At 42.2% G+C, this 72,089-nt stretch overlaps 1 protein-coding gene and 1 non-coding gene across 2 annotated transcripts; both read left to right on the top strand.

The window, feature by feature from the left end:
* Window positions 1-20,616: 20,616 nt before the first annotated feature.
* Utp14a (UTP14A small subunit processome component) lies at window positions 20,617-43,526 on the top strand. The gene is made up of 15 exons (XM_055612189.1): window positions 20,617-20,699; window positions 21,968-22,043; window positions 22,868-22,938; window positions 23,743-23,807; window positions 26,912-27,054; window positions 27,280-27,438; window positions 34,325-34,444; window positions 34,523-34,617; window positions 35,172-35,295; window positions 35,389-35,466; window positions 36,226-36,613; window positions 38,716-39,113; window positions 39,873-40,066; window positions 40,183-40,282; window positions 43,125-43,526. Exons 1-15 carry the CDS (start codon window positions 20,674-20,676, stop codon window positions 43,392-43,394), a joined length of 2,307 nt encoding a protein of 768 aa, XP_055468164.1. The 5' UTR covers window positions 20,617-20,673; the 3' UTR covers window positions 43,395-43,526.
* Window positions 43,527-61,946: 18,420 nt separating this feature from the next.
* LOC129680555 (U6 spliceosomal RNA) lies at window positions 61,947-62,050 on the top strand. Its single transcript, XR_008720704.1, has one exon. It is a non-coding gene; the product is annotated as a U6 spliceosomal RNA (small nuclear RNA).
* The last annotated feature ends 10,039 nt before the right edge of the window (window positions 62,051-72,089 follow it).

Genomic DNA, 72,089 nt, shown 5'->3' on the forward strand with positions numbered 1-72,089 from the left:
AAATCAATATATTAGTCAAATAAAATGTTAAATCTAAAAAGTTCCTGACACAAAACATCTAAGAAATCTGGGACAATATGAAAAGACCAAACCTAAGAATAATCAGAATAAAAGAAGACTCTAAGCTCCAAGGTCCAGAAAATATTTTCAACAAAATTATAAAAGTAAACTCCCCCAACCTAAAGAAAGAGAGGCCTGTAAACATACAAGAAGCTTACAGATTATGAAATAGATTGTACCAGAAAAGAAAATCCTCCCATCACATAATAATCAAAACACTAAATGTACAGAACAAAGAAAGAATATTAAAAGCTTCGAGGGAAAAAATCCAAGTCACATATAAAGACATATCAGAATTATACCTGACTTCTCACCAGAAACTCCTAAAGCAAGAAGGGCTTGGGCAGATATCTTACAGATACTAAGATACCACAGATGTCAACCCCGACTACTATACCATGCAAAACTTTTAATTACCATAGATAGACAAAACAAGATATTACAAGAGAAAAATAAACAAACAATACCTATCCATAAACTCAGCCTTACAAAAGCTACTAGAGGGAAAACTCCAACCCCAAGAGGCTAATAACTCCCAAGGACACAGAGGAAATAACCACACAACAGCAAAACCAAAAGAGGAAAGGCACACACACACACACAGTCACCATCAATATCTAAATAACAGGACTTAACAACCACTGGTCATTAATATCTCTCAGCATCAGTGGCCTCAACTCCCCAATAAAAAGACACAGGCTAACAGAATGGATGCATAAACAGGACCCATCATTCTGTTGCATGCAAGAAACACACCTCAGTAATAATGATAGATATTTTCCTCAGAATAAATGGCTGAGAACGGTTTCCAAGCAAACTGACACAAGAAGCAAGCTGGAGTATATATTCTAATATGTAATAAAATATAATTTCAATCCAAAATTAATCAAAAGAGATAGGGAAGGGCACTTCATACTCATCAAAGAAAAAATCAACCAAGGTGGTATCTCTGTCTGAATATATACACCCCAAATGCAAGAGCACTCACATTTGTAAAAGAAACAATACTAAAGCTTAAATCATACATGAACTCCACACGTTAACAGTAGGAGACTTCAACACACCACTCTCACCAATGGACAGATCATTGAAATGGAAACTAAACAGAGAAATAATGAAACTAACCGAACTTATGAGTCAATTGGACCTAACATATCTACAGAGCATTCCATCCAAACACAAAAGAATATACCTTCGCCTCAGTAATTCATGGAACCTTTTCCAAAATTGAACACATACTCAAACACAAAACAAATCTCAACAATACAAAAAAATTGAAATAATACCTCCTACTCTATCAGACCACCATGGATTAAAGTTAGACTTGAACAATAGAAACAGTAGTATGCCTACAAACTCATGGAAACTGAACAACTCTCTACTTAATGACCATTGGGTCAGGGAGGAAAGAAAGAAATTTAAGACATTCTAGAACTCAATGAAAATGAAGGCACAACATGCCCAAACTTATGGAACACAATGAAAGCCGTGCTAAGAGGAAAGTTCATAGCACTAAGTGCCTTCATAAAGAAAATGGAGCAAGCTCATACTAGCCACTTAACAGCTCACCTGAAAGCTCCAGAAAAAAAGGAAGCAAACACACCCAAGAGGAATCAACAACAGGAAATACTCAAACTCAGGGCTGAAATCAATAACCTAGAACAATACAAAGAATCAAAAACAAACAAACAAAAACGAGAGCTGGTTCTTGGAGAAAATCAACAAGATAGACAAAACCTTAGCCAAAGTAACTAAAAGGCAGAGGGAGAATATCCAAATTAATAAAATCAGAAAAGGAAAGGGGGATATGACAACAGACACCAAGGATATCCAAAGAATCATATCATTGTACTTCAAAAACATATACTCCACAAAATGAGAAAATCCAAAAGAAATGGTTGATTTTCTGGATAGATTACAACTTACCAAAGTTAAATCAAGATCAGGTTAATAATTATGTAAACCTACAACCCCCTAAAGAAATAGAAGCAGTCATCAAAAGCCTCCCAACAAAAAGAGCCATGGGCCAGATAGTTTTAGCAGAGAATTATACCAAACTTTCAAAGAACTAATACTAATACTCTTCAAACTATCCCACAAAATAGAAACAGACAAAAAAACATTGCCAAACTCATTTTATGAGGCCATATTCACTATGATAGCTAAAGCACACAAAGACCCAAAAAAGAAAGATAATTTCACACCAATCTCTCTTATAAACATTGATGCAAAAACACTCAAGAGAATATGTGCAAACAGAATCCAGAAGCACATCAAAAATATCATCTCCCATGATCAAGTTGGCTTCACTCCAGGTATGTAGGGATAGTTCAACATAGGAAAATCCATCAAGGTAATCTACCATATAAACAAACAAGAAAACAATTGAACAAATCAAGTAATCCAATTAAAAAAGGGGTACAGAGCTAAACAGAGAACTCTCAATAGAGGAATATCGAATGGCAGAGAAATGCTTAAGGAAATGTTCAACATTATTAGTCATCAGGAAGATGCAAATCAAAACAACCCTGAGATTTCACCTTACACCTATCAGAATGGCTAAGATAAAATTAAAAAAAAAAAAACTCAAATGGCAAAATATGCTGGAGAGGATGTGGAGAAAAGGGAACCCTCCTCCATTGCTGGTGGGAATGTAAACTTGTACAACCATTTTGGAAATCACTTTGGCACTTTCTCAGACAATTAGGAATAGTACTATCTCAAGATCTAGCTATACCACTCGTAAGCATATATCCAAAATATACTCAACTATACAGCAAGGACATTTGTTCAACCATGTTTTTAGCGGCTTTATTTGTAATAGCCAGAATCTGGAAACAACCTAGATGTCCCTCAACTGAGGAATGGATACAGAAATTGTGGTACATTTACACAATGGAATACTACTCAGCAATTAAAAACAAGAAAATCATGAAATTTGCAGGCAAATGGTGGGAACTAGAAAAGATCATCCTGAATGAGGGATGCCAGAAATAGAAAAACACACATGGTATATACTCACTTATAAGTGGATATTAGACATATAATATAGGATAATCATACTAAATTCTGTACAGCTAAAGAAACTAAGCAAGAAGAAGGACCCTGGGTGAGATGATCAATCCTCATTCAGAAAGACAAAGAGGATAGACATCAGAAGAGGAAGAAAACAGAGAACAGTGGAAGGAACCTACCACAGAGGGCCTCTGAAAGACTCTACCCAACAGGGTATCAAAGCAGATGCTGAGACTCATGGACAAACTTTGGGTAGAGTGCAGGGAATCTTATGAAAGAAGGGGGAGATGAAAGACCTGGAGGGGACAGGAGCTCCACGAGGAGAGAAATAGAACCAAGAAATGGTGGCCCATGGGTCTTTCCTGAGACTGATACTCCAAGCAAGGACTATGCATGGAGATAACCTAGAACCCCTGCACAGATATAGCCATGGCAGCTCAATATCCAAGTGGGTACTCTAATAATGAGAGCAGGGACTGTCTCTGACATGAGCTCAGTGGCTGGCTCTCTGATCACCTCCCCCTGAGAAGGAAGCAGCCTCACCAGGCCACAGAGGAAGACAATGCAGCCAGTCCTGATGAGACCTAATAGGCTAGGGTCAGATGGAAGGGGAGGAGGACCTCCCCTATCAGTGGACTTAGAGAGGGGTATGGGAGGAGTTGAGGGAGGGAGGGTAGGATTGGGACAGGATGAGGTAGGGGCTACAGCTGGAATACAAAGTAAATAAACTGTAATTAATAAAAAATAAATATTTAAAAAAAAACACTTGATTGTCCCATTAGATAATGAAAAGGCCTTTGACAAAATCTAACAACCATTCAAGTCTTGGAGAGATCAGGGATACAAGACATATAAATAAACACAATAAAGTCAATATACAGCAAGCCAATAGCCAAAGCCAAGTTAAATGGAGAGAAACTTAAAGCATTCCCACTAAAATCAGGGACAAGACAAGGCTGACCACTCTCATTGTATCTTTTAAATATAGTACTTGAAGCTCTAGTGAGAGCAATAAAGCAAGTAAAGGAGATCAAGGGAGTACATATTGGAAGTGAAGAAATCCTACAGCAGATAACACCTTCAACAAAGTGTCTGGATACAAAATTAACTCAAAAAAGTCAGTAGCCCTTCTTTAAAACAGAGAAAAAAAGAGCTGAGAAAGAAATTAGGAAAACGACACCCCTCACAATAACAACAAATAATATAAAATATCTTGGTGTTACGCTAACCAAGCAAGTGAAAGGTCCATGTGACAAGAACTTCAAATCTCTGAAGAAAAAAAATTGAAGATATCAAAAGATGGAAAGATAAACCATGCTCATGAATCTATAGGATTACAATAGAAAAAATGGCCATCTTACCAAAAGCAATCTACAGATTCAATGCAATCCTCAGCAAAATACCAACACAATTTTTCACAGACCTTGAAAGAACAATTCTAAACTTCATATAGAAAAACAAAAACCCCCAGAATAGCTAAAACAATCCTACACAATATTAGAACTTCTAGAGGTATCTCCATACCTGACCTCAAGTTATACTACAGAGCAGTAATAATAAAAACTGCATGGTACTAGCATAGAAATAGTATAGTTGATCAACTGAATTGAAGACTAAGAAATAAACCCACATGCCTATGAATACCTGATTTTTGACAAAGGTGTCAAAACCATACTATGGGGAAAAAAGACAGCATCTTCAACAAATGGTTGTTGCATGCAGAACAACAATGGTTCAATGCATGCAACAATGGTTGTTGCATGGATGTCTGCATGCCGATAAATGCAAATAGATCTATATTCATCGCCCTGCACAAAAGTAATGTCCAAAGTCCAAATAGATCAAAGACCTAAAACCAGACATACTAAATCTGTTAGAAGACAAAATGTGGAAATGTCTGGAATTCATTGGCATAAGATACAACTTCCTGAACAGAACACAAACAACAAAGGCTCTGAGGTCAACAATTAATAAATGGGACCTCATGAAACTGAAAATCTTCTGTAAGTCAAAGAAGATTGAATGGAACATTCAAGATGGATGGTAGATTGAATTGAACTGTCAGTGGAACAATATGGAGGCCTACAGATTGGGAAAAGATCTTCGCCAACCCTACATCAGACAGAGGGCTAATACCCAAAATATATAAAAAACTTAAATTAAACATCAACAAATCAAATAATCCAATTTAAAAATGGGTTATAGAGCTAAATCGAGAATTCACAACAGAGAAATCCTGAATGGTGGAGAAGCTCTTAAAGAAATGCCCAGTGTCATCAGGGAAATGGAAATCAACATGACTCTGAGATTCCATCTTACACCAGTCAGAACGGCTAATACCAAAAATCAAGTGATATTCTGGAGAGGATGTGAAGGGGAACACTCCTCCATTGCTGCTGGGAGTGCAAACTTGTACAACCTCTCTGGAAAACAATCTGGTACTTTCTTTAAAAATTGGGAATAGTTCCACCTCAAAATCCAGCTATACACTCTTGGGCATATACCCAAAAGATGCTCCACCATACAACAAAAAAATATTTGCTCAAGGGGAGGTGGGGCAAGATGGCGGTGCCGGGAGGACTCTCATTCTGAGCAGCAGCACAGCAGGAATGGCACAGTGACCAGCAATCAGAACTCACAGCCATAAAACACAAGTGATTGTGTTTCACAGGTGAGAGGATACCCCATGGTGGGGGATTCAATCAGCTTTAACTCACCCGGCTAAACCTCGGAAGAGATCCTGATTCCACCAGGCGCTTGGTCGCCAGCCCAGAGCTACACGCCAGCGTGATCTGGTCACTGTCTCAGACTGAACTATGGGCCCAGAATATCACAGCCTGGATTTTTCAGATGAGAGATAACCCTACGGAGGAGGAAACGATTGGGACCGACCTTAGGTCACCCAGACATCCCCTGGAAAAGACTCGGGTTCCACAGGTGCCCCAGGAGCCAGCCGGGAGCCAGAGCTGGGGACCCAGGCACCTGCACAGAGCCCTGCCTGCGCACCTGATTTGCCGCCTCAGATAGAACTGCGGGCCCCAGGGCACCACATACTGAGTTTCACTGTCAGATGCAAACCCACAGGGAGGGAAATGGCTGGTTTGATCTCAGAGCACTCAGCTGACACCCCCACCCCGGAAAACGTCTCAGGAAAATTAACCAGTTTAGGCAGACACCCAGGCTCCCAAAGGCCAGAAAGGCAGAGCCAGGGGCGGGCGTCTGTGCCTGTGGGTTCTACTTGCCACCCCAGACAGAACAGCGGTCCCCAAATCAAAGACTGGGTGTCTCTGGCAGGAGGAAACCCCCAGTGGAGGAGATCATCAAGTCTAACGCTCAGGACATCCAGCACCAAAAGATTTTCTGGATTCACGCAGACTCTAGGCTCTAGCTTTCTATTGCAGGCAGGAGCGCTGTGCTCAGCCGCCATTACTGAGTACCCCTAGGGCACTGGGGCACACAGCTGCATCCTCACACCTACAAAAGCCAGAGAGCCATTACAGCAGCCCTCAGATACTGTGCCAAGGATCAACCAGTTATCCCTAGCTAGACTGACAAACTGTGGGACTCCCTGGTCCTTCAAGAGGGCTGTACCCACAGCGTCCAGACCAGAGAAGTGCCTGCAGCCGCCATCCCAGACAGGGACACACAGCTTCTGGGGCAGAGTGAGGCACCCAGCCTCCAGACCAGAGCGGCACCCCCAGGCGCCAACTCAACCAGGGTGCACATTCTCCAGGCCCAGAGCAGAGCACTCAGCCTCTGGCCCAGAGACTTGCTGGGCACTCCTCTCACTTTCCTGGAGAGAATTGTGTGCCCCAGGATAACAGACTGAGTTTCCCTGTGGGAGAAAACCCCACAGCTAGGGAATCAGCAGGTTCTTCAAGAGGACTGTACCTGGAAAACTGTAACAACAGCAGCATCTCACTAAATTTATAACGAGAAACGCAGCAGTGGGGCAGCTGTCTTGAGAACTTCTATGGGTAAGAGGAGATCCCCCCCTGCCTAACAAAGACCACAGCTACTACTCAGGGCTATACACCTGAGATGAGCAGTGGCAATTCCTGAGAAACACTGGCCATACAGTGACCATAACCAAAAAGCAGAGGAGGACTCCTTCAGGAAAAATCATCTTCAAGCCAAGGGGATTCTCCCTACCTCAGGACTCCAGGAAGCACAGAAACTAACAACCAACACCTAAAACAGCACAATGGGTAGAGGTCAGTGTAAAAGCTCAACCAACAAAAGACAGAGCAATATGGCATCTCCAGAACCCAGCCATCCAGGGGTGAACAGCCCTGGACAACACAGCATAATAGAAAATCAAGAAGATGACCTTACATCTATGCTGATGAAGAGGATAATAGAAGAAACAAATAAAACACGTAAAGAATTAGAGGAAAATAAAACCAAACAGATCATGGCTATCCGTAAAGATATGGAGGAAGTTAAAGACAAGCAAATTATGGCCATCCATGAAGAAATATGGGAAGATGCAGCCAAAGAGTTTGCGGCCTTCAGAGAAGAAATAATTAAATCACTGAAAGAAATAAAAGAAACAGAGTTGAAGGAACTAAAAGAAAAAGAGGAAAATACAATCAGACAGGTGAAGGAAGTAAACAAAACAACTCAAGACCTGAAGATAGAACTGGAAAAATTAAAGAAAACACAAATGGAGAAAATAATGGAGAGGAAGAATTTAGGGAAGAAAACAGGAACTACAGAGGTAAGCATAACCAACAGACTACAAGAGATGGAAGAAAGAATCTCAGGTGTAGAAGATACAGTAGAAAAAATCGATGTATCTGTCAAAGAAAATGTTAAATCCAAAAAATTCCTGACACAGAACGTCCAAGAAATCTAAGACAATATGAAAAGACAAAACCTAAGAATAATAGGTATAGAGGAAAAAGAAGACTCCCTTCTCCAAGGCCCAGAAAATATTTTCAACAAAATCATTGAAGAAAATTTCCCCAAGTTAAAGGAGAATCCAATAAGAATACATGAGGCCTACAGAACACCTAACAAATTTGACCAGAAAAGAAAATCCTCCCGCCACATAATAATCAAAACAGTAAGTATACAGAACAAAGAAAAAAATACTAAAAGCTGCAAGGGAAAAAGGCCTAGTAACATATAATGGCAAACCCATTAGAATCACACCTGACTTTTCAACAGAAACTATGAAAGCCAGAAGGGCCTGCACAGATATCATGCAGACCCTAAGAGAACACAGATGTCAGCCCCAGGCTACTATACCCTGCAAAACTCTCAGTCCTCATAGATGGAGAAAACAAGATATTCAATGACAAAAACAAATTTCAACAATACCTACACACAAATCCAGAATTACAGAAGACACTGGAAGGGAAAATACAACCCAAGAAAATTAGCTTCTGTCAAGAAAACACAGGAAATAATTAACCTTACTACAGTAAAACAAAAAGCAACCAAGCACACAACCTTATGAACACAGCCAACATCAAAATCAAAGGATCTAACAGCCACTGGTCATTAATCTCTCTCAACATCAATGGACTCAACTCTCCAGTAAAAAGACACAGATTAACAGAGTGGATACGTAAACAAAACCCAGCAATCTGTTGCATACAAGAAACACACCTAAGGCACAAAGATAGACATTACCTGAGGGTAAAAGGTTGGAAGACGACTTTCCAAGCAAATGGACCCAAGAAACAAGCAGGAGTAGCCATTCTAATATCTGATAAAATAGACTTTCAACCAAAATTAATAAAAAGAGATGGGGAAGGACACTTCATACTCATCAAGGGAAAATTCCACCAGGAAGACATCACAATCCTGAACATCTATGCCCCAAATACAAGAGCACCCACATTTGTAAAAGAAACATTGATAAAATTTAAACCACATATAGATCCCCACACATTAATAGTGGGAGACTTCAACACGCCACTCTCAACAAAGGACAGGTCAACAAAACAGAAATTAAACAAAGAAACAATATCTCTGACAGAGGTCATGAATCAAATGGACCTCACAGACATTTACAGAACTTTACACCCAAACACAAAAGAATTTACCTTCTTCTCAGCACCTCATGGAACCTTCTCCAAAATAGACCGTATAGTTGGTCACAAAGCAAGCCTCAACAGATACAAGAAGATTGAAATAATCCCTTGTATCTTGTCTGATCACCATGAAATAAAGCTGGACCTCAACAACAACAGAAATAGCAAAAAGCCTACACACACACATGAAAACTGAACAACTTGTTACTAAATGACAGCTGGGTCAGGGAAGAAATAAGGAAAGAAATTAAAGTCTTCCTAGAACTCAATGAAAATGAAGACACAACATATCCAAACTTGTGGGACACAATGAAAGCAGTGCTAAGAGGAAAGTTCATAGCACTAAGTGCCTTCAAGAAGAAATTCGAGACAGCTCATTCAAGCAACTTAATGGCCCACTTAAAAAAACCTAGAAAAAGAAGAAGCAGACACACCAAAAAGGAGTAGACGGCTGGAAATAACCAAACTCAGGGCTGAAATCAATCAATTAGAAACAAATAAAACAATTCAAAGAATCAATGAAACCAAGAGCTGGTTCTTTGAGAAAATCAACAAGATCGACAAACCCTTAGCCAAGCTAACTAAAAGGCACAGAGACACCACCCAAATCAACAAAATCAGAAATGAAAAGGGAGACATAACTACAGACACTGAGGAAATCCAAACAATCATTAGGACTTATTTCAAAATTCTATATGCCATAAAATTTGAAAATCTAAATAAAATGGACAATTTTCTTGATCAATTTGACTTACCAAAGCTGAATCAGGACCAGGTAAATCAATTACATAGTCCTATATCCCCCAAAGAAATAGAAGCAGTCATCAAAAGTCTCCCATCCAAAAAAAGCCCAGGACCAGATGGCTTCAGCACAGAATTCTACCACACCTTCAAAGAAGAGCTAACTCCAATTCTCTTCAAACTATTCCACAAAATAGAAACAGAAGGAATATTATCAAACTCATTCTATGAAGCCATAGTCACCTTGATACCTAAACCTCACAAAGACTCAACAAAGAAAGAGAATTTCAGGCCAATCTCCCTTATCAACATTGATGCAAAAATACTTAACAAAATACTTGCAAACCGAATACAAGAACACATCAAAGATATTATCCACTATGACCAAGTAGTCTTCATCCCAGGTATGCAGGGGTGGTTCAATATACAGAAATCCATCAATGTGATCCACCATATTAACAAACTGAAAGAAAAAAACCACATGATAATCTCCCTAGATGCTGAAAAAGCATTTGACAAAATCCAACATCCATTCATGTTTAAAGTATTGGAGAGATCAGGGATACAAGGCACATATCTAAACATAGTAAAGTAGTAAAGGCGATATACAGCAAGCCTATAGCCAACATTAAACTGAACCTCCGGAGAGAAACTTAAAGCAATCCCACTGAAATCAGGGACAAGACAAGGCTGCCCACTCTCTCCATATCTCTTCAACATAGTGCTCCCAGTCCTTGCTAGAGCAATAAGACAGTTGAAGGAGATCAAGGGGATACAGATGGGAAAGGAAAAAGTCAAATTATCACTATTTGCAGATGATATGATAGTATACATGAGTGACCCCAAAAACTCTACCAGGGAACTCCCACAGCTGATAAACACCTTCAGCAAAGTGGCCGGATACAAAATTAACTGAAAAAAATCAGTAGCACTCCTGTATACAAAAGACAAAAGGGCTGAGAAAGAAATTAGGGAAACAACACCCTTCACAATGGCCACAAATGACATAAAGTACCTTGGTGTAACCCTAACCAAGCAAGTCAAAGACTTGTATGAAAAAAATTTCAAGTCTCTGAAGAAAGAATTAGAGGAAGATATGAGAAGATGGAAAGATCTCCCATGCTCATGGCTTGGCAGGATTAACATAGTAAAAATGGCCATCTTACCAAAAGCAATCTACAGATTTAATGCAATTCCCATCAAATTGCCAACACAATTCTTTACAGACCTGGAAAGAAAATTTCTCAACTTCGTATGGAATAACAAGAAACCGAGAATTGCTAAAACAATCCTCTACAATAAAAGATCTTCTGGAGGTATCTCCATCCCTGATCTCAAGCTGTACTATAGAGCAACAGTTATAAAAACTGCATGGTACTGGCATAGAAACAGAATGGTAGATCAATGGAATCGAACAGAAAACCCAGAAATAAACCCACACACTTATGGACACCTCATTTTTTACAAAGATGCCAAAACCATACAATGGAAAAAAGATAGCATCTTCAACAAATGGTGCTGGTCCAACTGGATGTCTACATGTAGAAAAATGAAAATAGATCCATACTTATCACCCTGCACAAAACTGAAGTCCAAGTGGATCAAAGACCTCAACATAAAACCAGACACATTAAATCGGCTATAAAAAAAAAAGTGGGGAATACCCTAGAACTCATTGGTACAGGAGAAAACTTCCTGAACAGAACACCAACAGCACAGGCTCTAAGAGCAACAATCAATAAATGGGACCTCATGAAACTGAAAAGCTTCTGTAAAGCAAAGGACACCATCATCAAAACAAAGCGACTGTCTACAGATTGGGAAAGAATCCTCACCAACCCTTTATCTGACAGAGGACTCATATCCAGTATATATAAAGAACTAAACAAGCTGAAAAGCAGCAAACCAAGTAATCCACTTAAAAAAATGGGGAACAGAGCTAAAGAGAGAATTCTCTGTAGAGGAATATCAAATGGCAGAGAAGCACTTAAAGAAATGCTCAACCTCATTAGCCATTAGGGAAATGCAAATCAAAACAACCCTGAGATTTCACCTTACACCCATCAGAATGGCCAAGATGAAAAACTCAAGTGACAACACATGCTGGAGAGGTTGTGGAGAAAGGGGAACTCTTCTCCACTCCTGGTAGGAATGTAAACTTGTACAACCACTCTGGAAAGCAATCTGGCGCTTTCTCAGACAACTAGGAATAGCGCTTCCTCAAGATCCAGCCATACCACTCCTAGGCATATACCCAAAAGAGGCTCAAGTACACAATAAGGACATTTGCTAAACCATGTTTGTAGCAGCTTTATTTGTAATAGCCAGAAGCTGGAAACAGCCCAGATGCCCCTCAACTGAAGAATGGATGCAGAAACTGTGGTACATCTATACAATGGAGTATTACTCAGCAATGAAAAATAAGGAAATCATGAAATTTGCCGGTAAATGGTGGGACCTGGAAAGGATCATCCTGAGTGAGTTGTCCCAGAAGCAAAAAGACACACACGGTATATACTCACTCATATAAACATACAACATAGAATAAACCCACTAAAATCTGTACATCTAAACAAACTAAGCAAAAGAGAGGACCCTAACTAAAAATGCTCAATCACCATCCTGAAAGGCAAAGAGGATGGACATCAGAAGAAAAAGAAAACAGGAAACAACCTTGGAACCTGCTACAGAGGGCCTCTGAAAGCCAGAAGAAGAAAACAGGAAACAACCTTGGAACCTGCTACAGAGGGCCTCTGAAAGCCAGAAGAAGAAAACAGGAAACAACCTTGGAACCTGCCACAGAGGGCCTCTGAAAGCCTCTGCCGTGCAGACTGTCAAAGCAGATGCTGAGCCTGATGGCCAACAGGCAAAGTGAATGGAATTTTATGTAAGAATTTTATGTAAGAAGTGGGAAATAGTAAGAGCTGGAGAGGACAGGAACTCCACAAGGAGAGCAACAGAACAAGAAAATTTGAACACAGGGAACTTCCCAGAGACTCATATTCCAACCAAGGACTATCCATGGAGATAACCTAGAACCCTGACAATGCAGCCACTTCTGATGAGAACTGATAGACTAAGATCAGAAAGGAGAGGAGGACCTCCCCTATCAGTGGACTTGGGGAGGGGCATGCATGCAGAAAGGGGGGGGGAGGGTGGGACCGGGAGGGGAGGAGGGAGCGGCTTATGGGGGGATAGAAAATGAATAAAGTGTAATTAATAAAAGTTAAAAAAACTGAAATTATTATAATATATATCATGTAAAAAAATCTATAAAATATGTTATTCTTCATTTTAAAAGGCTGGAGAATCTTCAATGCAAAATGTCTGCTTAGGTTCTTTTACAGGACAAAAAGACTACAGTTCCATGTTAGCCCACGGTTATGCAGGGTTATATTCAGATCATTGTTAACAATTATATAAAATATATGCCTGGCTGCCAGTACCTAAACAAATGTTTTAATGCTGTTTCTTTCTGGCCTATAGATTTGGTATGGCCAGAATAGTCCATTTTTGCTAAAGGCCAAATTGGATTCTCTGTTTAATGCTAAATAAAACTTTTGTCCTTCAAAAAAAATATTTGCTCAACTATGTTCATAGAGGCTTTATTTTTAATAGGAAAAGGTAGAAACAACCTAGATGCCCCTCAACCAAAGAATGGATGAAGAAATTGTGTTACATCTACATAATAGTATACTACTCACCTAATAAAAATGAGGAAATCATGTAATTTGCAAGCAAATGGCAGGAACTAGAAAAGATCTTCCTGAATGTGGTAACCCAGACCCAGAAAAATGAACATAGTATGTACTCACTTATAAGTGGATATTAGTCCTATAGTACAGGATAACCATACTACAATCCACAGACTCAAAAAAGCTAAGTAACAAGGAAGATCCAAGGGAGGGTGCTGGAATGTCACTCAGAAGGGGAAATAGAGTAGACAGCAGAGGTGGATGAAGAGAGGAAACTGGGTAGAAGATGGAATGGGTAAGGAAACAATGGTGGCGATCAGATGTAGGGAGAAAGGGGCAGGAGGTGAAAGCCCTGGGAACAAGAAGGGAAACTGAGTGGGAGCATCTCCTTGCAACAAGTTAGCCTCCTGGGAAGATATTGGTGTGACTCTAGCTGAGACACTTAACTGGGGGGGGGGGGGTGCATGAAGACTGAAATGTCCACCTCCTACCAGGCAGGACTAGTGGAGGGAGAGGAATAATAACCCACCCCAAAACCTTTGATCCAAAAATTACTCTGCCTACAGGAAGTGCAGGGATAAAGAGGGAACAGAGATTGAGGGTATGTCCAACCAATGATTGGGCCAACCTGTGGCCCACCCCATGGTAGAGAGCCATCCTCTGACCCTATTAATGATGATCTGCTATGCTTGAAGACAGTAGCCTAACATGATTGTCATCTGGAAGGCTCCACCCAGCAACAGATTGAGACAGATGCTGGGACTTGCAGCCAAGCATGGGACAGAGCTCTGGTGCTCCTGTGGAAGTGTTGGAGGAAAGATGGAGGGACCAGAAAGGACAGGAACCTCACAAGGAGATGAATAAAGACCAGATAATTCAGACCCACTGGGGCTTTCAGAGACTGAGACATCAACTAAGGAGCATGCATGGTCTGGACCTAGGCCCCCTGCACATATATGGCAGAAGGGCGACTTGGTCTTCATATGGGAACCTGGCAAGTGGAGGGGGGTTATTTCTAGCATGGACTCTATTGCCTACTTTTGGATCACTTCCGCCTGGCAGAGCTTCTTTGCTTGGCTTCAGTGGATAAGGCTATTGGCCAAATCCCAGGAAAGCTAGCTGTATCTTCTTTTGTCCAGTCTCTGTGTTGCCTGACCAGTCTCTGTATTGTCCAGTGTCTGTGCTGTATGTCTTTTGGGCTAGCTCTTTTAAAGATGATTTGCATGTAAATTTTAGAAGAACTTTGGCGTAATTCTATAGTTATTACAATCAGTCCTCAGCATTAATAGACAAGTTACCAAGGTGTTACAAGTTACCTTTCTCTGGAATTGTAGAGTCCTTCTGTAGTCAGAAAGCCATGGTTACACTTACACTGTGTTCTCTGTTGCTGTCCTGTATTGATGTGACATTGAGGTGCTCCTTATTCCTTACCGAGTTACAGTGTTCTGTCTCAACCACGTAAAATGGTATTAAAACTCCATCCCATTTGCCTGAAAACAAGGAAATCATGAAATTTGTAGGCAGATGGGATGGATTTTTAACAAAATTGAAATTCTCTCTCCTTAAGCCCACTGAAAAGTCATGTATATGAAACCATAGAACATATTGGCTTTGTTCACCAATGTGTCAATAACTCCTAAAATCCTGGTGCATAGTCAATGATAAAAAACATTTCCTGAATGAACAATGAAAAACAAAAACAACTATCAAATCCCATTTTAAGTTCTGAGAAGACAAAGACTAAGAAGTATTATTTTACTCAAGAATTTGAGACTGACAGTCACTGATTATCATAAGAAATTTCAGTGGAAAAGTTGGGGAAAACAAAATGTAAATGACCTAAATGAAATAGCAAGAATGTCTTTATACAAGAAATCTCAGGATGCCAATATAGCTCCAGTGGATAAAAGCATTTGACCTTAAGCCTGACAAACCAAATTTAATCCCCTGAAGCCAGATGGTGGAAGGAACTCCCACAGATTGTCCTCTGATTTCCATATATGTGCAGTGACATGTACACAGAGAGAGAGGGAGAAAGGGTGGGGGAGAAAAAGGTTATAAAAATAATTATTGTTAGTATTTAGGCAGCCTGCTTCTGGGTTGCCTAGCAACCTAGATGTACTTGTGTGTTGCCCTCCAGGTATCGCACCTGGCAGGCGTGGTTAAGTTACTCCATAAAAGGACCAACCTGTCACTTTGTCACTCTCTTGCCTTCTTTTATTTTAATTTATTTTTTTATTTATTACAGTATGTTCACTTTGTATCCCAGCTGTAGCCCCCTCTCTCCTCCCCTCCCAATCCCATCCTCCCTTTCTCTTCTCCTCCCATGCCCCTCCCCAAGTCCATTGATAGGGGAGGTCCTCCTCTCCTTTCAACTGACCCTAGCCTATCAGGTCTCATCAGGACTGGCTGCATTGTCTTCCTCTGTGGCCTAGTAAGACTGCTCCCCCCTCCCATCAGGGGGAGGTGATCAAAGAGCCAGCCACTGAGTTCATGTCAGAGACAGTTCCTGTTCCCATTACTAGGTTGCCCACTTGGACACTGAGCTGCCATGTGCTACATCATGGTCCTTGGTTGGAGTATCAGTCTCAGAAAAGACCCCTGGGCCCAGAATTTTTTGGTTCTGTTCCTCTCCTTGTAGAGCTCCTGTCCCCTCCAGGTCTTTCTATCTCCCCCTTCTTTCATAAGATTCCCTGCACTCTGCCCAAAGTTTGGTTGAGTCTCAGCATCTGCTTTGATACCCTGCTGGGTAGAATCTTTCAGAGGCCCTCTGTGGTAAGCTCCTGTCCTGCTCCCTGTTTTCAGCTAAGCAGAGAATTCTCAATAGAGGAATATCGAATGGCAGAGAAATACTTTAAGAAATGCTCAATGTCCCTAGTTATCAGGGAGATGCAAATCAAAACAACCCTGAGATTTCACCTTACACCTATCAGAATGGCTAAGATAAAAAACTCAAGTAACAATATATGCTGGAGAGGATGTGGAGAAAGGTGAATCCTCCTCCATTGCTGGTGGGAATGTAAACTTGTACAACCACTTTGGAAATCAATCTGGCACTTTCTCAGAAATTTGGGAACAGTGCTACCTAAGGACACAGCTATACCACCCCTAGGCATATATCCAAAACATGCTCAAGTATACAACAAGGACATTTGTTCAACCATGTTCATAGCAGCTTTATTTGTAATAGCCAGAATCTGGAAACAACCCAGATGTCCCTCAACTAAGGAATGGGTATAGAAATTGTGGTACATTTACACAATGGAATACTACTCAGCAATTAAAAGCAAGGAAATCATGAAATTTGCCCGCAAATGGTGGGAACTAGAAAATATCATCCTGAGTGAGGTATGCCAGAAACAGAAAGACACACATGGTATATACTCACTTATACCTGGATATTAGACATACAATATAAGATAATCATACTAAAATCTGTACACCTAAAGAAGCTAAGCAAGAAAGAGGACCTTGAGTAAGATGATCAATCCTCATTCAGAAAGGCAAACGGGATAGACATTGTTTGCCTTCTTGTTCTTGCTCTCTTGCTTTCTTGTTCTTCCCCTCTCTCTGTTGTGATGCCCCTCCCCCCACTATGTCTCTGTCTCTCTCTCTCTCTCTCTTTCTCCCTTTCTCGCCCCCTTTCCCATTTTCTCTACATCTCTGTCCAATAAACCTCATTCGTTGTGTGCATGACATTTTAATCTAAATCCTAGATGCTGAAACTCTTAAGGGGCTCTTCTAGAAATGTTCAGACATGCTAGAATCCCTCTTCATATGCCCGCCCACAACAAATCTTTCCCTCTCACCATCACCATCATCTCCTTCTTTTTTCATGATTGCTTAACCTGTCTGCCTGCTGCTGCCACTGCCACACGCATCTGTCCCACTTCTGGGAGCTGCTCAGAACTTTTTCTCGCTGACCTCCTCATCTGCTCCGGTCATTCAGCTCGCTTGTGCTAGACCTCTGGACCTGCTCGCACAGCACTGAGGGTTTGAAAACTGCTCTCAAATGGCTTTAAATTTTGCCACCACGGAAGAAGTTAGGATTTTAAAGTCCCTGCCTCACTTGTGTGCTTATATGTGGAGCAGGGTTTTTGAATTACACCCCTGCCCAATTGTACCACCCACAGACAGTTTAAAATCATGCCACCCACAGACAGTTTAAAACTGTTGTCTGGCAGGGACCGCCACGCCCTCAGCAAGGCCCCAGGTCTCACTATGCCGCTGTGGGCGCACACCACACATGGCAAGCCACCATATTGATTTTTAAAATTGAGAAGCCACGCCATGCCCTCGCCCCTCCCCCACTCCTGAAAAACTCCAAGCCTCTCTGTTCTAAACTGGCTCTCAAAATATTTCTGACCTCTAAGCTACTACTTCCCAGGTTTTAAAAATCTTTTCTTCCTGATTTCTGTACACACTGCTCTTAAAAAAAAATATTTTCAAATGCTATAAATTCTTATCTAACAATTTACTTATTGGGTTTACATATATAAGACTTCCTTAGTCATAACTAACTCTATCTCCTTTTAGAATACAAGCAACAAGTCTTATTTTAAAGGGGATGGATTTTTATATAAATTTATATATATATATATATATATATATATGATTCAACCTTGGCTCAAAATAATTTTTATATGATGCTAAAATTACAAATTATAAAGGTCTAGCTATTCAAATTAAGCTAATTTAAAATTGTATATCTAACTCCTATGTCTTCATCAATTTTTAAATTAATAAATAAATGCTTTTTCCCCTGCCCCAAGCTGCCTTATGATCTGCTCTAATGTACTATGTTTATGGCTTTTAAGGCTCCAACTTAACAGGGACAAAACCTAAAGTCCTTGTTGTGCCTGATTCGAAAGACCCCAAAAGACCACAAGGAGTCGAGATCATTGTAAAACACATGAGGATCTTTATTACAAGCTTGGCCTCATACCCTAACCGCCAGAGCAATTGAGAGCAAAGAGCCCTGTGATCAGGTTAGGTGGTTGATTTAAAGATTCTGGTCCCTCCTAACATGCCCAAAGCAGGAAAATTCCTGCCTGGCAAGCATCTATTGGTTGAAACACAAAAGGGGATGTTGCATTTTGAACTGATTGGCTATAGGAAGGCCCCCAAACCATTAACTGCCTGGCTTCCCTTGTTTGGCTGTCCTAGGGGGGAGAAGGGCTATCTGGGCCCGTTTCCTAGCATCTGTATCTCTATTGGGCAGGAAAAGAAAGCAGTATGACTGGTTCCTCCCCACAGGTGGCTAACATGTCTCCACCTGCCTGGCCTTTGTTCAGGTTTGTGTTTTAAACTTTGTACCAATTCCCCACACACACACACAAAAAAAAAATGATTTTTAATTCTTTGGTCTCTCATCCTAATATTTAATGGTTAACAAATGCAAGTTAATTGTCAGTCATCTCAAGTCCTCCAACGTGTTCAAAAATATATTTACAGTCCTACAAATGCAAACATGGTCTCACTGATATCTTAATTGGACAGCTGAGGATGGTCCCTGAGTCATCATAAGGAGTTGGTAAAAATAACAAAGGAGTCTTCCCGATAGGCTCATCTACAGCAAAAACTATGCTCCAGACCTTGATTGCTGCTCTGAGGCTGTTGGCATTCTTGCACAGAAAACAAGAGGTCTGCAATGCCCCATCCCACTGGGGTATAGCCAAAAGTCAACTCTGCCAGGTGACTGTTTCAAATGCATCTCTCTCTCTCTCTCTCTCTCTCTCTCTCTCCCTCCCTCCCTCCCGCAAGCCAACCAAGAGCTGCTTCCAATGAATCTGCATTTATATACTTTAACTTGCCTTACATGACAAGCAGCCCAAGCTCCTCATGTTTTAATTATAAAAAAGAGGGAGGAATATTAGTATTTAGGCAGCATGCTTCTGGGTTGCCTAGCAACCTATGATGTCATCATGTGCCCCCCCAGACAGAGGTTTACTTAGTCTCTCTCTTGCCTTCTTGCTCTTGCTCTCTTGTTCTTCCCCTCTCTCTTTTGGGGCGCCCCCTCTCCTCTCTCTCTCTCTCTCTCTCTCTCTCTCTCTCTCTCTCTCCTCTCTCCCTATCCTGTCCCATTCCCTCTTTCTCTCCATCTCAATCCAATAAACCTCATTTGATTTAAGATTGGTTGTGTGCATGGCATTTCTATCTAAAGCCTAACAATTATCTTGCCAGACATGGGGCCACATGTACGTGATCCCAGCAGCTGGAGTGCTAAGGCAAGAGGATCACCAATTTAAGTTTATATGCAGCCTGTCTCAAAGAAAGAAACAGAAGTGAGAAACTGCAATCACTGATAATATTAAGGATAGAACCTTGTGCCTCATGCCTGTGAGGCAAGCATTCTGCCAGTGAGCTGCAGCCTGGATAAAGTAACATTGTGTCAGTATGTAGCACTGGAAGTGGAAGAGGTCTTCCTGTCTCTGCTTTCCCAGTGCTATAAAATGACATTGAAGAGGAGGGTACTCACTATGTAGCACTAGAGCGAGTGGAAGAGAGCTTCCTGCCTGTGCCTTCCCAGTGCTAGGAATAATCCAGTAAGTCATCCTTTAAAAATGAAGAGTAGGCTGCAATCAGAGGTACACAGGATCAAAAGGATTTTTTTCTTCAGATGGGAGGAAACTTGCTTTGTTCATGTCTCCTCGATCCTTCTGGCCACTGTGCGGGTGGTCAGCAGAGCCTGGAACTGACCAGTTTGTGTGACAGGGCGCTGGAGGCTTTGTTTTTTTGTTTTGTTTTGTTTTTTAGCTTTAGGTGGGGCTTGGACTCTGTCTCTGCCAGCACAGCTCTCTAGCCCCCACCTCACTTATCTTGAGCAGTAAAACCAAAGGACTAGGGAAAGCCACTGCAGAAGAGCAAAGGGAATGGAAAGTCCCACACCAACAGTGACGCCCAGGGCCAGGCAGGCGAGTTTTGGATTGCCAATCGTGTATCGCCCGGTTTTACAGCGACCAGTCCTGAGGCGCAATTTTTGCAGGTCCCTCCCTGAGCGGAAACGACGCATCTTGTCGTGCGTGATTGGCGGAAGCAAAAATTGCTTTGCGGCAGGCAAGGAGCTTACTCTCTTTTGGGCTTCCGCTCTTCACCCGTGTGAGAGACAGGCTACAGATATGAACGCGATCAAACCTGCGAAGGGGTAAGAAGTAAAAGGGAGAGGCGATCCTGGGTCTCTTTTGAGGACTGAGTTTCCTGTATTTAAGGAAGTGGAATCCATTTTCTAACAAACAGCAATTATTCGTTTCTTGCCTCCCAAGACCCTGTCAGTAATGTATCTGAGATTCATCCATTAAAGCCCCTTAGTTTAAGTTGATTTCACTCCTCTGTTTCTCGGCGCTTTAGTTGCGTCGCTGTTGGCCTGATGGTCGTCTGTCTCTTGGCAAGGTTAATATTATTGATTTCCCTTATTTGTCACGTGCCCATGCCCATTTTCTGCCACGCGCTACGTTTGCCGGCAGAGCCAAGTTGTGCGAGAGTCATCCACAGTATTTTCCCCCCTCTGGTATTACATGTGTTCCCCTTCAACGTTAAAAAAAAAAATCCTTTGGTAATGTTTGCCTACTAAATACAAAGATACATTGTTAAATAATAGTAGATTCTTTGTACATTCTAATCACCTTAGTTACCCATTGGGTTAATTTCAATCATTCCGCTATCTCCGCAGTTCTGGGAACAAATGATGGAGATTACATTTTGAATAGGTTACATTTACCAAGGCACCTGAGCAGTGGAAGAAGCGTAGAAACATTAATAGAATGTTACCCAGGCAGTGGTAGCCACGCCTTTAGTCCCAGCGCTAAGGAGTCCGAGGCAGCAAGCCAATCTCAGACAGGCAAGGCCACAAAGAAACACTGTCTCAAAAAAAAAAGTTTAAAAGATTAATTAGGAAACTGTCTTTGCCTCAAAGGCCAGAAGTAGCATCAATGGGGAAAGTAGTGTCAATCACTAACCAGTGGTAAGTCTTTCTCTTTGAATGGTTTTGTCACCTTGGCAGTGACGCTTGACTTCTGTCTAAACGTAACATTTTAACGAGTTACTAAAGGTGCATTTTTGCATCTTTCTCAGATAGACTGTTCAGAACTGAACAAACTATATTGGTTTAGATAGTGATACTCAACCTTCCTAATGCTTTTAATACCCTTTAATACAGTTCCTCATGTTGTGGTGACCCCCCCACCATAAACTTATTTTTGTTGCTACTTCATAACTGTAATTTTGCTACTGTTATAAATTGTAATGTAAACATCAGATATCCAGGATACCTGATATGTGACCCATGGGAAAGGGTCTTTTAAATGCCCATGGGAGTCATGTCCCATGTGTTGAAAACCATTGGTTTACAAATTGTTTTAATAGAAGGGTTATTTCATGTGCTAATATATATTTCTATGTTGCCTTTTGAAACAGCCTTCTGGCTTTGAGCCAGCAGGACGAATTAATGGATTTGCCAGGCACCTATCCCTTGAGTGCCAGTGAAGATGAGGTGGGTGACAAAAGTTGAACTGACTCAAAATTACGGTGAACAGTACATTCCGGGGGGGGGGGGGGGATTGTGTGTGTAAAGGAGGTAACTAAAACTCCCAAAATATGCTATCTGATTTTTAACCTATTCCCTGAACAGAGCTTCTTAAATTATTTATCCTCCTTCTGTGTAGAAGATTTTTGTTTGGTTGGTTTTTTGTTGTTTTTTTTGGTTTTTGTTTTCTCTGTGTAGCCTTCGTTGTGTTGGACTTGATTTGTAGGTCAGGCTGGCCTCACAGAAATCTGCCTGCCTCTGCCTCCTGAGTGCTAGGATGAAAGGCGTGTACCACCACTCCTGGCTATGTGTAAAATATTTTAACCCAGGCAGAAGCAGGTGGATCTCTATGATTTCGAGGCTAGCCTGATCTACATGATGATTTCCAGGCTAGCCAGGGTTACATAGTGAAGACCCTGTCTCAAAAGGGAGAGGGTATTGTTTTCTCCTAAGAAAAAGCCACTTTGATAACTATGGCAATGACTTAAACTATTAGTAATTGTTTCTGAATGAAAAAAATGCTTTAAGCAGACACAGTATTTGAAGCCGTTTTCTTAAATCAGTTAGGACATTAACCCCCAAGTTACTGAGGAGCTCCACTGCTTGTAAAGATAATGTTTGGATTGTGAAAGAATTCCTAATTCCAGTTCCAGCTTGTATTAGAGGTTTGCTTATAATATAATATATTTGGTTCTCCACCAACCAGAACCAAAATTTTTATATGGACTTGTTTCCGAGTTGTCTTTTCTCAACTCTCATTGTCCTAATTGATTTCCCTTTTCTGTGTCTAGGGAGACAGTGATGGAGAAAGAAAGCATCAAAAACTTCTGGAAGCAATTGGTTCCCTTAATGGAAAAAATAGGTAACATGCCTGTCAGCTTGGCTAACTTATAATTAGCTCATTCTTTTCTTTATTCCTTTCTTCCTTCATTCCTTCTTTTGCGTGAGGTTATACACATGCCACTTGGCACAAGTGGAGGTGAGAAGGCAACCTTGGTTCTTTCCTTCCACCATGTGGGGGATTCAGGGGTCAAACTCGAATAGTTTGGCTTGGCAGCAATGGCCATCTTGCTGGCCATATAACTGGCTGTTTCTATGAGATTTTTACTAGGATTTATTGAATGTCTTTTGTGATTATCCTAGCTCCTGTGTATAACATATAGTAAAAAACTGTGTTATTGTTCTCTATTTTATTTACTGCTGTAACTGTATTAGAACATTTCACTTTGGAAGTCTTTTGAAACATTGAATACATATTAACCCCATTAAAGAAGTTCATTTTTTTATCTCCATGGTCAACCATTTATAAGTGACAGGTCCTGGATTCAAATCCATATGTGCTTAAGTCTTTTTCATTGTACTACATCGTATTTTTGAAAAGTCTATATAAAAAGATGAGGTATAGATTAGGCTAAGTCTAAGTTTAGGAACAGTTTGGATGCCCAGTGACAAAAGTAGACCTTAGACATTGTGGGCGTGGACTATAAAACCAAAGCTGCTTTTGAAAAAAGTGTTGTGCTTAAACATGTACCTCAGTGATAGAGCACCTGCATAGCATATATGAAACCCTAGGTTCCAGCATCCTGAAAACAAAAGAATGAAAATAAGTGTCTATGTTACTGTGCAGATGTGTCCATTTCTATTAATTTTTTTTTCCTAATTTCAGATGGAAATTGCCTGAAAGATCAGAGGCTAGTCTAAAAGTGTCTGAGTTTAATGTTAGTTCTGAAGGTAAGTTTTTAAAAAGTATTTATGCGTGGAACCATAAATATTTACCTGTGAGAATGGATTAAGGGTAGTCAGATGAAGAATGCTAAGGTCAGTACCTCATATGGAGCTCAGTAAGATATTTATTGCATAAAGTGACTTGATTTTTTTTGAGACAGGGTTTCTTTGTCTAAGCCTGGATGTCCTGGAACTTGCTCGGTAGACCAGGCTGGCAGGTCTGGAATTCACAGAGCTCTACCTGTGTCTGCCTCCGAAGTCCTGGGACTAAAGGCATGCACCACAACCACCCCACTATAAAATGACTTGAATGGTGGTAGCTTCCACTTACTGGCTTAGCTGTATTGTTTGTATAGCTCTTTAATGTTCTCAGATGCATGTGGATTTCAGTTCTCTCATGCTTTGAGTTAGGACAGGCAGATCCTCCACTGGAACTTGAGGAAATCAGGTTTTGTGTAGAAGGGCTTTCACCCAACACAGTATCTTGGCTTCTAGTCTTTATTGGAGCCTTGGTGGAATTGTTTGGTGTTAGTGAATCAATGCATTTCTATTGGGGTGACAACAGTATATAAATATATGGGTGAGGGCCGACTTAGAAGAGCTAGAATGACTCAAAAGCAGCTGCATTACTGAAAGCCCACTGCAACACTGGTGAGTACTCAGGAATACCATGTCCTGAGACTTGCAGGAAGTGAACCAAGAAAAGCTCTCTGCAGCTGCCTAGTCAGGTCTCCTCCCCAGCAGTTGTTAACTATTTCTATAAAGTTGGGAGGGGTGGATAATCTTGCAAGTGTCAGCTTTCCCAGACATATGACATTTATTAACCTCATGAGTACCCAGGAGCCTTCCCTCCTCCGGCCTATGGGAATGTTTCAGTTTGGAAGAAACTGCCATATAGCAAGTCACTGCTTTCCTCCCTCCTGCATGGTGTTTACTTAGACTTGAAGGGGTTAATACAAATATGCACAAGGCTAAGTGTCATGCCACTGCACCACAGCAACAGTCACTTTGGTGATTGGGTCTCTGGTACACCATCCACTACAACAGGAAGTTTCCTTCCATGACCGGTTAAGACTGACCATGGCAGTGATCTTTTCCTCTAGGACTTCAGAGCTTCCCGTTTTATGTTGTAGTCTTTAACCCACTAGGATTTGATTTTTTTTTTTAACTTCCAGCTTCTGAAAACATCAGCCTCTTCTCTATGGTTCTTCCCAAAGTGGCATGTCATAGGGCAAGGGATCAAGACAGAGAATCCCAGGCCTCCTCAGCAAAGAGGAAGCATGGTGACAGATCTTTACATGGCTGGAGAGGTGTCAGACATTTTAGCCCCATTGCTTCCTTGTCCAGGAAATCAGTAACTAAAGAATGTACACATATTAAGTCTTGGAAAGGCACAGAGCTTAGTAGTAGCTAAGGTTTGGTCTAGTTTTTGTTTTTTCATGTACCCCTGCCTACTCAAGAACCCATTGTGATCCCCTGAGGCAGGAAAGTAGGGTTGAAAGGACAATATCAGCCCTGTTAAAAGTACATGATGGAGCTTTGTGCAGCTGTGGCAGTATGGTAGCCAAGGAGGTTTAGTGGAAGCATGATTATTGCTAATTGAAAAAGAAAAAAAAAGTCTGTGCATGGTGGTGCGCTCCTGTAATCCCAGCACTCTGGGAGGCAGAGGCAGGCAGATCTCTGAGTGTGAGGACAGCCTGGTAACAAAGCAAATCCAGGACAGCCAAGGCTACACAAAGAAACCCTGTCTTGGGGTGGGGGTGGCACACACCTTTAATCTCAGCTCGAGGGAGCCAGAGGCAGGTGGGTCTCTGAGTTCAAGGCCACCCTGGTCTGCAGAGCTAGTTCCAGGACACCCAGGGCTATACAAAGAAACCCTGTTTCGAAAAAAAAGAGAGAGAGACAAACAACAAAAACAAAAATACATGATCTACTAGGTATAGTGGCATATATCTTTTATTCTCAACACTCAGGAGGCAGAAGCAGCTGAATCTATGTGGATTCAAGGCTAGCGTGATCTACATAGCAAGTTCCAGGCCAAGCAGGTTGATGTTCTGAGGCTCTGCCAGAAAGAAAGAAAGAAAGAAAGAAAGAAAGAAAGAAAGAAAGAAAGAAAGAAAGAAAGAAAGAAAGAAAGAAAGAAAGAAAGAAAGAAAGAAAGAGTCTAGTAATTGGCATAATTACTATGTCTAGATACCAGTTCTCTTCACCCTGTTCTGAACTTAGCATGAATGAGTTTTGTGCTTTTAGTAATCCCCAATGGAACCTCTCAGAACAGTTAACTGTATTACCAGTAAGCTAATTGAATTGATTCAATGGGTATTTATTGAGCTTCTGCAGTGGATCTGCCAAAGTAGCTCTGTCAGTAGCAGGTGATGTTCTAGATATTAAGTCAACAAGAATAAGGCATGATCACATAACCCCTGCCAGCCTTGACTACAGAGTTCAAAGCCAGCCTGGTCTACACGATGGCTTGGATTAGGGGGGGAAAAAAAAGCAAGACCCAGGATGATATAATGACTTAACTGAATACTTCATATGGTTTGGTTATGAAAAGTCCCTGAAGAGGAAAACTTGAAGAGAAAAGTCAACCATGCAGAGATGGGAGAAAGTCAAGGAAAGAGCTTGTTAAAAGCAGTTAAAAGACAAACAAATCATGTTTGGAAAACTCAGGAGAGGACTCAAGTATGAGTGCTTTAGTACTTGGTGGGGCCTAGAGAGGAAGATGTAGACCAAATCCTATATGGATGTGTCCCTTAGGTTTATGAGATTCTAGGTATAATGAAACAGGGTTATGGTATATTGAGACACATTTTCATAGTGACTGGCTGCTATGGGAAGCATGAATTACAGTGAGGTGAGAGTAAAAGAAAAGGACCAGGAGAAAACTAAACAACTGACTCACTGAATTACTGTTTGGAAATGTTTACGATTAGTGGTGTCACAGCCTAGTCATTATGGCTAGGGAATAAAGGATTGAAGTAAGAATTATTTGTAATTCCCTGTACATTTGCTGGCCTATCAACGTATTCTGTTCAGACCATTCCCTACCTTATATTGCAATTTTTGTGTCACTTCCAAAACTGACCAAAAAATTGGCCTTTCCACAGGATCTGGGGAAAAATTGGCCCTTTCAGATCTGCTTGGACCTGTTAAGGCTTCATCCCCATTGGCTGCTGTAAGAAAACAACTGAGCAGAATCAAATCAAAGAAGACTCTGGAATTACCTCTTAACAAAGGAGAGGTTGAACAGGTAAGGCACATAGGAAAAGTGGTCCATTAAAGGGAAGAATTTGAACTGAGAAGGGAAAATACAAGAGGGCCAGCTGAAGTCTTAAGAGGTAAGCAAGCATTCTCTAGGCTTCTGATACTGGGACAGGGAGGACTAAGAAACATTGCCTCCTGATCTCTTGTTACTTCTTTGTGTTTGATTTGGAATTTCATGGCACTTTCCTTTTATGTACGTTGCCTGGTTTAGATCCACAGAGAAGCGGCATTCAGTAAAACTTCACAAACCCTCTCCAAATGGGATTCTGTTGTTCAGAAGAATCGGGAAGCAGAGCAGCTGGTTTTTCCCATACAGAAGGAGCCATCTTCTTCCTTTGCTCCTATGGAACATATGTTTCGTGACTGGAAGGTGTGTGCAACAAACTGAAAGCAAACCATGGGGTACAACTTGAAGGCTCAGAACCTTCAGCCAGTTTGATTGACTGAATAGATTATACCAGCTTATGTCACTTCATTTAGTGGTCAGAAAAAGAAAGGCAAGACAATCTGTCTTTTTTTTTATCATTTATTACAATTTATTCCATTTGTATCCCAGCTGTAGCTCCTTCACTCATCTCCTCCCAACCCCATCCTCCTCCCTCTATACCCCTCCCCTAGTCCACTGATAAAGGAGGTCTTCCTCACCTTCTTTTTGACCCTAGCCTATCAGGTATCATCAGAACTAGTTGCATTGCCTTCCTCTGTGGCCTGGCAAGGCTGCACCCACCACAGGCAGTGATCAGAGAGCCTGCCACTGAGTTAATGCCAGAGAAAGTTCCTGCTCCCACTACTAGGGACCGCACTTGGAGACTGAGTCTATGAGCTACATCTGAGCCGAGGTTTTAGGTCCTCTCTAGGGAAGATGCTCAATCCTCATTCAGAAGGACAAACACAATAGACATCAGAAGCAGGAGAATACAGGGAACAGGGCAGGATCCTACCACAGATGGCCTCTGAAAGACTCCACTAATGGAGGCATTGAAGCAGAGGCTGAGACCCGTAGTCAAACTTTGGGCAGAGTGCAGGGAATCTTAGGAAAGGGGGAGATAGAAAGACCCAGAGGGGACAGGAGCTCCAAAGGGAGACCAACAGAGCCATAAAAACTGAGCCCTGGGTCCCCTAAAGAGAATGATATCTCAACCAAGGACTGTGCATAGAGAGACACCTATCTCAACTGTCAGTCGGTTAATGGCCTAGCCACATAGTAGCTCTATAGAAAGTCTGCTCATGCTTATTGTATTCAGAACATGGGCTTATAAGTTTTAGTGTTAAAACAGTTCACCGCAAACAGAGGAACATGGAGGTACATACCTCTAACCCCAGCACTTAGAATGCAGAAGCAAAAGAATCAGAAGTTTGAGGTCAGCTTGGGATAGCTAAATGAGACCCTATCTCAAAAACAATAAATTGTTTAAAATATGTATATATATGACTGCCAAGGGAACATACTGTGTTTTCTTTTTATATAATTGCTTTTTATGTTCATTGGTGTTTTGCCTGCATGTATGTCTATGTGAGAGTGTCAGAAGCCCTGGAACTGGAAGCTATAGATGGGTGTAAGCTGCCTCGTGGGTACTGGGAATTGAACTCAGGTCCTCTGGAAGAGCAGCCAGTGCTTGTAACCACTAAGACATCTCCCTAGCCCCTATGCGTTCTTTCTTATCCCCTAGTTCTGTTTTGTTGTGATGCTAACACCTAAAAATATATTAATAATTATAGGAACTTTAGCAAGCACTAATGACTCTGAGTTGAAGGGGATGGGGAATATTTTAAAGCTGTGTTGCCCAAACACAGACCCCTGCCACTTTGCATAACCATGGGTATACAAGTTGGATGGGTTTTAATGTACCCATTTTAGCGGGTTTTGAAATCTCCTTGTAAATGAAATGATGCTCGTAGTGAATGTTGGGGTTCAGGTAGACTGGCAAATACACTTTATTTTTTTTACTATATGAACTCCTTCAGAACAGCCAGCCTACTTTTCTAATATATGATTGGTATAGAGCCTCTACTGGTATCATTTGTGTTAAAGAGAAATAGTCGTAGCTCTACCTAAACCATAGACAGATAGATGCTTATTTATGTTTCTCTGTGCTTTCTAAAAACCAGAAATGATGGCGTCTTTTATGTCAGGAAGTTGAGCTAATTAAACTAATCAAAGGGGCTGGAGAGACAGCTCAGGGGTGAAGAGCACTGGCTGTTCTTCCAAAGGTCCTGACTTCAATTCCCAGCATCCACATGGCGGCTCACAACCATCTATTATAAGGTCTAGTGCCATCTTCTGGTATGTAGGCAAACATGAAGGCAGAATTCTGTATAAATAATAAATAAATAAATCTTTAAAAAAAAAACTAATCAAAATTACATTGCTTGCCACCATAACTATAAAGTCATTTGTTAAGGGTTAAGCTCTGTTTTCTGATGGTATTTTTGAAGTCACTACCATTCACTTTCTAGGATTCTTCCTTTTCTACATGAAAAAGGATCAATTATAAAGTGTGGCTGCAGGATGAAGGGAAACTTTAAAAAGAAATTGAGGTGATAACAACTTAAAGGGTTCAAAATGTAAAGTATAGAAGACATATAGTGATGTCTCACCCCACACCATCTCCGTTGTGCTTAATTTTGCTTCAATGTCTGCCCAGAAATAAACAGTGTTATAAGTTTTTTTGTTGTTGATTTAGAGTTTAATTTATATATTCATGGTTTTTACCAATTTTTTTCTGGAGAAAGCAGTAGTTTACACACTGTTCTGCACCTTGCTTTTTCTAAATGATCGTGTAATCTGGGAGATAACAGGAGAGTAACTTGGTGAAAGAGTACACTGAGAACAACACAGCCTCTTCATCAGTAGGGTCCATAGCTATACTTTGCCATTCATTCTAAGATTGATTCCTAAGAAACTATGCTAGTGTAGCACGAAAAAGAAAAGTGAAAGAGTTTTGTCTAGTAGCTCCAATTCTTTCCTTGTAGTTTAAGAGTTTAAAGTACCAAAGAGGATAATAGATCAGGATTCTAGAGGTAGACAATCAAAAAGCCTTCACTGTAGTTTGGATTCTGCTTCTTAAAACTGCACTTAATTCCAGCTGAAGACAGTTATGTGAGCCAATGCAGGAGAAAGCATTTGTAAAATGCAATATGCTGTAAAGGATATAAGGTAACTTATATCCCATCTCTCCTTCCTTTCGGTCAGCATGAGCATTTCCCAAACTGTTTCTCTTTAAACCTTTGTTTCATTATGCACTCAGAGAGAGTTCATCATTAGAAGTTACTCCATGGAGCCCATCGTGGTGATGCATGCCTTTAATCCCAGCACTCAAGATACAGAGGCAGGTGAATCCCTGTGAGTTCCAGGACAGCCAGGACTACACAATGAGACCCTGTCTCAAAGACAGAAAGAAGAAATCGGGGAGAGAGAGACCAAATGATGATTGTGTCTGCTGGAGATTAAAGATTTGCAATGTACACTGGCTGTTTTTTGAGGCGCACCTTTTGCATCAGCCTCTCAGAATCCTTGAACTGCAGGCATGCACAACCATAGCTGGTTCCTACAGCAGAATTTTTGAAGGCTATGTGCAAAATGTGACTATATCAATTGGACCTAATCTGAACCACTAATTTTATAAAAAGTGAAGGGGCAGGCTGCATGTCATAGCTTTTGCCTGTAATCCTAACACTCAGGAAACAGAGAAGGGGATTACCTTCAAACCATCTCAGAAGAGGGGCAGTCTACCTAGGCATAGTATGCATGCCTACAATTCCTGCAATTTGCAGGGTAAAACTAAAGGATTTCTTGTTGAAGGCAAATTCAAGGGACATAGGGTTGGGTGTGATGAGATGGGCATATAGCCCTACCTATTTAGGAGACTTGAGGCAGGAAGTTTGAAAGATCCAACCACCCAGGGCAATTTAGCAACATTCTATCACCAACTAAATTTTTTTTAAGTTGAGACTAGAAAAAAATGGCAAAGTCAAATTGCATTTTAAGCTTTTACAAAATAAAGCAAATCTCACTATCTTCTAATGAGGAACTTGCTGTGAGAAGAACTGGTCTCAGCTGCTATTTCTACTACTGTCTCCCCTTCTTGTCCCACTGCCGCTTGTCTTGGGAGTGTATTAGCAACGGGTCTCCAGATTGCCTTATCCAAATCCCTCATAATAGTCATTTAGACATATCTGACAACAGCATTTACATACCTCATTCTTAAATAGCCTCCCATCCTTGGTTTCTGTTATATGCTTCTCATGCCTTATATCCCCAGTTTTTCATAGGCATTCTGATTCTTATTCTGTGAGTTGACTGTCACTTTCAATCCGCCCCAGACTCTAGCCTCACACCCTATATGACAAAACAGGCATCCCCTGGGTCTCTGTGTGCACTGTTCCAACCAGTTATCACATTTCTAGATTCCCAAGCCTTAACCACCACCTTTAGTTAATTAACAGCATAACTCCCTATTTGATCATGTAGGTTGAAAAACTGGATTGTTCCCTTACTTGTCCCCTCCCTAGCACATGTGGTGGGATCGACTTGTGAATTCTGTTATGGCTCCAGGTACCTGTTTTCTCTTTTCATTTTCATTTTTTGATGCCCTTGTCAAGGTCCTCAAAACCACCAAGATTTCCATTTTGAAACTCAATTGTTTGTCATGCTCCTACTTAAAATCCATCAGGGGCCAATGAGATGGCTCAGTGAGTAGGGGTGCTGTCAAGCCTTACAGCTTGAGTTCTAGACCCAGGACCCTACAGGGTGAAAAGAATTGACTCCCAAAAGTTGTCCCCTGACCACCACCTGTGCAGCATGGCATACCTACACACACACACATGCACACGCAATCAATGTAAAAATTAAATTTAAATCCAACAATGGCACTACACTTAAAGGACAAAATAAAAACGCCTAGTATTTTATCTGTGCTAAACAACACATTTTTCTCTTATGTACCCTCCTTTTCCTAGTACCTGTGTTTTGGTTATGCTTACCTGTTTGGGCTTTTCCAACTCCTGAAAGAATTGTGCTTAAGCATCAAAGCCTGAATCTAAATGTTAATTCATTCCCTCTCTAACCCACCCACCTCCTAATGAGAATTAATGGTTCTTTCCTGCGTGTTTACCTTTATAGAATAACATTTAAACCATTAATGTTACATGGTTAATGGCATATGTATCTCTTTGCTCTGAGCTCTATGAAGACAGGATCTATCTTAATTAATTGTGTAGTCCTAGCAACCTCACAAGTGCCTGGAATGTAGCTACAATCAATAAATGTTGGCAAATTGAATTGAATTTGAAGGGCGATTACAACATTGTAATATAAATCACTTTGTGGCATGTGATTGATCACTGCTGCAGATACTAAAAATGGAAGAACATGCACCTCTACCATTCAGTAGAATAGGTTTATGGCTAAATCAATAGCACAGTCTAACATGTGATGATGTGTATTTGTAAGTTTTACACTGACCATGATTCATGTGGCTACTGAAGAAAAACACACATAATATGTGTATGAGGTTTAAAACCGGCTGTTGCCTAAAGCTGTATTTGTGTCTTGTCAGGATGGACCATGCATGGCATGATTGGCCTGGTTGTTTTAGTTATTTTCAGAGTGTCAGTCAAGCAGCAAATGGGGTTTTTGATTGGTGTGTGAAATAACCGGTGCACAGTTTATTTATGTCATAGATACCACCTATCATATAAAAGTAAAGTGGGAACTAAGGAGTTGGAGTCAAAGTTAGAAAATGAGTAGAGTTAAGTTTCAACTACTTTGAAGCAAGATGATCACATGAAAGTCATCTTTTTTAAGAAGCACTGTCTATTTATACTTACGAAATTAAAATGCATACCCTGCCATAAAGTAAATCACCTGGCAAAATGTGCCTAAGAATGACTGTCCTTCTTGTCTTGTTTGTAACGAATAAAAACTTGGGAGCCACACATAATAACACATTCCTGTAGTGCCAGCACTTGGAAGGCTAAGGTAGAAGTTTGAGGCCAGCCAGGCTGTGGCAAGGCCCTGTATCATAGAAACAAAGAAAGAGGGCTTGAGAATTATAGCTCACATATGATAGAGCATGTACACAAGGTCCTGGGTTCATCAGTGCATTGAAAATTAGAGTTCCTCTCTGGGTTGATTCCCCCCCCCCCCATTTCATATGATCAATGGCAAATAATGCTTAAGGTCCAATAGGTTTGTTTGTTTGTTGTTTTGCTTTTTTGGCTGTTTGGGTTTGTTTGTTAGTTTGGTTTTGGTTTTGTTTTTTCAACAGGGTTTCTCTATATAACTGTCCTAAACTTGCTTTTGTAAATCAGGCAGGCCTCATACTCTTGGAGATCCGCCTGCATCTGCTTCCCAAGTGCTGGGGTTACAGCCTCCCTGTATATCTATTCTTTAACAGATGCTTATGACAAGACTCATGAGATTCAGAGCTATAACTAATTAGAGTTTGAATATATTATATATATATATATATATATATATATATATATAAATTAGAATTTATATATATAAACATTATAGGGATTTTTTTTGAGACTGGGTTTCTCTGTAGCCTTGGCTTTCCTGGACACACTTTGTAGACTGGGCTGGCCTCGAACTCATGGTGATCCACTTTGTAGAGATTTTTGTTGTTGTTTTGCCTTTTTTTTTTTTAAATCAGAAGCTTGCTATTATCACCCAGTCGGACCTTGAAATTGCAGCTATCATCCTGCCTTTGTCTCCCAAGTGCAGGGATTGTACGAATGCATCACCATTACTTTTGACAGTTTTGTATTTTTAAAACTAACATGACAATTTGGTGATGCTCTCTTCCCAACATTTGACTTAAGGGTATCATGCTCAGATTCCTAAGGAAATAGAACTCTATTTTTAGAAAACTGTTTTCTCATAATTGATAACAGAAAATGATCCCCCAAATAATATAAAAGATTACCTGTGCCTCCTTGTAGAAGATGTCTTAATTAGAATCTTTTAAAAATTCAAGCTGGTTGGTGGTAGCACCTGCCTATAATCACAGCACTAGGGAAGTTAAGACAGGAAGGCACTATAACTTACAGGGCAACCTGGATTATAGTGAGTTCCAGGTCAGCCAGGGCTGACTTTATCTCAGAGTGGGGTAGTTCAAGAGGAAGGAAGGAAAGAGAAAGAGAATGAATGAATGAATGAATTTTAAAAATTCAAAATTAAATAAAATGTCTGTACTTCTGAACAGCTAGACTAGAGCTTAAGATTGGGCATGTTTTGTTATCTCCTTAAGGCAAGAACCCCTCTGGAACAGGAAGTTTTTAACCTCCTCCATAAGAACAAACAACCAGTGACAGACCCTTTACTGACCCCTGTGGAAAAAGCCTCCCTTAAAGCCATGAGCCTGGAAGAGGTAAGTGTCGTAGAGCATTTCACAAAGCCAACATCTGACTTCAAGTCCAGTAGTCACTGTGAATGTCATTCATTGTAGGCTAAGATTCGCAGAGCAGAGCTTCAGCGGGCCCGAGCTCTGCAGTCGTACTATGAAGCCAGGGCTCGAAGAATGAAGAAAACCAAAAGTAAAAAGTAAGGAAGCTGTGGATCTCCTGAAGAAAATGGTGTGGTTAATCATGAGCTCTTTGAAGAAAACTTTTAACATGGCAATTAGGGTCATGTAAAACAAGTCCCAAGTAGGAATGACTGTTCATCTTTTCCTAAACCAACCTCCTATAGTTGTACCTACTTCAGTACTGTCCTCTCCTCTGGCTTTACCGTTCATGCTTGACTTTGACAAGAAGAAGACTGTTCGCTTGCTTTGTCTCCTTCCAAAAGAGCATGGAGTGGTTCTGCAGAGCGAGCTCTGAGTTGCCACAGCTGTCGAATCCAGGACTTCTCTTTGGCCTTTTTGCCACGTTGGAACTTGTTCCATTCCTTCTTTGCACTATAAAACAGAAGAGCCTGCTCTGCAGAAGTCTGAAGGGCCTGAGAGTCCTATCAGTCTTGTTAGGTTCCATGTTGGCTCCCTAAAAGTCATTCTACTAGGCCTGTGTAAGGAAACCCCTTGGATAGCACGGGCACTTTTGCATGTTGTGTTCAACATTTCAGCTAAACCCAAGCCCCCACCTCCTCTTACCCTGTAGATACCACAAAATTGTGAAGAAAGGAAAGGCTAAGCAAGCCCTAAGAGACTTTGTGGAGCTGACAAAGGTCGATCCAGCTGCTGCATTGGAAGAACTGGAAAAAATTGAGAAAGCCAGAATGATGGTGAGATTACCTCTTGCCCTCTTGCTTTTTTTTTTTTTTTCCAACAACTGTCCCTGGTAGTGCTAAAGATCCCATTTTGTCCTTCCTTTCCAGGAGCGAATGAGCCTTAAGCATCAAAACAGTGGAAAATGGGCCAAGTCAAAGGCAATTATGGCAAAATATGATCTGGAGGTAAGAGTTGAACAAGACAAGAGGAAAGGAAATTGGAGGAAAAAAGAAAGGATGGAACACAAGTATGGTAGCAGAATTAGAGTTGGGGGAATGGGGTGAGGGTGAATGAAAGAAAAACAATATAAAGAGACCTTAGAAAAAAGTTTAAGGCAGAGAGGAAATTGACCAGGAAAAAGGTGGGAAAAGAGCAAAGGAAAATAACACCAAGGCAAATCTAGTTAAAAAAAAGGGAGGGGGGTCATATTGTTTTCTCATTGTATTTCAGCTGTTTCTTCCTTAAAGAGTTATTCCATGGTTACTACACAATATATGTGTACTGTTTAACAGTACATACCAATAGAAAATACCAAGTAAATGGGAAAACTGGGTTTGTAGCTCAGTGGTAGAGCATTTAACTAGCATGCTGAAAGCATGAGTTTCCAATCCCTGCACTATGAAGGAAAAAAATCAAAGGCAGCAGTTTGAGCTGAATGTTGTGATGAACCCAGCATCAGAAAGGCTGAGGCAGGAGGACCACCCATTCAAGGTCAGACTGGGCTACCTAGGGAGTCCCTGTCAGAAAAAGAAAAAGGAGGAGAAACTGAGCAGTGGTGGTACATGCCTTTAATCCCAGAACTCAGGGAGGCAGAGGCAGGCTGATTTCTATGAGTTCCAGGGTAGCCAAGACAGAAACCCTGTCTCGGAAAAAAAGAATGGGGGGAAGGTATCACTGTGGCCACTAATAAGAAAGCTCCTGTGCTGATGGACTTCTTCCTCTAGGCCCGCCAAGCCATGCAAGAACAGTTGGCTAAGAACAAGGAACTGACACAGAGGCTGCAAGTTGCTTCAGAAAGTGAGGAAGAGGGAGGTGCTGAAGAGGAGGAAGCCCTAGTTCCTGACACAGTGAATGAAGTACAGGTGAATGCTGATGGGCCCAACCCATGGATGCTCAGGAGTTTCAGTCGTGATACAAAAGAAGATGAGGTCCAGGAAGACTCTGAGCAACTGCCTGAGCCTGCAACCCATGAGTTTGCTGAAAGTGAGGAAAATGAAAAACCAGTGGCAGAGGAAGATGTTTTGTTGAAAGAATTTGAGGAAAGGAGATACCTTAGGAAACAATCTGAGCTCAAACAGGATGCTGAACCAGTGGGTGGCCAAGAAACAAAAGGTGAGCTGTGGGAGGTGGAAGGGACAATTTCATATTGCTGTGAAGGGACTGAGAGAAAAAAGTGTCCAACCCACACACATGCTACATAGTGATTAGGCTCTAGGGACCTTCAAGAGTATGTATACTAGGTCCCTGAAGTGAAATTAGATTCATAATAACCATTTTTCTTAAAGCATTTGATAAGCAAAATGCAATGTACTCAAACACATTTTCTGCTCTTGGAGCTTATAATTTTCAGAGTGGCATTGCTGGGCCAGCCTTGAAGAGAGGGTGTGGCTTAGCATTCCTGGTAAGTACCTACAGACTTTCATCTGTTAAGTTGGTAAGTGTTAAAATCTATTCAGACATACAGGTAGATTTGGAGAAATTGTTAAACTGCTTTAAATGCACAATCTTATGTAGCCCATGCTGGCCTTAAACTCACTATGTAGTCAAGGATGACCTTGAACTTCTGATGTTCTGGACTCTCTCTGGAGTGCTAAGATTACAAACATGCCACCGTGACTAGTTCTAGAGAGTGCTAGATATTGAACCCAAGGCCTTGTAGATACTCTACCAAATGAGCCACACCCTTAGCCTATAAAAAATATTTTAAAAGTAATGCCATTAAAATATATTATGACCTTCACATAAAGGTTCACAGGTGGAGACTTCTGGAATGAAGTAGTTATAGTCAGTCATTTCTGAGGATTTTGGAAAGCAGCATTAAAGGCTAAGATTGTGGCATCTATGCAAACACAGAATGCTGATGGTTTCCTTCTGAGCCCTGTAAGAACTGGTTATCTAAGTCACGTGTGCTACATGCCTACAGTCCCAGCACTTAGAAAAGAAACTGAGATAGAAAGCTTAACGCCAGCCTAGACAATAAAGCAAATTTAAGGATAATCTGGGATACCTTGTAAGATTTCTATCTCCAGGGAAGGAGTAGGGAGTTAATCGTATATATAAGTACAAAGAAAAACCCAGCTAGTGTCAAGTAGAAGAAGAAATAATGCCATAAATTACTAGTAAGTTGTGGATGTCTCCCCCATTCCCCACCCCATCAAAATGAGATTGGAAATTTATTCTTGAAAAATATTGGCACACCTATCTCAAGGCCAGATTTAAAGTGATACAAAAGCTTCAAGCCAAAGCTAAAACAAGGTCTACAGGGAGAGTAAACAACTTTATTTATTGCTATGGGCAGTTTAGAAGAATAGTATGCTATAAATAGCAGCTTCTTCATTTTTTTATTGACTAGATTACACATAACAGGTTATAAAATCTGCTTAAGATATATAGTGAAAGGGAGATATGTTCAACATATGACATGTACTTATATGGAAAAAAGTTAATTTGAGTATGAAATGAGGCTGGCACAGTTGCAGGTGCTTATAGTCACAATACTTGGGAGGTGGGAGTAGAAGGATCAGAAGTTTCTAGGTCATCTTCAGCTACATAGCAAATCCAAGGCTAATACAAACTACAAAAAAAACTGTCTTAAAAAAAAAAAACAGATTTTAAAATGAGGATTCTTGGATCAGTCAATGCAAAACCCATCTAGAGAAGCATTTTATAGGCCATGAAAGTATAGTGCTGTTCCACTCAGATGTGATACCTGTTAAAATGCCACCTCCACCAGGCCATGGTAGCACACATCTTTAATCCCAGCACCCCCAGGATTTGAGGAGCAGAAGCAGGTGGATCTCTGAGTTTGAGGCCAGCCTGGTCTACAGAATGAGTTCCAGGACAGCCAGGACTACACAAACCCTGCCTCAAAAACAACAACAACAAAAATGTCACCTCCATGTTTTTGTTTGGTTTTGGTTTTGTTTCAAGCTTTGGAGGCATGAGGCTTAGTGGTAGCATGTTTGCCTGGTATGTACCAGGACTTGGTTTGATCTCCATTACCACACTTTAAAAATAAGAACTTGGGATGGTCTTTCCCAGTAGAGTTTACTTTATAAGGAAGTTAAGCCCCAGCCACCTGGGAAATAGAACCCTTTTGATCCTTATTAGAATATATTTCATGGTACCCAGCACTTAGCAGTTGCTTGTCAAATACTCATTAGCTGGGAAACTTCCAAGTTTCTTCTCTGACTGCTTTATTTTTCCCCCTCCAGCTTCTACCAGCCAAGAGGTATTATCTGAATTGAGGGCATTATCTAAGAAACTTAAGAAGGAAAATCATCTATCCAAAGAGCAAAAAGAGAGTTCAGCAAAGAATGTTCCCCTGGTCCAGGAAGAGGAACCTGCCCCAGAAGAAGAGGAGCCTCTATTGCTGCAGAGACCAAAGAAAGTACAAACTGTGGAGGAACTAGAAGCACTAGGTGAAGAGGACTGTCTTCCAAATAAGGAGCTCCCTAGGCCCACAGTAGAAGGTGAGCAGATGAGGAAGAACCCACAAAGTCAGCCCAAAGGGAAGAGCAAGAAGGAGCAAATGATCAGTCTACAGCAGCTCCTGACTACCAGAACTCCTTCTTCGACGTCATTGGCGGTTCCCACAACAGTAGAGGCGTTGGTGAGCAGAGCCAGGGTCTTGTGCTTGTGGGGGTTAATTGAAAGTTGGAAGAAAACAGGTCCTTCCTATGCACAGCACAATCAATGCAGGCTGGTTTTGCTGGAAATATGTTTCAGGAGTTAAGAGGCCCAGATTATCATGGTGCCAGGCTCGGCCCAAGTGTCAGTTTAACAGATTCAGATATGTAGACACAGCTGAACCACACATGCAACCTAAATTCTGAGCAACTAGAGCTGCCTAGGGTTACTGTCAAACTGCCCTCAAAGGAGAAGGTAGTCACTGAAAGATCTGGCTAGATTCCTGGCGTAAAAACTCAGAGGTCAGTCACTGAAATCCTGTCAATGCTTCCTCCACTCAATTCCAACAACCAGTCCTTCGCCCTCCACCCAACCCCAAATTAAGTAATTAAAACTAGTAAGACAAGACACCTTGTCTTTTCCTGGGTTATAACCTGCTAGAAGCTCACTCCTATCCAGCCAGGCCATGTGAAACTTCTGCTATTGTCACAGACCACCATTTCTCCCACCCTAAAACTTCCTTGTTTAAAGTTTAAAATTGTACCATATGATGGTAAGCTAAGGATGTTTCCCCCAGAGAGAAAGAAATTGGAGCATGATTGGCTGATTGGTTCCTATTGCGAAGTGATCATCCTTTCAGCACTTCCCCCTAGGGGGCGCTAATATGTCACAATCCAAGATTCAGTCTTGTCATGAAGCACTCACAAGAAAACTTACAGTACTTGCTCTTGTTTCTTCCCAGGATGATGAAGTGGAGAGAGACCAAAAGCAGATGATAAAGGAAGCTTTTGCTGGGGATGATGTCATCAAAGAGTTCCTAAAAGAGAAGAGAGAAGCTATCCAGGCCAGTAAGCCAAAGGACATGGATCTGACCTTGCCTGGCTGGGGAGAGTGGGGCGGGATGGACCTGAAGCCCAGTGCCAAGAAAAGACGCAGGTAAGGGGTTGGGGGGTCTGTCAGAAGAGCACAGAGATTCTCCAGCTCACCTTGAATGGTGCCCCTTCAACTTTTAACTAAATCTTGAATATTCCTTTTACTCTTTGGCTTTCCAGGTTTCTTATTAAAGCCCCTGAAGGTCCTCCAAGAAAAGATAAGAATTTGCCCCATGTAATTATCAGTGAACAGCGTAACATCCATGCTGCAGCTCACCAGGTGAGTTGAGAAAGCTCTCTACTATTCTGAGCTCCATCCCTTCTTTTGTTTGAGAGAACTGTTTTAGTATCAGTGATGAGAGTGGTGTGATGTTTTCCTTTTTTTGGTTTGTTTGCTTTTTTGTTTTTGAGACAGCATACCCCCAGCCTGGCCTTGAGCTCCAAATCCTTGATGCTGGGCATGACCCACACCTCTAATCCTTGATCACAGCACCTCTTAAAGTCTGTGTGCTGCCATACCTGGCTGGGAAGTGTGATGATGACCAGTGGATCGAATTTGTCTTTTTCACTGACAGGCGGTTAAGAGTAGCAAAGGCAGGCAGGCTGTGCTGTTCTAACTACTGACCACGTTCAATCTGAAGAGAGAATTTTTACAAGCAATAGCAGAGCACCCAAGTATGTTTCAATTGCTACCCCAGATCATTATAGTCTAAATGAGTCTTGCCAAAGTAAAAATTAGCCATTCTGCAGTAGCCTTGTGTTTGTAGTCAAGGTAATGCTCAAACAAAGACCAGAAATTTTGAGCCATGTGTCAAGAAAAGTGATGATGAACCAGTATCTGTTCATAAAAATGAAGTGATTTTAACTTTAATCCACCGTTAAACCCAGCAGAGGCAGGTGGATCTCTGATCTACAAAGTTCTAGGACATCCAAAGCTACACAGTGAGACCCTGACTCAAAAAAGCAAATAATAATAATAATAATAATAATAATAATAATAAGAAGAAGAAGAAGAAGAAGAAGAAGAAGAAGAAGAAGAAGAAGAAGAAGAAGCAGCAGCAGCAGCAAGGGATGTTTGCTCTATAGAAGGAAACTAGAGCATGATGCATGATCGTGGTCCCTAGAATATCACCATCAATATGGAGCACTATTGGGTAGAGAGGTTAGGAAATAAGTGGAAGATCCAGAGAGGAAGTAGGCTGCTGTAGGGTTGAGCACGTGACTTAAATGACATTAAACTATAACCTGTATATTCCCTTCAGTCCTGAGATTTGCCTCTCATGAGTATAATATTGAAATGAGTTATACTTGCCCTCCTGAAACAGGAATAGTGGGTACAGTATAGAGATAAAGCTGGGGATTTGGCTCAGTTGCTAAAATACCTGCCTAGTGTGCACAAGGCTGCAGGGTCAGTTACCAGCATTGTGTAAAGCTGGGCATGCCCACACCTCTAATCTCAGCACTCTGGAGCAGGAGGCAGGAAGATCAAAAGTTCAAGTTCATCTGTGCCTACATAGTCAGTTGGAGGCCAGCCTAGGATACATGAGGCCCTCTCTCAAAAATAAATGTGAGATAGCAGTTTAGTCATATACTGTTTGATCTTAGTTTCTAAGGAGTCATTGCAGAAATTGTAACCACTATAATTCCAGCTAAGAATATATAACTAGACAATTGGATATAAAAGGGAAGGGGAGGGAAGGAATACCCTGAGAGGGCTGGTGAAATGGCTCAGTGGATAAAAGCACTTGCTGCTAAGCCTGATAACTTTTAATCTGCAGGAGAAAAATGCTCCCATGGGCCAAAATTACAGATGATAGCTCAGAAAGGATCAACTTCCTAGAGCTCTTCCTGTGTTTATTTACTATTGTCACAGCAAAGTGGGAAATGCTTTTCCAAGAACAATCTCTCTTAGCTTTTGCTTTTTTTAAGAGGGGGTTTCATATAGTGTAGTGTGGCTTTGAATTCACTATGTACCTGAGCATGGCCTTGAACATCTGTTCTTCCTTCCTTCTCTTCTTCCTCCCAAATGCTAGAATTATAGATATGTGCCACCACATCTAGCTTACGTGGTTGGCAATCATAACCACCTGAACTACATCTCTACAACATGAGGAACTGTATTAAAGGCTCCCAGCATTAGGAAGGTTGAAAAACACTGGCCTGGGCTAGAGTAGAATGTAGGCAGGCTTATGCAAGGGGAGTGCATGAGAAGGTGTAGAGTGGGAGAGTCAGAAGTGGGCAAAGTTTGGGATGTTCTCTCACACAGCTCTTGGAGAAATCACTTCCGCTATCTAGACATGTGTTAGTCTAGACACAAGGGAAATGACTAGTGCTATCATCCAGAGCCAACCAGTTCTGCATCCTCTGATGTCTTTAGGGGATGAAGCTGAGCACAAGAACCTGGAAGCATTCAAGATTCAGAAGTCTATCTTTGGGTTTTTTGAGTTTTTGTTTTTTGTTGTTGTTGCTGTTGTTTGTTTTTTAATATCACTCATAAAGAGGAGTCAGGCATGATGGCACACACCTTTAATCCCAGCAAGTAAGAAGCAAAGGTAGAGGAAAGTAGATCTCTTGTTCAGCCCACCTGAACAAGTTTCAGGCTCACCAGGGCTACATAGTGCGACTCTTTGTCCAAAAAACAAAAGAGAAAAAGGAAGGAAGGAGAGGATGGAGAGCAGGAAGAGAATAGAAGAGTCAACATCCATAAAGATGCACAAATATTCCAGGGCTTCTTATAGTCACAAGTGTTGTATAGAAGCGCCCACTGGCTAATAGCCTTGAACTATTGTAGCCAGACAGAAGTGGTCTTCTGAGTTTTCAGTCCCAAAACCATTGGCTAAGCCTGAGAATATGGGTACCAAATAACTTCAAACAGATTAGCACTCCTAAGGATTATATGGGAACAGTTGGGTGCTTTGGCCTCTAAAAAGCTTACCTCCCTTGTGACTGTCACATAAAACTAAACTATGAGGACCACACTGGCCTTAAACATGTCCTCATGTCTCAGCCTTGCAGATGCTGAGATTACAAGCATGAGCCATTGTGCCTTATCTAAGATGCCTTTAGAGTAAACAGTTGCACCCTCGGGCCTCATGATTGAATCCTTCTTCTTTTCCTTCCAGGTGCGGGTGCTTCCATATCCATTCACCCACCATCAGCAATTTGAAAGGACCGTCCAGACTCCTATGGGATCCACATGGAACACCCAGAGAGCCTTCCAAAAGCTGACTGCACCCAAGATTGTTACCAAGCCAGGGCATATCATCAAACCAATAAAAGCAGAGGATGTGGGTTACCAGTCTTCCCCAAGGTCTGACCTGTCTGTCATGCAGAGCAATCCAAGACAACACTCCAAACATCCAAAACAGCTGAAGAAAAACTCTAGAGATTGAAATGTCTGAGGAGTGCCTTGACTATGCCTCTGCTTGCTCTGTGCTGCAAAATGACTCCCAACACTGGCTTAATACACTGTGTGTGTGTGGTTAGGGCCTATCTTTGAAATAAAGGCATCGTTACCTATATAACTCGACTACCTTCTGTATTATCTCCCTGTTGAATATTTTTCTTCAAGTCAGACACTCTGGCTACCCCAGCTTTGCACTTCTCTACATAGCACTTGTCAGGAGAAACTGCATTTCCTTTCCTTACCAAGACTTATAGCTGGTCATGAAAATGAAGGAAATTTATCCAAGTCTCTGGTTTTATATATGTCTGCCATCAATCATGACCCACTGTAAATACCAATTTATAGACAGAGATTGATAAAGTACTATGTGGTTTAACCTCTGAGTCTAGAAGCAGCATGTACAAACCACAGCTGGATCCTGTTCTTAATTAGTCATAGAACCAAGCTGAAGTGAGATCTAACCCCAGGAGTTGGAACTTAGCTTTTAGTATCCGGGAGCTTTCCAGCTCAGTCAGGTTGCTGTGTAGAGGATCATTTGGGGGAGATTTAGCTTAGTGGGGAGTTTTGTTTCCTCTGAGAAACATTCAATCCTGCATGAACTTCCTTAAGCATTAAGGTAACAACTCAGAATAGCTTCAGGAACTCCCTGATACTTACCAGATATTGGCTCCTCTCCCTGCCAGAGTTAATAATAAAAGCTGAGTCCCAGATGGAGAAAACCAAAAAGACTTAGACTAGACCTACCACCTGGAAGAGGTTTACAGGAACTGGGGCTCCAGAAAAGGACTCTCTAGCCTGTTGAACTGCTTTCAGGCTGTGCAGTGTGCTCCAGGGTCCCAGCTTTGTGAGCTATTACCCGTGCTAGGGTGGGCTTTGGTGATGCATTTGAGTCATTTTACTTCTGTAAGTAACCTCAGTAAAACTCATTGGTTCACTGAGTTGGAAGTAACCCCAATAAGACTCAAGGTTCACCAAGTTGGACTTTGGTGGTCTTGGTACTTTGATCTGTCTTGGGCTTTCTATCCGGATTGAATAGACATGTTTTGTTTTAGAAGAGCTTTGTCACAACAGGAGCCTTATATATACCTAGAGGGCCCAGGTTTGATTCCCCCAGCCACCCCAAAAAGTGGGGTCATGGAGGTATGCTAGGTTTGTAAGGGAATCCCTGACACTCCAGGGGTGGAGGCTGGAAGCTCAGTATCATTTTTGTATGCCTTCATAATAAGATAGGCTTTCTCCTTACTTTACAGTTACAGGTATGCAATTTCAGAAGTAAGCCTGTTTCCTTTCTAACTCACCCAGCCAGTTCCTCACTGTTGATTCAAGCAGTTTTTAGCCATATGGTAGTTAACACAGACTTTTTGCCTCTTTGTGTATCACAGTATCTGCAGGGCTGGAGGTGTAACTCCATGGTAGGGCAAGTGTTCAGCATGCCTAAGGCCCTGAACCACACTGTACTTTATGTCCTGTGGAGGTTCACCCCTCATAACCTTACCCACAGGATACAAACTCTGAGGTGTTGAAAGCTGTAAAGGCTTCTGAGAAAAACAAGAGGACACTCACTATTCTACATAGTTTCAGCTTTAGACGTTTATGACCACTGCACCATTGTCACCATGGTTTTGGGTTTTTACAGGTCCCCCAAACTCCATCTTGGACCTCTTTTAAGCAGAGTACTCTCCAAATAAATTCTGAAATGTTTAGACCTCAAAGTGCCCACCTACCAATACCTTTCGTTTTATAGGCAGATTTCAGTGGAGAGTGATAAGCCCCGCGTTACACAGTGAAACAGTGAAATTATAGGAACTAGGACCTAAGGCTAACTTGGAAGCCAGAAGCCACACAATCATTTTCCCCTCAATTTCTGAGTGCTGTGTGGGCTCTACCCAGCAGTCTTCAGGAAGTACCTGGAGCTATCTGTCAAGGGAAGTGTATATAATGAGGTCTTCAGTGCCCAAAGGGCATTTTTTAAGTTATGCACTGGCTCCAATAGGCTCCGCTAATTGACACGTAAATCAGGAGCCAGTGGAGGGGAATATCGAACCTTCACCTCCTCCTGCCTCCATTTAAGATAACTCAACATTCTTTCACTCTTAAGCACAAAGCTGCCACCCCTATGCAACCCACTCCCCAAATCAAAGTGGACATTCCCGGTCTACTTTCTCGGGACCCTCCTGCACGCCGTTTTCACCATACAGCACTAAAGTGATGCAAGCCACCCCATCCTTCAAAGGAGAGAGCAGACACTGGAACATGACATAAATGACACCCATTTCCCGTTTAACAAGCCCCCAAACGGATTCGATTGTTATTTCGTGGGGTTCTTTTTTTCCTTTTCTTCCTCAGAACCTCCGAAGTGTTCTTCCTTCCCATTGGCCGAAGCTGCCCCTTGACGCCACCCCAGCTTTGCTTGCTGATTGGTCGGCTCTGGATGTACCCAAGCCTTTTTCCCAGGGTGTGGCGCCCCCCTCCCGCCCCCAACAGGGTTCTGACCTCTGGCTCCTCCCTTCTCCCCAACTCACCCCCACTCCTTTCTGAATGGTACCGCCCTGGCTCGGCTCCCCCTACGGCCCTGGCCGCTGCCCTTAGGGCCCCGGGACGGGGCGGGGCACACTGGGGACCGGCAGAAGGCGGTGGTGGCGCCTTCCTGCTTAGCCCAAAGCCACCCGCCACCCTTCTGCAACCCTCCTAGGTTCCACTTTCCCCTGAGCAGTTTTCGTCCTCCTTGGTAGCCCCGTCCTGTCTGTTGATGCCCCCACTGGTCCTTGGTCATCCCAAAGGGCAGCTTTCAACCCCAGCCCTCCGCGCTCCACATACGCCCATCCGCCTCCACCCTTGGGTTCTAGAAAGACTCCTTTCTCCTCGCATCTGTACACCCTTCCGCTCCTGGTCCCTCTTTCTATCGGACTGTCCATCCATCCCCGGGACCTCCCTCCCTGTGTGTGGCCGTTCCTCCCAGCGGCCTCCACTTCGCAGTGTCCCCTCCCCTTCGTGGCCAGCGTGGTGGAGGACTCCTGCCCCCCTCTTCTCTGTAATCCCGCGCTCTCTTATGTTGTCCCTTCACGTCCCACTCTAAGTCTCTCCCACGCCACCCTCCAACCCCCCCGCAACACACACTCACACCCCTCCCGGCGAGGCGTCCCCCGGCGCCCCACCCCTAGCCCCGATTGTCTATGCCCCTCCCACACACCGGGTCCTTTTGTCTCCTCTTTGGTCTCTAAGTCCCCCGCCCGCCCTCGCTCCCCAAGACCTAGCTCTTATCTTCCCAGGTCCTGGAGCCCCGCCCCCTGGCCGCGCCCCGCCGGCCCCCTCCCTCGCGAGGTCCCATCTCCGCCCTTGGGGCTCTGCCTTCCCCCCCCTTTCCATCCCTGGTGGCTCCGGCCCTCCAGCCGAGCACACCTCCTCCCTAGCTCGCTGCTTTGCTCCTCCCGCCACAGCGGCTGCGGATCCCAGACCCACCCTTCCCAGGCCGGCGGCTCGGGCTCCCGCGCGCTCTCCCTACACATGCACTCCTCTTTCCGCCCTGCTTCGCTCCCTCGCCCAGGCTCCAAAGCCGCCCGGCCCAGGGCACCATGCCACCCGCCCTCGGGGAAGCCTCTCTCTTTGAGGCCGGCCACCGGCACCTCACAAGTGGACCCAAGAGCGCGAACAGAGAGGGCCAGCTGGGACCGCCTCTACACAGCCCAATCTTCTGAACCCGCTCGGGACCTGGTGCCCGTCGGAAGTGTATAGGGACTGGCGGAGTGGGTCTCCTCTGGGCTGCCCTGCGCACCCAGGGGAGACGCTGCGACCAGAATGCCAGGGATGTCTTTACCCAAAGCGCGTCTGGACTTCCACCCCAAACCTGTGTATTCAGTGTGCTGCTCCTAACTGAGGACTCGCACTCAGCGGGCCAGGTTGGGACGCGGTACCAAAAAAATTCCCCCTATCAGTGAGAGCCAGTGATATGCCCTGACCACCCAAGGAGAAAGGGAGAGTTCACTCCCCAGCCAAGAGGAAGGAGGCACTTCCCTGCCCCGGGTTCCAGCCCCTCAGAGAGACCATTCCTCTGGGTTTTGTTATCAACCTTCTGCAGGTGGAGGGCAAGAAACTAAACTCATCTCAGGTGAAAACCCAGCCGTAAGACAATAAGTATTTAAAAAAATGTGTCTGTTCCATAATGCTCACGTGACGATATCTCTCACTCGAACCTCTTCTGTCAAGACCGTATTTACTCAACAGACTGGTAGCTCTTTGAAGCAGGTCCCCGTTCCTTTCCCTAGCTCATTCAATGTCTTGTGATTGACAGATAACTGGGTGTGTTTGTTAACCGCCTGCCTTTTGTGACTAAAGGTTGTAAACTGGAGAGGGCCAGGATCAGACTGGGATTACTAGTTTGTGCCAGGCACAACATAGTGCCCAAACGGATGGGCAACCAATGGCTTTTCAAATTGATGAAAGCAATTAGGCAGGAGGCAAATACCTACCTTTGGGTCTCCAGAACTGTTCCAGAACTGCACCTGAGCAAGGGAGAAACTAAGGAAGTTGCTTTAACTCATCTGCAATCCAAAGCAGAGCTGGGGGCACCAGGTATAGCTCCAGTCACTAACTGAACACAATAGGTGTTAGCACCATCCATTACTGAGAGTGGGTTTGCAAGAAGACCTAAAGTCATCCATTCCAAATGAAACAACAACAAAAAAAGTAGCCAGAGTTTTCTCATTGTGAAACAAACTATCTCATATAAAGAACAAACCTGTAGCTCTCCATCTACTTGTCCCAAGGTCGAGCTGAACCCCAATCTGTCATTAGGAAAATGCTGCAAACAGACTGGAATCCATCAACAGCCCTTACCGAGGGGTGGGGAGGTAGGGGTGGGGGCCAGTGAAAAGACTCCTTCCTCCCATTTTTTAAATTTTTTTATTAATTACACTTTATTCATTTTGTATCCCCCCATAAGCCCCCCCTCCTCCCCTCCCGATCCCACCACCTTCCTCCCATTTTTTGGTATAGTCACCCTGTGTTTTGCTGCAGCTCATTTGTAACCTGGTCACTTTAGGGTTAGTAAAGCTCCCTGCCCACCTCATAACCCCACCCCCAGTTGGTCAATGTTCTCTGTCCTTCCTCAGCCCTATACTGCCTTCACCCAAGCCAGCCTGCTCTAAATGGACATGGTCAGTGATCCAAGCAGAAACTGAAACAGTAACAATCAGACAGTGTCAAGAGACTCAGGCAGAGATGCCTCGGATTGCCCTGCCTCCTCCTCTGCCTTGGCACAGATGTTCTTATTGTCCAGGAAAGAAACACCAAATTCCCTCTTCAAACTAGAGAGGAGATATTGCAAGGCTTATCCCCAAGTCCCAGCCCAGTCCCTCTGCCCCCCCCCCGATTATTTATCAGCTTGAGACTGTCACCATCCACTTTCCCCATGCTAGGCAAGATTTTTCACCCCCTTACCAAAGAGATTAAGGGAAGTGGAAATGGAGTTGCATGAGATTAGTGAACTGTTCTGCAGTTCTTTTTAGAACTGTTAGCACGTCAAAATACATATTTGGAAAATGTTCACAATTAACACTGGGGGAATAAAAACAGTAAACACAGTGTCACTTTGCCAGGCTCCACAGTTTTGTTTTGTTTAAATGCTAATGGCCTCAAATGGGGAGCAGCATCCATCAGTTAAATAAACAAGCCATTAGACTGAGACTAGAAGTGTCAACACATGACTAATCTACTAATTGGGAGAAGCCATAGAGTATTGAGGAACAAGGCAGCAAAGCATGCTGGAGGCTGTGTAGTGGACAGCTCAAGCCATGTAGCATATGGGACTCAGAGCCAACAAGACCTAAGTTTGAATCCTGCCCTCGGACAGTTAATTGTCTTCAATGAGCTGTTTCACTGAAATATTCTGTAGAATGGGCATGATGATGGCACCCATATCACAGGATTGTTAGAGGCTGAACAGAAATGATACCAGTAAAGCTGTCAGTACCGGGCCTGCCATATCATCCACATTCCATGCCTTGCTGGCTTCACTTGATAATTTGCAGTAGGTACCTTAAAAACAGTGAGCAGTTTTTAAAACTTAAAAATGACATATTGTTGTCAGATATTAGTCACAAAAACTGGACACAGTCTGTAGGCATGTATGTCTCTTGTCCCCAGGTCCCCAGGTTCCACTATCTGCATCCACCTACCAAATGCTGAGATTATAGGTCTGTGTCACCAAACCTACCTAGTTCTAACTTCCCTTCTTTTCGTTGTTTCAGACTGAGTCCCATTATGTAGTATTAGTCGGCCTGAAACTTGTTTTGTAGAGCAGGCTGGCCTTAAACTCTCAGAAATCCACCAGCTTCTTCTGCCTCTTGAGTGCTGCAATTATAAAAGTATTAACCACCCCACCCTGGTTTGGAACTTGTTAAGAAGGCCATGCCTTTAACCTGAAATTCACTCTAGCTCTTAAGGATCTAATAATGTCCTATCCCAAGGTTGCTGAATTCTGGGGTCCTCTCTCCTAGCACCTGCCAAAGAAACTTGGGGTGAGCTGACCTTGCAGGTGAGGAGCATCTTAGTGGCATCCCTGGCCTCCTTCTCTAGCCAGCCAGGCCCATCCTCATAGCACTGTACACTGTTCTTGGTTACCTTAGTCTTATGAAATGTGGAGACATGTGGTGCTTACTGTATTGACAGGCACCAGAGTGTAAAAGGAAAGGACAGAAACAGGTGCACAGACCTCCCAGAACATATAGCAAAGAAGTTGCTGATCTTTGCTGTCTTGTCCCACCTGTTTGCTTTTATAAAATACTGCTGTTTGTTTGTTTGTTTCGTTGGTTGGTTGGTTGGTTGGTTGGTTGGTTGGTTGGTATTTTGAGACAGGATTTTTCTGTATAACCCGGGCTGTCCTGGAACTCTCTCTGTATTCCAGGATGGCCTTTTACTCAAAGAGATCTGCCTACTTTTATTTTAAGACAGCATCTCATTATGCAGCCATGGCTGACCTGGAACTCACTGTGTCGACCAGACTAGTCTCAAAAGACTTGCCTGCCTCTGCTTCCCAAGTTATGGAATAAAAGACAAATGCCACTATGTCTGCCCCTGCATTTATTTACTTAGATGTGTCAGGTACAAGTACTATGGAGCATTTGTTGCGAAGACAACTTACAGGAGATGGCTCTCTCCTTCCACTTTGTGGGTCCTGGGTATTAAACTCAGGTAGTCACGCTAGGCAGCAAGTACTTTTATCCATAAGGTTGTCTCACCAGTACCCTTTTCCTACTCACCAGCCAAGAAGAGCCATCCTCAGTTAAATAGAGTTGCTTTCTTAATCAGCCACCTTGTGTTTCTTTCATGGACATTCTCATTGCCTTTTCTCTTTATTGTGTTTTCTAGGAGTCTTGCTCATTACAGAAAAGGTTAGCACATTTCAGGGATTCATTCTGTGTAATTAAGAAGTTAATCTGGTTGTGGCTTAACTTGCCACTCACATCCTGGGTCTTGTTGTATACTAACAACTTTGTTGTTGTTGTAGTTACTTGAAAAAAAAAATCCTGTCTAGTGGTTCAAGCCTAGAATCCCAGCATTTGGAAGGGAGAGGGAGAGGGGAAAGAATCATTCTGGAGCCAGCCTGGGCAATAAATAGTGAGACTGTCTCAAAAGAACAATGTTTTTTTGTTGTTTGTTCGTTTTTTTTGTTTTTTTTTTTTTTTAAGTCTCTGGAAGTGCCTAGAAAGGAATAACTATAGATTTTGAGAGGATTTCTGTCTGTTAACAGGTTGGTATGGAAGAGAAAATTGACCCTCTGACATCCACAGTTTTCAATGGTTTGTTTCTTTGTTGTTTGTTTTTGTCATTGTCAAGATTTCATTGGTTTGGGGGATTGGGTAGTTTTTTGTTTGTTTATTGGAGGGGCATCCATGGAGGTTAGAGAAAAACAGGTTGGAGTCTTCTCTCCTTCAACTATGTATGTTCTGAGAATTAAACTCAGGTTATCAGGCTTGACAGAAAGCACCTTTACCTTCTGAGCCATCTTGCTAATTTTGGTTTTTGTTTTTAATTTATTTAAAGATTTGTTTATTTATTTTATTTTAGGTATGTAAGTGTTTCTGCCTGTATGTATGTGTGTGCATCATTGTATGTGTGTATGAGACCCCATGTGGGAACATTGGGAACCAAACCCAGGCCATAAAAATGTGCGTAATCACTAAGGCATCTCTCTAGTCCCTATTTTTTTTTTTTTTTAATGACAAGGTCTCAAGTAGCCTGGTATGGCCTTGAATTCAATATGTAGCTGAGGAAAAGCTTGACCATTTGGTCCTTCTGCCTCTAACTCTGCAGTGTTAGGATTGCAAGTTTGTCCACTCCCATACCTGGTTTTGTGAGGTGCTAGAAGTAGAACCCAGGGCTTCCACAGATTAGGTAGGCATGCTGTAATATGCTGAGTAAACATTCCTAGTGTTGATTTTTGTAAACTCTGCCTTGAATTTAGAGTCCTAAGTAGACAAACTCTCATTGACACCCAGAGGCATTCTTCCCAGTTCTACAACTGGAGTACACCTAACACTAGCTATGGAATTAGTTCTCAAACTCCATTCTCCTTCAGCTACCCTTCCATCTAGGCCTTGCATTAGGCTCTTTCCTAGCTCCACAATTTTGTGTGTATGTGTGTTTTGTTTATTTGTTTCTTTGTTTGTTTTTTTTTTTCAAGACAGGGTTTCTCTGTGTAGCCTTGGCTGTCCTGAACTCACTTTGTAGACAAGGCTGGCCTCAAACTCACAGCATCCACCTTCGTCTCCTTCTCTGGGTGCTAGGATTACAGGTGTGCACCACTGTGCCCAGCTACTTTTTTTTAAAACTTTTTGTTTTATTTAAGTTTATTTACTTTATATCCCAAGGGTGTCCCCTCCCTCCTCTCCTCCAAGTCACTTCTCCCCCTTCCTTCCCCTTCCTTTCTCCCTTTCTCCCTAGAAAAGGAAAGCCTTCCTTTCCCTATATCAACCTTCCTCAGCACATCAAGTCACATCAGTACTGAGCATATCACCATCCACTGAGGTCAGGCAAGGTAGCCCTGCCAAGGGGAAGTGATCCAAAAGCAGGCAATAGAGTCCATGTTAGGTTACATTGGTGTTTCAGTGGTAGAATTCTCACCTACCACGTTGGAAACAGTCCCACCACCACCACCAGACTACCCATATGAAGACCAAGCTGCCCTTCAGCCACATATGGGCAGGGGGCCTAGGTCCAGACCATGCATACTCCTTACTTGATGTCTCAGTCTCTGTAAGCCCTGTTGGTCTCATTAGTTGTCTTTATTGTTCTTTTTGTGGGGTTTTTGTCCCCTCCAGATCCTTTCATCTTTCCCCCAACACTTCCACAAGACCCTCCAGAGTTATGTCCCATGCTTGGCTGCAAGTCTCAGCATCTGTCTCAATCTGACACTGGGTGGAACCTACCAAACGACAGGCATGTTATGGATAAAGAAATTCTGGTATGTTTACACAGTGGAATAATACTCAGCTATTAAAAACAAGGAAATCATGAAATTTGCAGGCAAATAAGTGGAAACTAGAAAAGATTATCCTGAATGTGGTAACCCAGACCCAGAAAGATGCACATAGTATATACATACTTATAAGTGGATATTAGTCCTATAGTAGAGGATAAACATACTACAACCCACAGACCCAAAGAAGCTAAGTAACAAGGAGGGCCCAAGGGAGGGTGCTGGAATGTCACTCAGAACTGGAAATAGAGTAGACAGCAGAAGTGGATGAAGAGAGGGAACCAGACAGGAGATGGAATGGGGAGGCATAAACTGACCATGCTGTGGAAAGCTGCCCAGGGTCCCCCAGAGGAGTTCAGCTTTTCCCTCCCTAGTAGTTCATAACATGGTATCTCAGCTTCTCAGAGGGCCTTCTTGCTATCTGGCAAAATATTTTTTCTTAGACAAATAGAACCTCCTTAAGGACAAGAAGCATTTCAGAGCCAGATGTAGTGACACAAGATTTTTTTTAATATTTTTTATTTTAATTTTTATTAATTACACTTTATTCACTTTGTATCCCCCCCTGTAGCTCCCTCCCTCCTCCCCTCCCGATCCCACCCTCCCTTCCATTTCTCCACACATGCCCCTCCCCCAGTCCACTGATAGGGGATGTCCTCTTTCCCTTCTTTCTGATCCTAGTCTATCAGGTCTCATCAGGAGTGGCTGCATTGTCTTCCTCTGTGGCCTGGTAAGGCTGCTCCCCCCTCAGGGGGAGGTGATCAAAGAGCAGGCCAATTAGTTCAGTGACACAAGACTTTAATCTGAACACTTCAGAGGCAGTGAGAGGCAGGCAAATCTATGTAAGTTTGAGGCCATCTTGTTCTACATAGCAAGTTCTAGGCCCATCATCGTCATCATCATCATCATCATCATCATCATCTGAATGAATGAATGAATGAATGAGTGAATGAATGAATGAAAAAGGTTATCCATGTCTCCACACTTCAATACTTATTAAGAGTCAGGTACTTCACAGGTTCCATCTCATTTCATATCCATTACACTGTAAAATAGGAACTGTTATTGTGCCCATTTTACAGATGAGAAAAGAGGATCAGAGAGGTGAAGGGATGGATTTACTGTGTATTGCTCAGATAACATGACAGAAGATCTAGGATTCAAATCCAAGTCCAATGCCCTTCTCCCTATGCCCTTCAGCCTCCAAAGGTGCCAAACAGGCTATCACCATCTCTGCTTCCATTTTAAATTGTAAAAGACATACTTTGTGCATGTTCCTGGCAGTGCGGTATGCCCTCACACACTCAGTGACCTGCATGTTCCAATGTGATTATAAAATACTTAAATTTGGGGGAGAGGGGCTGGACAGATGGCTCAATGGTTAAGAGTGCTGTCTGCTCTTCCAAAGGATCCAGAATCAATTCCCAGCACCCACATGACAGTTCACAACTGTCTGTAATGCCAATTTCAAGGGGTCTGACACCTTCATACTAAATGCACATAAAAAATTAAATAATAAAATACTTAAACTGATTTTCTTTTTTTTTTTAATCTTTTTTTTCCCCCTGTGGGAAAATGCTCGTAAATCAACTCAGCAAGCTAAGGAGTAGAAGACAGCTGGCCACAGATCTACTCAAAAGGGATACAAGATTTCTAGTCTCATGCTCCTATCAGTAAAACTCTACTGAAACTCTACCACTGAAAATCTACCACTGAAACTCTACGGTGACCTTGGAACTTAAACCATTCTTTTCAGTCTAACTGGCCTCTTGCTGTCTGTCTTGTTCTTTACAACTTTGATGGTCTTATCTGGATGTTTGTTTGTTTGTTTGTTTGTTTGTTTGTTTGTTTACCAATATCTCCAGATCTCCAAGTGCCCACTTGTGGATTTCTGATGTTCCAATAGCCTGGTGTGTGCCTCCCCCCTCCATACCCAAAGTATTCAAGTTTCAGTTTCTCCTCCTTCCAGACGCCTTCCCGGATTATGATCACCTGCTAACTCTTTTAATCAGGTTTGACTTTGCTGTATGTCCCCAACTGGCCCAGACTCTAGACCTTTGTGCCTCAACTTCCAGATTACTGAGTTTACAGGTATGTCATCATTACCACACCCAGGTCTGACTTTTCTTTTAACTCAAATCTTGATTCTCATCTGGATTGTCTGCTTGCACTCACTCTCCACCCCTTTCTCTAGCTGCTTCTTATGAACTGTTGCCTTGATCATACTAGTCCCTTGAGTTTGTAGATAAAGGTAAGTCTAGGGAAAATGTCATCAAATTCCTTTCTCTTGCCTATGAACCTCTTGCTTCCTTTAATCTCAACACACATATACTGGCATGACTGCTTATACAAATGAACACAACTAAGTAAATAAACATGATTTTTAGAAAGGGCCTAGACCAGCCATTTAATCTCAGAACTTGGGAGGCAGAAACAGGAGGATCTCCAAGTTCTAGACCAGCCTGGTTTACAGAACTAGTTACAAAACAGCCAGTGCTGAACAGAGAAACCCAGTCTTGAAAAACAAACAGGCCTAGACCATTACCCACCTTCAAATGCTACCATTTAATTCTAGGAGACTGAACCCAGATGGTTAAGGCCCTAAGTACTGAGCCATGTCACTGGTCTCATGGTAGCCACCTTGCTCTAGTATCTTGTAGTAAGGGCAAAGTGAGAATACATAAGGCAAAAATTGGCTGGATGTCTGTAGTTTTGGTCCCAGCTAGAAAGTTTGGTAGCAGGAAGGGAGCTACAGTTCACGTTGTACTTTTTTGTCCAAGCATTGGACAGTGGGTAATTGGACACTCTGGCCTTAATCTAGCCACTCTAGTTAAAAGATGCCCTTCTGCTTGTCTATAAGAAAATACCACCTTTGCTAGGAGATAATTTGTACCTGTAATTCCAGAACTCAGAAGACTAAGCCAGACAATTGCTTCAATTTTGGGACCAGCATGGGTCAAGGCCAGCCTGGGCTACAGACTGAGAGCCCCCTAAATATGACCCTGAGCTGGGGATGGTGCCACATGCCTCTAATCATAGCACTTTTGAGGCAGCAAGATCAGTTCAAAGACAGCTTCTTCCACATAGCAAATTCAAGGACAGTTTAAAGCACATCACCTTTCTCAAAAAAAAAAAAAAAAATACCATAGTTGAATAGTTATTTATTTATTTATTTATTTATTTATTTATTTATTTATTTATTTGCATGGCGGGCAGTCAGTCGAGACAAGTTTTCTCTGTGTTACAGCCCTGGCTGTTCTGGAGCTCACTCTATAGTCCAGGCTGACAGAGATCCTCCTGCTTCTGCCTCCTGAGTGCTAGGATTAAAGGCATGCACTACCACTGCCTGACTCATGTTTGATTCTTTTTCCTAGAAGGGTTTCTCTGTGTATCCTTGGTTGTCCTGGACTCCCTTTGTAGTGTAGCCTGGCCTCAAACTCACAGAGATCTGCCAGTCTATGCCTCCTGGAGTACTTGGATTAAAGGCGTGAGCCACCGTACCTGCCTCATGTTTGATTCTTAAAGAGGGGAAATTACTGATTGACCCATATGCTGCTCTATACCTAACTACCCCATACACTTTCTTTGGAGTCAGGGTCTTATTTTATACTGGCTGAGTTGGTATTCACTATGTGTCACAGGTTGGCCTTGAATTTGAAATCCTTCTACTTCAAACTTCTTGGGATTACAGGGGTGTACTATCACACCAAGATCCCCATATACCTTCCAACCATAAATATTTATAATATGGGTGTAAGTAGGTGAAAAAAGCTTATTATACAGTGCATATGAGGAGTTTTACTCTGGCCAGGTTCTGGAGACTGGTCTATATATGTAACTTGAGAACTGTACTGTGGCCTAGAGTAAGGTGAATGTTCAGTCTGTGGCTAGGTTGTTATGACCAGGATTAAAAATCAGGGTAGCTGTCAAGGCAAAGTCGTCTTATTTAAGACAGCAGTCACAGGGCTGGGGGTTTGACTCAGTAGTAGAGTGCTGACTACCACAGATTAGACCCTGGGTTCCATCCCCAAAGTGACAAAGTAATCCCTGTCAGGAACTATGTTTACCTGGATTCTTTGTTCTGTGAGACAGTGAAAGGTTTGTGAAATTAGCCTCAGGGCCCAACTTTGATTCCTGACTCTGACACTACTTTTCCCCAAGGGGTGGTGGTGGTAGTGGTGGTGCTGGTGGTGGCTGTGATGGTGGTGGTTGTGATGGTGGTGGTATTAGGTAAATCATCCTCCCCCCAATCCAGAGTCTTCCGTAAACAATGCTAAGGAGCAAGACTAGTTTGTAAGATAGACTCTTGAAAATGTAAACTAGCAAAAAGAAATTAAATACCGTTTTCTTCCATTTAAAAAAATGTTATAGAAAGGATTAAGGATCTGGCTCAGTTGGGGGAATGCTTGCTTAGCATTAGTCCTAAATTCCATGCCCAACAGGAAATAATCAAGGTGTAGTGGAGCAGGATTGCCAACCCAGCCTAAAGGTGGAGGCAAGAGGATCAGAAATTCAAAGTCATCTTCAACTATGTAGCAAACTTAAGGCCAACATGGGCTACAGGAGATCCTCTCTCAACAAGGAATATAATTATGTGTATATGGATACCTACATATGTATGACTATCACATGCTTATTGTACATGTTGTCAAAATACAGGAAACTAAAAATCATAAAACTCATTTGTAATCCTACCAATACAAGGCTTACTACTGTTAACATTTCAGTATTTTATTTGTATCTATTATATATTTTTTGTTCTTATTTTTAATTTGGCATTTATTGACTACATACCAGATTAATGACAGCATGTTAAGGATAGCACATTGCTTTTTTTTTTTTTTTTTTTTTTTTGAGACAGGGTTTCTCTGTGTAGCATTGGTTGTTCTGGACTAACTCTGCAGACCAGAATGGCTTCAAACTCACAGAGATCCACCTGCCTCTGCCTCCCAGAGTGCTCAGATTACAGGCATGGGCCACTATTGCTGGCTAGCACATTGCTTTTAACATTGTTTTCATTTTAAACATTTTTTATTACATTTATTTAGTCTGTGTGAGAGAGCACATGTGTATGCATGCACACATGTTAGCACGCACATGCGCACCTGCATGTTTGTATAGAAATGAGAATAGTTTGTGGGAAATGGTTCCCTCATTCTACTGTGGGTATTGAACTCAGGTCAACGGCCTTGGTGGCAAGTGACTTTATTCACTGTGCCATCTTGACAGCTCTTATTTGATTGATTGAGGGAGGGAGAGAGGGAAAGAGGGAGGGAGGGACTGACTGGCAGGTTGGTTGATTGATTGATAATGTGTGTTTCAGTGTGTGCACCATAGCGTGCTTGCAGAGATCAGAATGAAACTTGCTGGAATCAATTCTTTCCTCCTACTACGTGAAACTTGCGTTCTCAGGCTTGGTAGCAAGTATCTTTACCCACTCAGCCATCTTGCTGTCTCTATGTTTTGGTTATTTGAGACAGAGTCTTGCTATGTATCTCAAGCTGGACTCAACCTTGCAATTCTCATGTCTCACTCTCCCAACTGCTATAACACCACACCCAGTTATTTATATATTTTAAATTAAAATGGAATCATACTGTACATAACCACTTTATAACTTGTATTTTTCATATAAAATGTCTATTTTACTTTTCAATGTTAATGAGCATCCTTTGAAAACATGATTTTTTGAAAGGTTCCGTGTTCTCAAAAAAAAAAAAAAGGAAAGAAAGACTCCTTATGTCTTCTAGTCAATGAATATGCAATAATTTATTTAACCAGTCTTTTGTTAAGTATATAGATTGTTTACCTTTTCACATTATTATCAATATACTCTCTTTAAAAATATTCTAAAATTCACTTGTTTTATTTTATGTGTGTGGGTACTTTGCCTATACATGTATACACACACACACACACACACACACACACACACATATATGCACACCAAATGTGTGCCTACCTGGGTGCTGGGAACTAAACCTGGGATCCCTGTAGGGGTAGTCAGTCCTTTTTTGGGGGGGGAAGAGGTGAAATCACCATTTGGCTGCAGCCAATGCTAATTAATCCCTGAGCCATCTCTCTAAACCAAATATAATTTTATATTAATAACCTTTGCACATACCTAATTTTAGAAACCCCTAGATCAGGAGGTCATATATCAAATTTCATGACTGATAATTTCAAATACATACAAAGGTAAGCAGTTAAACAAACCACAGTCTTTGTTTTGTTTGAACTGAGTCTCATGTAGCCCGTGCTGACCTCAAACTCACTAAGTAGCTGAGGATGTCCTTGAACTTCTGATTCTCTTGTGTCTGTCTTCCTCCCAAGTGCTAGGATTAGAAGTGTGCATCACCACATCCTACTCAAGCCCCAAGCTTGTTTCACCTATGTCTTAAACTATTTCCTCCTTACTGATAGATTTGTGTGCTGGGGACTAAACCCAGGGCCTCTCTCGTATGCTCAGCATACATTCTATCATTAAACTGTCACTACAGTCCCATAATGTATCATTTCTATTAAATTATTTTATTTTATTTTATTTTATTATACTGGGCAGTGCAAGGCTATTTTCATACCATTATGTAATGTGCTTTATCTAATACTCCACTACCATCCCTTTCTCTTCCTGTCCTAGAATGGATATTTAAATTTTTCCACAGTTTCAAAGTATAATATACTTTGATCATATTCTCCCCATTACTGTCTCTTATCCCCTTCCCTCTCCCATTGAACTCTCATTCTTCTCCACAAGTCTCTCCTACTTTCAAATCTTCCTTTGTGTGTGCTCCACTTTGTTTCATTATACTTGCTTGCATGAACATGGGTTGGGGGTTATTTTCGTGAACAAGGACAACTTAACAGTGCCTATACCACTGAGTAATATAACTTTCCTTCACCTAACAAGTGTTAACTGCCTATACCTCCTCAAGGAAAGGTGGAATCTTACAAGTCTCTACTCAGTGAATGATGCAATGTTGATAGGCCCAGTCTTGTGCAGATATTTTCATGCAGGTATCACTGCTGCTCTAGGTTTATGAGTGCAACAGTCCTGTTATATCCAGAGGACAGCATTTCACAACACTTCTACCTATCCTCTGATCTGACATTCTGTTTGTTGGCATGTTTTTTCAAGACAGGGTTTCTATGGGTAGACCTGGCCGTCCTGGATCTCACTTGGTAGAACTAGGCAGGAACTCAGAGATCCACCTGCCTCTGCCTCCTGAGGACTGGGACTAAAGGTGTGTGCCTCCACTGCCTGGCTACTGTGACATTCTTTCAGTTCCTTCTTCTCCAGTGGTCCCTGAAACTTTTGGGAATATAAGTAGATGTCCCATTTAGGACTGAGCACTCACAGTCACTTGGCACTTTGACTAGTTATGAGTCTCTGTATTAGCTGTTACCCACTGTGGACAGAATCTTCTCTGACAAAAGCTGAGAACAGCACTACTCTATGAATAGAAATGTAAATATTTAGAAGGCAGTTTGATACCATGACCATAATGGATCTTTTTATGTGCATGAACGTTGACCTGAATATTTGTATTGCACCATGTGTATACCTGGTGCCTTCAGAGACCAGAAGAGAGCGTTCACTACCTTGCAACTGGAGGTAGTGCATTGTTCTGTGTATGCTGGGAACTGAATCTAGGTCTTTGTAAAAACAACAAGCCCCTTAAATACTGAGCTGCTTCTCCAGACCACCTAGTGGATAATTTTAAAAGTAAATCCTGGAAAGCATATAATTTTGGAATGCATATTTTAACATGTGCAATTTCATCATATAAAAATTCTAAATGCAGGTGTGGTGGCTCACACCATTAATCCCAGCACTTGGGAGGCAGAGGCAGGCGGATCTCTGTGAGTTTGAGGTCAGCCCAGTCTACAAAGTGAGTCTAGGAGAGCCAAGGCTACACAGAGAAACTCTGTCTCAAAAAACAAAACAAAAAATTCTATGGCTCAGCAGCTAAGAGCACTGGCTGCTCTTCCAAAGGATCTGCCTTTGATTCCCAGAACAAACAGGGCAGCTCACAATTGTCTAACCCTGGTACCAGGAAGATCCAATGTTTCTTCTGGCCTCTGGATATCAGGCACTCACCTGGTGCACAGACATACATGCAGACAAAACACCAATGCACATAAAAATAAATTTAAAATATTTAATTCCATAAACTGCAAACAATCAAACCAGACAAATCCAAGCACCCTGGAGTCAGAAGCAGGAAGAGAGAGAATTCCAGGATAGCCTAAGATGTGTACCCAGACCCTTTTGAATAAATAAACAAGATTGGCTTAGTGACAGGAAGTATGTCAATGGACCTCTGGGAACAGATGGAGGAAGCAGTGACCTGTGAAGGAGCATGAGCAAAGTTTTTAGGAAAACAGATATGTCCTGTGTCTTGACTGTGTGGATGGTCTCAGGGGTCATTACATATGTCAAAATTCTCGTAATTGTATAATTTAAATGAACACAGTCTAGGAGGATAGCTACAAGGTAGGATGCTTCCTTAGCATATGTGAAGCCCTAGGTATATTTAATTTATTATTATTTTTTTTAGTTTTACTTTTGTTTTATGTGTGTGAGCTTGAGAGGCAGAAGGATAGTGTGGTGGCTTGAATAGGAATGACCCCCGTGTGTTTTCATTCTTGGCCCATAGGAAGTGGCACTATTAGAAGGTGTGGCCTTATTGGAATAGGTTTAGTTTTGTTGGAGGAAGTGTTTTGCAGTGGAGGCAGGCTTTGAGGTATCTTATGCTCAAGCTCTGACCAGTATGGGACACAGTTTCCTGCTACTGCCTGTTGATCAATATGTAGAAGTCTCAGCTCCTCCAGCACCATGTCTGCCTGGATACTGTCATGCTTCTTGCCATGATGACAATGGTCTAAACCTCTGAAACTGTAAGCCAGCCTCAATTAGATGTTTTCCTTTATAAGAGTTGCTGTGGTTACAGTGTCTTTTCACAGCAATGAAATCCGAAGAGAGATAGCCATGAGTTTGAAGTCAGTCTCAAATACAGAGTAACCCTTTCTCAAAAAAAAAAAAAAAAAAAAAAAGGAGCATTTCTTTTGGCAGCACATATTCTAAAACTGAAATGATATGGAGAATAATAGCACAGCCACTATGTAAGGACATCATAAAAATTCATGAAGAGTTCCAGATAGATGGACGGATAGATAGATAGATAGATAGATAGATAGATAGATAGATAGATAGATAGATAGGTTTTTCAAGACAGTGTCTCTCTATGTAGCCCTTTCTGTGCTGGAACACACTCTGAAAACCAGTCTGGCTACTAACTCAGAGATTTGCCTGCTTTTGCTTCTTGAATGCTAGGATTAAATGCATGTGCCACCTCCTTCTGGAAAATACACATGTATACTTTTTAAAGAAGGATGTCTGCTCTAAAGGAACTCTTTTTAGATTTATTTTATTTTATGTCTATGGTTGTTTTTGCCTTCGTGTGTGTCTCTGCATCAAGTATGTGCCTGGTGCCCATGGAAGCCAGAAGAAGTTGCCAGATCCCCAGGAACTGGACTTATAAAGAGTTGTTAGCTGTCCCGTGGGTGCTGAAAACTGAACCGAGATCCGTGGAAGCTGTAGTTACAAAGAGCTGTTAGATGAAAGGGAAGCAAGTGCTTTCAATCACTGAGCTATCTCTCCAGCCTTAGTTCCATATATTTTTAAGCAAATAAATAAATAAAGCTTATTTTCAAAGACTTTCCTAAACTCTGACCCTGACTATAAATGAAACAAATAAATATTAAAAATGTATAGCTCAGTATTTAAAATTGCAGTTCTTGAGTAGGGAGTGCAGCTCAATTGGTATAGTCCTGCCCTGGAATGGACTAAGCTCTGGATTTTCTCCCTGTTTAACTCTGCTAAAACTGGAGATGGATTCCATGCCTGCAATCCTGGCACTTGAGAAATGGAGGTCATCTTGGCTACACAGCGAGGGTAAGATCCGCCTGGGCTATAAGCACAGCATATCTCAAAAAGCCAAAGGAGAAACAAAGGATAGATTTCTACAGTCATGTTGCAATTTTTCTAGTTTATTATCTATTTGTTTTGTTTCATTTTTAAACTTTGTTGTTATAATGTGATTGTGTGTGCACTAGATTATATTTGCATGGATGTCAAAGAACAACTTTGTGGAGTTCAAGTTTCTACTTCTACATGGGTTCCAAGGATTGATCTTGGTTCATTAGGATTTTGAATCTAGTGGCCTTACTTTCCGGGTCATCTGGCTGGACCTCTTTTGATTTGTTTTTGCTTTGTTTTGTTTTGTTTTTTTGAGACAGGGTCTTGCTACATAGCTAAGGCTGCTCTCAAATTCACTGTAGCACAGGTTGCCCTTGAATTCAAGATAATCCTCCTGTTTCAGCTTTTTAAATCCTGGGATTATAGGTTTGCCCCACCACTCCCAGTGTATTGGCTATTACAATTTATAATAAACCAGTCGTGGTGTCACACACCTTTAATCCCAGCACTAGGGCTGCAGAGGCAGGCAGGTCTCTGTGAGATTGAAGCCAGCCTGGTCTACAAAGTGAGTTCTAGGACAGCCAGAGCTGTTACACATAGAAACCTTATCTCAAAAAGCATTAAGAAATGAATTTATTATAAACTGCCAATTGGTGTCCTCTAACTGGATTTATAGGAGGTGCTCATCTTTTCCTTGTGAACTTGTAAGACTTTTTCTACTTTTTTTTTTTTTATTAAAATGTTCTTGACTGCCAGGCCATAGTAGTGCACGCCTGTAATCCTAGCACTTGGGGAAGCAGAGGCAGGGGAATCTCTATGAGTTTGAGGCCAGCCTGGAATACAAAGTAAGGACAGCTAGAGCTATACAAACCCTGTCTCAAAAAACAAAAACAAAAATAAAAATGCTCTGAGATGGAGAGATGGCTCAAAGGTTAAGAGCTCTTGCTACTCTTATAAGAGAACTTGAGTTCAGTTCCGAGCACCCATGTTAGGTGGCTTATGACTGTATGTGACTCCAGTTCTAGGATATTCAACACCCTCTTCAGGATTTTGTGAACACACATACACCAATTTTAATAAAAAGATGTTTTAAAAACTAGAAAGATGCTTCAGTGTAAACAGTCTGAGTGCATACAGTCCTGAAGAGGACTTGAGTTTGGTTCTCGTCATTCACATCAGTGGACCCACAACAAACCACCTCTATGAATGAACTCCAGCTCCAGGTCTGATGTGATGCTTCTGACCTTCACAGACACTCACATATATGTGCATCTACCCACACACCATGCATCATATACATAATTTTAAAAGGTTTTATGTTTTTACATAGCCAAATCTATTTCTTCCCTCATTGTCCCTTCATTTGCCTTTATGCCTAAAACTTTTGCTATTTCCAAGATCAGAAGCATAATTTTAAAATTTTTATTTATTTATTCACTTTACATCTTGATTCCAGTTCCCCTCCTCCCTCACAGTCCCTCCTCTCACACACCCCTCTTCCCCACTTTCCTTTCTTCTTCTCCTCAGAAAAGGTCCTCCATGGGTACCAATCCACCCTGGTGCATTAAGTTGTTGCAGAACTGGGCACATACTCTCTCACTGAGGCCAGACAAGGCAGCCCAGTTAAGGGGATGAGATCCAAAGGGAGGCCTCAGAGTCAGAGAGCGCCCCTGCTCAAGTTGTTGGGGGATCCACATGAAGACCAAGCTGCACATCTACAACATATTTCATCCCTCATTGTCCCTTCATTTACCCTTATGCCTAAAACAACTTTCCCTACTGATCTTGGGATCAGAAGCATTTTTTTTTTGAGACAGGGTTCTCTGTGTAGCTTTGGCTGTTCTGGAACTCACTCTGTAAACCAGGCTGGCCTCAAACTCACAGAAATCTCCCAGTTGAGGCCATTCTTGATCACTTTAGGACACAGTAGACAGCAAGCATTAGCTTTTATTTGAGACAGGGTCTCAAGTAGCTCAGACAGGATTTGAATTCACCAGGCAGATAAGAATGACCTTGAACATCTGGTTTTCATGTCTCCAACCTCCTAAGTGCTGGGATTGCAGGCATTTCCCACCATATCTGGTTTATGGGGTGTTAGGGATCAAACTTAAGACTCGGTGATGATAAGTGAACACTCTGCAAACTGAGTTACATCTCCAACCCAAGAACAGCCTTTAAAGTCAAAGGAAGCCAAGCCACAGCTTCACCTTTTCCTAACCAGCTGTATGATCAAAGGCATCTTCAACTTCATCTATAAAATGGGGATATTAAGGCCTATGTGATGGTTCTGAAAGTAAAGATACTGGCCACCAAGCCTGATATGAATTTAATCCTGATGGCCCATGTAGTGAAAGAAGAAAACTGATTCCCAAACATTGTCTTTTGGTCTCGACATGTGTGATATGGTTCACCTCCATAAACAAATAAATAAATGTAAATTTTAATGGGGTTATACTAGCTGAGCATAGTGGCACACACCTGTAATCCCAACACTTGGGAAGTAGAGGCAAGAAAATCAGTGGTGTTTTTTTTTTCTTTATTGTTTGTTTGGTTTGATTTGGTTTTATGAGACAGGGTTTCTCTGTGTAGCCCTGGCTGTCCTAGAACTCTCTCTGTAGACCAGGCTGGATTTGAACTCACAGAGCTCCACCTGCCTCTGCCACCCAGGTGCTGGGAGGTGCACCACCAGCACTACTACCACCATGCTGAGGATCAATTTTTCAAGATTATTCTCAGCTACATATTGTTTTTCAGGACAGCCTGGGTTATATGAGACCCTGTCTCAAACTCGCCCCACCCCCAATTAAGATATTAATAGCGTGCAACTTATAGAATTGTTTTAATGATTAAATAACGTATGTAGAGCAGCCAAGTAGGCACCTCACATGTAATTAGTGTTCAAGAGCAGTAGCAAGCTGAACATGGTTGCCCATGTCTGTAAGTCCGCTGTTTAAAAGACTTAGGTAAGAAGATCTAGTTAGCTCAAGTCCAGAATGTGCTACAAAACAATACCTTGTCTTAAAAAAAAAGTAAGTCAGCAACTGGCAAAGGCACATACCTTTAATCACAGCACTTGAGAGGCAGAGACAGACAGATTTTTGTAAATCTGAGTTGAGGCCAGCCTGGTCTATATAGTCAGTTCCAGGCTAGCCAAGGCTACATAGTGAAACCATGTCTGAAGAAAAAAAAAGGTCAGCAACTATAATTTACAGTCTGAGGTTTTATTTAAAGATTTATTTGTATTATTTTAAATTAAGTGTGTGAGGAGAGTATTAGTGCATGGGTACATTCATAGGTGGCTCAGATCTCAGTGGAGCTGGAGTTACTATAGTTGTGAAACTACCCAATGTGAGTGCTTGGAACCAAACTCAGGTCCAGCAACAGCTGTAATGCTCTACCCACTGAGCCATCTTTCCAGCACTGATATTCCTGGTTTTAGTTGCTCAGTATCCCAATGCCTTCATGATTTAAAGTACATCCACTGGAGGCCAGGTCAAAAATGTTACTCAGAGCTTACTAGCCAGATGCTATAGCTCCCCCTGGACTTTGGGACTTTAGTGTTACAATGCTTCAAGGTAGAACAGCAATGAATCCTAGAGGTATCTGTGTCCAGGTATCCAGCATAGCAGTAAGTCTCTGGAGGGGACCCTAGTGTCATGGCATCCAGGCCTGTGACACTGACCTTAGTATGTCTTAGCTTTCATTACGTGTAACGGCAATGTTTGCTTTGGCAGCACATGTACCAAAATTGGAACATAGAATTTAGTATGACCCATATCCAAGAATGACAAGCAAATTTGTGAGGCATTTGGTATTTTCATTACTTTGTACACTGTTAAAAACTAACTTTTCAAAGTATAAAGACAGACACCTGTGGAACTGCCTAAGTAAAAGTAGTCATCCCAATCAATTTCTTGAGAAATAATTGAATGTGAAATAATATGAATGCGGAGGATGGGAAACAGGTGGTTCTGTAATTGTCTTTGCTAAAGGACTTCTGTCGTTAAAGGCATTGCTGAAGTGGTCGTGGGTAAAGAACAAAGGAAACAGTAGGCCTGGGAGCCTTGAAAAAGCAACAGAAATCTACATAATGAACAATTATGTGATCACTAAGATAATGTTTACATATATCAATGAAGTTACTGTTGTCATTTTAAGTTAAAAAGCAAGCTATAAAATTATGTATTATGTTTAACCACAAACTATTTATCTGAGGAAAATATGCATTAAAAAAAGACTGGGGGCCACGATATAGCTCATTTGGGAAAGTGCTTGTCTAGTATGTATAAGACTCAAAAAACAAAATGAAAAAACAGAACCAAACAAAAATCACAAGAAAATGCACTAAAATTCTGATAGCAGCTGGTTGGTTTTGGATAGTGGCTATGTAAAAACATACTCGCAAAAAGAGAGAGAGAGAGAGATAGGTTCTGTTTTTGGATTTTTTGCTTTTTTTTTCTTTTTTCTTTTTGTTATAAATTACCAACACATTTTTGCATAATGACCCTGTGTGGATTTCTCTTTATGGAGAAAGCTGACTTTCCCTTACTAAAATCTACACAAGTAGCTGAGTGTTACACACCTCTAATTTCCACATTTTGGAGGCTGAGGCAGGGGTACTGCCATGAATTTAGAGCTAGCCTAGACTATACAGTGACTTCCAGGTCAGCATGAGCTAAAAAGTAAGACCTCATCTCAAAAATATAAACACATATATAAAATCCACATTGTTCACGAGTAGTATAAATAAAAATATTAATTATATTTTGGCTGGGGATATACAGCCAGTTGGTAGAGTATTTGTCTAGTTTGCACAAAGCTCTGGGTTCCATCCCCAGCACTGCATAAAATAGGTACGATGCTGCATGTCTGTAATTCCAGCATTTGTAAGGAAGAAGTAGAAGGATCAGAAATTCAAGGTAATTCTTAGCTACATATGGAATTTGAGGCCATCCTGCACTATAGAGTTTGCAATCTCTTTTTTTTAAAATTATTTTTAAGAGCTGGAGAGATGGCTCAGTGGTTAAGAGCACTGGCTGCTCTCCAAGAGGACCCCAGTTCAATTCCCAACAACCACATGGCAGCTCACAACTGTCTAACTCCAGTTCCAGGGCATCTGACACCCTCACGCAGACATACATACAGGCAAAACACCAATGCACATAAAAAAATAAATCATTAAAAGATTTTTTAGACAGGGTCTCACTGTGTCATCCTGCTAGCCTATAACTTGCTATATAGACCAGACTAACCTCGACTCACAGAGATCCTCCTACTTCTGCTTCCTGAGACTCAAAGGTGTGTGTTGCCATATACCAGGTTTGATGTCTTTCTTAGGAGCAGAAGCTCCTGATTTAAAAGGAGTGCGTACCTAGTTCTGAGTACCAAGGGATACTCTGTGATGAATAGATGTTTGCAGAATAAAAAACTGGTAGAAGAATTGAGTAACAACTAGAAAATGTTTGGTTGTGGTGAAGGGGGTCGCCTTTCCCCTAGAATGTGGGAAAGGGTGCTGTTGGGTCTGCAGCCTATTTTAGAATTTGGTGCTATTACCCTAAGGAATCTAGCCAGCCACTTATCAAAATGACATCTCTAGCCTTGAGGATGGCATTTTAGAAGTCAAGAATTGTCATGTCCTCCCCTGCACTGAAATACCCCTATGTTTGTAAGACCCCAATGTCTAGTGCAGTTGCGCATTGGCCAGAAGAAAGGCTGTAAGGTTAGAGAAATACTGGGTTCTTAGAGCCCTTGGTAAAACCCCTGTGGGTAAATAGAGAATAGAATGTATTTTTGAAAACTATGTGAGATATCAGATAAAATATTTCATATGATTAAGATGTCAAGGCAAGAGGACTAAGATAGCCAAGGAATAACTGGCCTGCTCTAAGGACCCAGGGTCTGGATTTGGAGACTCTGCTCTGGTTGTCCTATCCATGTAAGGAACGGTAAGGCTATGTGTGTTTTGACAGAGGACAGCCATGCCAGGACAGAGATTTTCATGCTTCTGGGCCATACTCACTGAGTAGTGGTCACATCCTATCCTTGTGGGGCAGGGGGACTGGGGACAGACAGGATATTGACTTCATTTCCTCCTGGCCCGCACTTCCTCAATGGAAAGAAGCAGGCTGAGCAAGGTTTGTATTGAATTGGTAGCACTTTGGAAAATTATAGCTAATTCCCAGTAATCAGCACCAACAAGGGGCCAGCAGTAGGGTCTGCAATTAGATAAAGACAAAATAGCAATGTTTACAGTTCAATTTGTTTTAAAATGACAGATTTCCGTTTATAACTGTGAACCAATGAAGCTTCAACTAGAAGGAGCTGGTCTTTGCTCCAGCCCTTCTGCTCAAAACACATCCTTTCATCCTCTGGACTCCAGAATGCTACTTAAGTCTGATTGCCTTACTCAAATCCTACGTCCTTCTAAAAACTTTCCAGTTCTTCTTTTATTTCTCCTTTTTCTATATTCTCTCTGATATTTGGTGTAGCCCCTTTCATAGTCAGCCTTTTCAGCCTGTCTGTGACCTGTCTCTTTTCCCAATAAAAGCTTCCAGAAAGCAGGTAATTTTGTTTTGTCAACTTCAGCAGGTCCTTGCACTTAGTTAGCACTGTGCCTGGCACAGTTAGACTCTTACTTAAACCTTTGTTCATTACTGCTCAGTGAACTTTAAGACCCTGGATCTCATGTCCCAGTGGACTTGAGGGATACTCTAAGGTCAGGGAGATTCCAGATTCCAAGGACCCAGAGGAAGCCCCCCCCCACACACACACACACCGCAGATAACAAGGAATTGCCTGTGTTTTGCAAGCTAAAAAGGAGTAGTATTTACTAGGCCCAATTGCGGCCCATTTTGTTGTTCTGGGAGAGGGAAGTGTCAAGCCTTGCCTAGTAGACAGAGTGTGATCAAGGAGAAGAAAGGGCTTCTTAGATGGTGAGCAGCCTCGCAGTTCCCATTTGGTCACTGGGCCCCCCCTAAGTGTGAGACCAGAGAGTTGGAGGTGAGGAGAAGGAAAAAGAGGTATAAGGCCCCGTGGTGGCGCTGATCCTCCTCCCCTTCTGTTACTCCTTTCACCCCTGGTCCATGCCTTCATGCCGGTCTTCCAGTGGGGCTCTTAGGCTCTTTGTTGGTCAGTCTTTCCGCTCCCCTCCTGCTCCTCCTCCCTCTTCTCTCTCCTCTCTGTCTCTCTGTCTCTGTGTGTGTCTCTCTGTTTGTCTCTGTCTCTCCCCCTCTCTCTGTTCACGTGATCGCCCGCTCTCAAGGGCTCCGATCACCTTTTGGCTGGTAATAGGAGATACTCAGTGTCGGGGGTGAGATGTGTTTCAGCCCTCTGCTTTTTTCCTCAGCGCGTTCTCCTGGCAGCTTCCGCGGCTCCCTGCTGCTTGGTCTCCAGCCATCCACCTTTCCCACCCTCTCCCAGCCCCGTACTGCTAGCGCCCTCTCCTTTCCCCTCCCCCAGGCGTCCTCCCTAGGCAGCCAGCCCTCTTTGCGGGAGAGAGCTTCTGCGCAAGGGACAGATAAAAGGGCCTGGACCGACTCCGGAGCACCCTTTGCAGCGACTCACCACGTGGGCCCTCCCTCCTCCCACAATGGGCAGCCTTCTTGGTCTGCTCCCCAACCAGAGGACAAGAATTGAGCCCTTCTGGCAACCTTTCTGGCCCAGTTCGCGCCAATTACTCTCTGCCTTGGGTGCGGAGCCACTGGGTGCTTCGAATACGAGAAAATGCATAGGGCACTAGTCCGGGAGATGCTCCTGAATACAGGAGCAGTTCATTTGGTTCCTCAGGCTGGAGAAAAGCCAGTTTAAAGGAGGAGACTCAGGGCTCCAATTTCAGAAAGCTCCCAGTCCTGGGTGGGGAGGGGTGTGTGACAATATCTCCAGCCTCAGGGAGCCCTGAGTCTGATGGGAGATAGTACTCTCTCCACTTCGCAGTCCAAATGGAATATGAATGAATTCAAAAGTGAGAGCTCAGGAGGAGACTGAGGTGGGCATATAGAGCACTCCAGACCAAGCTGAGTGACATCCCAAGACTCTGTGTTTAATAATAATAATAATAATAATAATAATAATAATAATAATAATAAGTGAGATTAAAATGCCTTGTAAAAGCAGAGCAGAACCTACACATTGGTGAACTCTTGGCAGAACCATATATTGTTTCCCTGCCATAATGTCCAGCACTTACTGAGCTAATCCTCTTCATCCTACCACTAACAACATCACTTGAGCCCACTACCACAATTTAGAATCGAAAGTTAATTCTCATTATATACATGGGTAAATTTTCAGCAAAGGTTATTGGGTAGATCAAGTCCATCAGGCAAAAACATTTCCACAGCTGCTTCTTTGTGAATGTAAACTCTTAGCTCAGAGGCTACTGCCAGGGTGTTTGCCTGGCACTACATACCAGTAGTGCATTTTAGAACTATGGTGGCACTATTTATCACACACACACACACACACACACACACACACACATACAGCTGGCCACTTAATGCTATTTTAGTCAATAAAGCTAAGTCCCCTCAGGGGATATTGCCTGTAGCCACAGCCACACTTACTCTACAATGGGGCATAGCCCTGGCCAATCACATATCAAATGACCCAAATGATGTGTGGGGAGGGGTGCCAGAAGGAATTCCATCTCTCCAGGATCTTAGGGAATGACTTGACTTGTGAAGTGCCCAAGAGCCTGATAGGTACCAAGCACAATAGCAACAAAGACTAATAAAAATGCTCACCACAGATACCTAAGTGGCAAGTATATAGCACCTATTATACTGAATCAAACAACTATTCAGATACTATTATTGTCCCTGTTTGGCAGATAAGGAAACTATAGTTCAGAGAAGGCAAATTAAAGAGATGTCATTATCTGCTAATAGCAAAGCTGAGTTTGGAATCCAGGTCTAGCTAATGCCCATTCTAGGTGTTTAACCATTACACTATCCTATCTGTTTCTTACATGGAATGATTCTAAGACTCTCCTAAAAGGAACATTGTGAAACTGGCCATTTAAAATGTGGTGGTTAGAGGGGGGAGTACAGGGGGCAAAGTGATCTTCTTGGCTCTTTAAATGTCATAGATCCTCTTAATGAATGTCCAGATATCTAGATTCCTAACCCAGAAAGGAAAGGAGACCTCCTACCTGCTCAGGCCCAGAGAAGTCATCCCATGTCTGGTTTCTGTCTCCTGGGTAATAGTGAGGTTTGTAGGATTCCAGG

Source organism: Psammomys obesus, unplaced genomic scaffold (genome assembly GCF_907164565.1).
Source record: "Psammomys obesus unplaced genomic scaffold, mPsaObe1.curated_primary_1811, whole genome shotgun sequence".
NCBI lineage: Eukaryota > Metazoa > Chordata > Mammalia > Rodentia > Muridae > Psammomys > Psammomys obesus.

Excerpts from the sequence above, each read along its gene's own strand:
- Utp14a (XM_055612189.1), top strand. The coding sequence starts at position 20,674 with ATGAACGCGATCAAACCTGCGAAGGG. Across the intron at positions 20,700-21,967 it reads GCGATCAAACCTGCGAAGGG|CCTTCTGGCTTTGAGCCAGC; the intron begins GTAAGAAGTAAA and ends CTTTTGAAACAG. Across the intron at positions 39,114-39,872 it reads CCACAACAGTAGAGGCGTTG|GATGATGAAGTGGAGAGAGA; the intron begins GTGAGCAGAGCC and ends GTTTCTTCCCAG.